The sequence below is a fragment of the Strongylocentrotus purpuratus genome, unplaced genomic scaffold, assembly GCF_000002235.5.
Source record: "Strongylocentrotus purpuratus isolate Spur 01 unplaced genomic scaffold, Spur_5.0 spur5_scaffold_8, whole genome shotgun sequence".
Classification (NCBI taxonomy): Eukaryota; Metazoa; Echinodermata; class Echinoidea; order Camarodonta; family Strongylocentrotidae; genus Strongylocentrotus; species Strongylocentrotus purpuratus.
In genome coordinates this window covers 23188900-23260988 of record NW_022145614.1, presented here as the reverse complement: position 1 = coordinate 23260988, position 72089 = coordinate 23188900, and the positions used below count along the sequence as shown (strand labels likewise).

General features: G+C 36.8%; 2 protein-coding genes and 1 pseudogene across 7 annotated transcripts; 2 read left to right on the top strand and 1 right to left on the bottom strand.

Moving 5' to 3' along the window:
• The first annotated feature begins 32498 nt into the window (after positions 1-32498).
• Positions 32499-43298, top strand: LOC115920174 (cyclic nucleotide-binding domain-containing protein 1-like). The gene is made up of 13 exons (XM_030975224.1): positions 32499-32678; positions 34447-34525; positions 34745-34902; positions 35776-35962; positions 36995-37143; positions 37784-37926; positions 38766-38827; positions 39456-39534; positions 40588-40720; positions 40920-41029; positions 41416-41566; positions 42408-42475; positions 42955-43298. Exons 1-13 carry the CDS (start codon positions 32606-32608, stop codon positions 43081-43083), a joined length of 1521 nt encoding a protein of 506 aa, XP_030831084.1. The 5' UTR covers positions 32499-32605; the 3' UTR covers positions 43084-43298.
• Positions 43299-43531: 233 nt separating this feature from the next.
• Positions 43532-59813, bottom strand: LOC115920176 (HAUS augmin-like complex subunit 4). 6 transcript variants are annotated; one of them, XM_030975228.1, is made up of 9 exons: positions 59681-59813; positions 56347-56483; positions 54848-54979; positions 53341-53487; positions 52405-52513; positions 49537-49673; positions 48580-48710; positions 45087-45155; positions 43532-44506 (listed from the first exon to the last, which is right to left on the bottom strand). In XM_030975228.1, the coding sequence occupies exons 1-9, from the start codon at positions 59709-59711 to the stop codon at positions 44302-44304; spliced, it is 1098 nt and encodes a 365-aa protein (XP_030831088.1). In that variant the 5' UTR covers positions 59712-59813; the 3' UTR covers positions 43532-44301. The 6 variants fall into 6 exon arrangements, with proteins under 6 accessions (XP_030831088.1, XP_030831089.1, XP_030831090.1 ...); XM_030975229.1 differs by lacking the exon at positions 59681-59813 and adding an exon at positions 59591-59666; XM_030975230.1 differs by lacking the exon at positions 59681-59813 and adding an exon at positions 59411-59564.
• Positions 59814-59864: 51 nt separating this feature from the next.
• LOC115920175 lies at positions 59865-69427 on the top strand (annotated as a pseudogene).
• The last annotated feature ends 2662 nt before the right edge of the window (positions 69428-72089 follow it).

The following is a 72089-nucleotide window of genomic DNA, read 5'->3' as shown; positions in this document are numbered from 1 at the left end:
CCCCCCCCCCTTCTCCTTGATTGGCAGGTTCCAGTATATGAAAGGATGCTGAGTTGAGTGTATAATGATGAGAAGCTCATGCAAACCTGTGTAGATGACTCCTCTTCTAGCCCTTTTCTATGCAGCATCATTATATTCATATTACAGGTTGAAGTATGCAGAAATGCTTAAAGTTGAATGTGAACTTGTGAGATCATCGGGCTCCCTCACTCTCTCAATAATTATAGTGAAGTACAAGTTCTAGTACATGTTCATGTGGACAAGACTGCTCAGATGACTATGTAATAATGAGAAAATCATAATACAAACACAGAGCGAAATCACTCACACACATATAAAATCCCCTCGTCTCCCCCACTTGCCTCTGCCAATTTACCCCCACCCCCACTTGCCTCTGCCAACACCCCCCCCCCCCCCAGTTGTTCTGTAGTACAGGTTCAAGTATAGATGAATGCTCAGTTGAGTGTGAATTGAAGAGAAGCTCATGCGAATACAGTGTGAAATCAGGCAAGACAGGCCTGCAAACACATACAGCCCACAGATATCTCAGGCTTCTCAGTGTATGGAGGCTTGTTTTGATGGATCTATTCTCACTTACTCCAGATCAAACTTGTTAAAATCCTATAGTAGCTGAAATTACCTTAAAAATTGGTTTGAATTAATCAAGATGTGTATGTTCATGTACATTTAGGCCAATGTGAGCAAAGAAATACACTGTACATGTAAACTTGAGCTGAGACAAAGTCAGCTCTAGAGAGCTCAAGGATAGATCTGGATACCCCCCCCCTCCCCCCTTCCCCCCCCCCCCCCCCCCGAAATAAAGAAGAAAAAACTTCCCGAAAGAAAGAGAATTATTCTAAAGATAAAGTAGTTTTCTTTTTCAAATGTTAGTCAAATTCACTTAAAAGTACAATTTGCAGAAACTGTGAACAAACCTTGGGATTAATCCCGATCCTGATCAAATTTCTTATCTCTTGTTACAAATGCTCAGCTTAGAGAAGCTCATTTCACCCTTGAAAAATAGCACCATGGACTGATCATTTGCAATTGAGAAAGAACATGCATGTATATGTAACTATGAAAAGGTTACCAGCTTAAAACATTTTCAAAACAAATTTATTTAATGCAATGAAAATCATGGCACATAGTGATTGTATTTTGATAAGGTGTGAAGCTGTCTCCATGTTTGTAGCATGGGCTTAGATCTTCATCTCCATGCCAAAGAGCAAAGAGAGGCCTGCTTAGGGTCGTACTGAGACAAAATGATGAATATTTTCTGAAGCTCACACACAGCAGTTGACTGCATCTGACAGTGCAATACTATTCTTGTTCAAAGGTTATGAGCCTAAATTAGTGCACCATTCCAACAAGAAAGTTAAGATAATTGTAAAAATGGGGGACTCTCTGAATTCTAGAGGGCCATTTCATCCGTTAAAGGGACTTGGTAACATTGTTCAGATGAGAGAAAATGGTGCTAAGGTAGTGACTTCAATGCTAAATGCACAATTAAAGATATTCTGAAAGTTTGAATGAAAACGGACCATTATTAATGATGATAATTGGGAAAAACTGATCTGATTGATTCCTTAATTCTCCCAACTATATTATTAAACTTTAATTACAATTTAGGTTAATGTAAATCGTCACAAAGCAATGAATTGGCTCTTTATACCCTTCTAGACATTTAAGTGTTGAAATTTTTTTAAAGCCTGTGTTGTGTCTTACTTTCAAGAAAAAACGGTTGGGGAAAATTAAAAAATGGTTGGGAGAATTTACAGTTAATCACCGTTAGAGGTTGTTGCACAGTGACGCCTTCAAAGAAAACTATACATATCTTTGTGGTTTGAGAATTGTCTCAGGATTCATGCCTGTTAGAGGGTAAGTACAGTAGAAGGAACATAATAAGTAACATTTCATACCAAAATCACATTTTTTTCATTAACCTTCAACAATGTTACTGAGTCACTTTAAGAGCAAGAAGGGCATTAATAACTATCCTTCAACTAAACAGTTGAGACCCTTGTCTACTCGGTTAACCAACTTGTCTCCTGAAACTTCCATTGCCAGGCCTTGCCCAAACATTGTCTGAGGCTTGTCTGAGGTAGTATGTATCACCTCTTAATAAATATTTCACCTATTTCACCAATTTCTTGAGAGCCAGAAAAACATTAGCTCCTACAGTATGTTGTTACACTGACTTACAATGTAACACCCTTCTAGTTCTCACATGACGTAGACGTCAAGAGAAATGCAAAAGTACTGAGCAGGGAATAATTTATTCAACTACAACATTGGTCATATACTGTACGTGTATACAAACTGTAGGTCTATAACTTTAAGAAGACTAGATTTATATTTTAAAAAACATCTCTTTTCTCACAATTTACAGCCAGCTTTTGGGGGTACATTTATATTTGCAAATTCGTTTTGATTGTGACAATACGAATATAAAACATTGAGATTTCAATTTTCAAGTACACATGTAGCTTAATGAATGTAGACACATTAAACTCGGAGGTTCAAAGTGTAGATTCACTTTCACGTCATCTACACGTAAATGTACTGTGTCCAATTAGTACCAATCCGTGGTAGCCTCAAAGAGAAAATCAATCTGATTAATAAAAGCACCAAGGTCAATGAAGGTTTCATCATCGAATCCTGATAAAAGAAACTTGACATGGCTTCACATCATGTAGCCATGCAAGGTAAAAAATAACTCGCTTTTTTTTCCCCCCTTTGCAGTAGCCTTACAACCGGCCTCCCTATGTTGATGCACATAATGTACATGTACATGTTGCCTTGAATATCTGATTATCTGGTGATTTCCTTGTGGAGAAAACCAGCAAACATGTCTGGCATGAGAAATGATGGCATGGGGCAATGTATGGATACGTTTCTGTCCTTGCTCTTAGGCTAAAAAGTGATTTAATTGGTGTCTCACTGCTAGATTCTTCTAAAAGCTTTAGTCAGCTTTTCTATGAAAGGATGGATCATGCGATAAATAATTTCAAATGAAGCTAAGGAATAAGATAGACAAATGATTGACAAATAATGTCCTCATTTTGTTAATACTAAATATTTGTTGATTGTTATCATGCAAGGCTGCTTCTGTTTTCTTTACAAGTCTAAAAACCATGGGGTCACTGTACAAAGATTTCTATAAACGACACTGGTATTACATTTATAAAAGAGGACAAGGAGTGCTAATATCATTTGAAGATTTGGCATCCTGCATTTCATTCTTTGATGTTATTGTAGGGCTGCCTCTCCCTTTTCTATTTTTTCTTTTAAAAAAAAGAAGAAATTCTTGCTATCTATTTAATTTACTGGAGTAACATTTATAAGTAAAGAGAAGAATAAATGGTATCCTATAAACATTATATTCCTTTCATGGAAGGCATGAAAATCCTTATAAATAGTACAGTCATTAGACCAACATTTGTCAAACTACAAAAAAAGAAACACTGCAACAAAAGAAGGAAGACGGGTCCTTTGAAGATTCCGCATCCTACATTTTGTCTTTTGGATGCTATTTGAAGATAATGAGAATGCAGGACAGTCCTACATGTATGTTACATTGTTCATAACAAGGAGATCTAGCGACCTATTTAACTGACCAATATGCTATTCTTAGATTTAGTGAAACCTGTACACCACATCAGGCCCTGATGGCTGCTACATCAATTGCCTACATGTAACTTCCAGGCCCAAGTTTTCATTACACTTGTCTCAATAAAAGTATGATTAAAATAGTCTGAGGTATTTAGAGTGACAGAGTATGGCGTTAGATCCAATCTCAACGCCTACACTTGTGCATTATGCATGCAATAGTGAGTGAGAAGGTATTTAGTTTCCAAGATCCAGACATGGGGAAACTTATTTGTATGAAAGATCAAGAATTAAACAAAAAATCATTGAGCCTGGAGCCAAGGCTACAAATGAAATCAATGTCGATACCTGACACATTTCAGGGAGCTTATAGAGTGCACTCTAGGAAAACATTTGAAGAGTGACCACTGACCGTCCTAGTTTCATCGGAGCCTATCAGTTTCATTCCCGAAGTCTTTTTATTCAAGGGTGATTTGGTTAGGGTGCAAGGTATGCACAAGCAATCTCAAAGTGTACACCACAGTGGAACACATTGATGGATGACAGGTAGAAGGTCTTTAATTCATATCCTTGCCACACAGTTAATGCCCTTCTGGCTTTAAGGAGATACTATTGAAGGGAAAAGGGGAATTGGACAAATTTGAAGAAGGAGAGAAATCTAAGTATACTCAATAAAACAATTCCACTCCTAATTTCTAAGTTGTCAATCAATAAAAATCTATTCATAAAACAGAGCAATAATGAAAAGAGCCCAATATCAGGGTGAAGTGCTCTCTCACAGTAAAGAGGTTTTGCACATCAAATTTTCCTTTTCTTGATTTTTAGGGAAATTTACGAGTTAGAGAACTGAAATGTCAATAAAATTGGTTTTGAAGCTATAGTTCTACAGGTGCCACTTTGGAAAGTATCAATAAATATCACAAGACCCCCCCCCCCCCCAACAAAAAATAGAAGAAAAAGAAGACAAAATGGTGGAAAGTGATTTCAACTACATGTCAGTGTTGCAATAATGTAGTTTCCCAGTTGAGCAATAGCATTATACAGTAATGTAAAATGTAAAATAGCTACATGTTTACGTACTGTCTAGAACCATCATAAGATATCTACTACTGATGTGAAAGTAGCCACACTCAGTGGAGATCATAGACTTGTACAATATACATGTGTAACACTCAGTGGAGATCATAGACTTGTACAATATACACGTGTAACACTCAGTGGAGATCATAGACTTGTACAATATACACGTGTAACACTCAGTGGAGATCATAGACTTGTACAATATACACGTGTAACACTCAGTGGAGATCATAGACTTGTACAATATACATGTGTAACACTCAGTGGAGATCATAGACTTGTACAATATACACGTGTAACACTCAGTGGAGATCATAGACTTGTACAATATACACGTGTAACACTCAGTGGAGATCATAGACTTGTACAATATACACGTGTAACACTCAGTGGAGATCATAGACTTGTACAATATACACGTGTAACACTCAGTGGAGATCATAGACTTGTACAATATACATGTGTAACACTCAGTGGAGATCATAGACTTGTACAATATACATGTGTAACACTCAGTGGAGATCATAGACTTGTACAATATACACGTGTAACACTCAGTGGAGATCATAGACTTGTACAATATACATGTGTAACACTCAGTGGAGATCATAGACTTGTACAATATACATGTGTATACACTGCAATAAATTTGGGGAAAAAAACAAGTGCAAGAGAGAGAGAGAGAGAGATGGAGTAAGAAAGGGAAGGGACTGGAAAGATTAACAAAAAGATAGCATCTTTGCTATTGTCTTCTAAAACCATTTTCTCCCTTATAATTCTCCTAAGATCTCTTCCATTCCTCTCTCTCTCTCTCTTTTCATTTCTCCTTTCATCTTTCTATCCATTTCTTTCTTCAATCAATCTAACTATGTATATCAATTCCTGTCTTTCTCTCCTCTGATTCTTTTCTCTATCACTCCCTCCCTCTCAATTACACACTACTGCGTGCAAAACAGGGGAAAGAATCTGTTTCTCTTGAGTGCCCAAAACAGTACATCACATAACCAGAGAGTAATATGAATTGAATGGTGTGGTAAGGCAAGGTGATGAAACATTGCTACATGACACCTTTCGAATACCACGTTCGGTTACGAGTATCATTAAGCAAGCAGGACTTATCTGTCACATTTGATAACATTGTAATGACTTGGGACAGAACCTCATATATACTATAGCCTCTAACAGTAATGCATGATATCATATCATCTATGAAAAACTTGACCTGATATCACTACTCAACTATACTAATAAAAAGAAACAATGGTAAATTAAAATTAACAATCTGACCATAATTAAGCCTGCTGTGGGGTTTCCTATTTAATTCTGTCTTCTCAATTCTCATATTTGTTTCACTGGCATGTATTTTTAAGTTTTATTTCATTATGCCCTTCCCTATACTCTTTTGTCTCATACTTCTATTCATTATTTCTAAAATTCTCTATATCTTCTGACCCTTCAACACCACATACGGTACTCTTTTTTCTCTATACTATTTTCTGTTTTTTCTTCCTGTATTTTTTTATTCATTCAATTCTCTTCTATCCCTGATCCTCTCATTCTTTTTATCTCTCGCTCCTTGACCCTCTTTCTCTCCATCCTCAATCTAGTTTATGTAAATTTCTCTTTATCTCCCTCCCCCCCCCCCCCCTCCTCTCTCTCTCTCTCAAAAAAAAAAAAAAAATCATCTTATCTTTCTCCTTGTATTATCATTTCTCTTTACCTAACACATAGAGTGATTACAGTAGCAGCTGGCATCAACACAAGTTGTGACACACCCACAGAGTCTAGAAACACGATGCTCAACCGAGGCATTACGGTGAAGAATAACAAATGGCAGGCTCATCAAAGTCTCATAACATGTCATGATGGGAAAAGTGAGTGGCGTACAGTAGTTACAAAAGGGGGGGGGGGGGCAATAAAAGGTAACACCACCCTCAGTGGGTATGAACATACACAGAGAAAAAGAGAGATAAGGGGAGGGCTAAAGGGTACATGAAAAGAAGACACCAAATCCCTCATCCACCCCCTTACTAATAGTCTTGATGATTTGCATTTCATCCGGGCTGGTGCCCCCCCCCCCCCAGCACCCCTATGATGTTAGTGCATCCTCAATCTCAATATCTCAATAATATCTTTTGACATCTAATGAGGGCAAATATGATGGGAGAGTCGTAGGGGGTATACATGTACATGTAGAGTCTCCTTCTTACATCTACATGTATTTCTTTTTTCCTATCTTCCTCTCTTTTCTCATCTCATCTTCAATCAATTATTCAGACTCAATATTTCTGAGAAACTAGCATCAAGATGCAGACCTTCGACCCGGCACATACAGTACATACATGTACACATACACATGTAAGTCTAAGGCAATAAACATCTCCACTAACATGTAGTCTATTTACTTGATCCAGAAAATGTCACAGACAGGATAAATGAAATCCCGTAATGCTACCGTTGTGCAGAAATGAGGAGCAGAATACACATGGTATTCAAGTATTGAGATGAATGTTGAACATCATATCATCAGCCCCAGACAGCCAGCATTGGCAGCCAGTGATATCTAAATATAAAAACATCAACTTGAATATTCATAGTTATACAGTATATACATGTACAGTATGTACTTGTGAATACTGGTTCAGGTCACTTCACATTGCCTCCATCCTTGTTGGTTGAGAATCATCTCATTTCACTATACCAACACACATGTACATGAAAACCATGGAATCAAATTTGATAACTAAGTATTCTTTACAATATAAATTTACCCTTAAAGGCACGCTGTCATACTTGTAGCTACTTGCTCCCTCTATATAGAAAACTTCCCCAATCGGTGCCTGTTGGTTCCCCATGATCCTCTTTTTCTTATGTTAAATGAGAGCTGAGTTAATGAGATAGCCACCTGTCACAGTGACCTCGCTGGCTCGCTGTGTGGTCTAATCCCTTCTGACTGAAGTAGTAAAGCCTCCCTTTAAATAAGCACAGGAACAGCAGTGGAAAAATATGGCATTTTAGCTCTGGAAAGTTCCAAAACAAGCTACACTGTATTGTATTGGCCCATGCCCTACAGTCAAAATTAATAGCCTAAGGCCTACCTGCATATGAAATCCCTGCAAGGATGTCTTGCTTTTACAATAAACAAAAAATTAGGTTAAAACAAAATTAATATTTTTAATCTGGAAAAACATTTCTTACTTTGCATGAATGTGCCTTGATTTACACACCCGAAAGCAAAGGTCTTATTTCCTTTGCCTCATTTCTCCTAATAACGCAGACCCTTGCTTGCTAAAGGCTCATGTGTCGAAACCAATCACATTCTCAAGACATTGGGAGGAACAAAGGGCACAATAAAACCCATTATGAAAGGTTGCTTATCATATTACGCTCTCGGAGCAATCATGCCTCTTGGAATGAGAACCGATGCAACGATGTTTTCTCCATGGCTGGATGCCAATTACAGACAACTTGCCGGCTATCTATATCTCTCGTTATCAATCATAAACAGATCTAGACTTGACAAAATATTTTGAAGAACAGTCCTTGCTTCTTGCTGTGCATGACATTTATCATGAAAATAAATATAAAAAAATACACATCCACCTACGCTTTTATGAAATTTTCGGGTTGAAACTTTCCATGAAGATGCGTCTCAAATACACGTACCTAATGAAGATGTGCCCCTCTTAGGAGACATGTACCGTATTAGCCGGCCGCAGTATTTTCGGAAGAGAAAATATCAAAAAGACTGGGTGCAGCCTATGCGCAACAACAGTCAAAATCGGGTCACCTCAATTCTACGTTCAAAACAGCAAGTATGCGTACCATATGGGACTACTATGACTATACCAGTTAATGTACAATGGTACAGGACATTTCTAGAACAACTCCAAACATCTCACCGACAATTTGTGTTGCATTGTTGACATAAAGTTTTCTCAATCTCGTGAAGAAACTTCATACATGTAACTTATTTTTTAAACAAAAACTACCGGTAGAACTACATGTAGATCAAAGTTTGTGCCATTTGCATGATTCACAACGCTAAAGTAGGGACCACAACAAAGCTACCGTGCAAGGCGACTGCGCTTTCTTCTGCAGGCAGTCTATTTTCTTTGTATCCATTTCAGGCAATTTCGCATTGCATTGTGGTAGGTAGGGGTATATATCGGATACCAAAACTGCCTGCGATACAGTACTAGCATTTTTTTTCCCTTTTTTTGTTGTTGTTGTTGTTGTTGTTGTCTATGAAATGTCAAAATTGGGGTTGCGGCCTTTGCGGCTCTGCAGCCTTTAACGCTGGCAAATACGATACATGTATACCCTTCTGGCTCACAGCTCAGGATTATGCCTGTGGGACTTTGAGGCGAATTCTCATCAACATCTTAGCTACTAGTGCGCAACCAAAACCCCTTCTTAATTTCCTCTTAATAACTAATTAGAAACTTAGTTCCATTTGTCTTCCCATATCATCCATTATACACTAGCTTTTATTATATACTGCATCAAAAATGTATTGGTTTTTGATTGGTTTTTGATTGGTTTTGAGCTCGTCACGTGATCAGAAATATTTCAATTATTTTAAGGTTGCTCTGAAAAAGTACTATTTGGGAGTTGACCTATTTTTTTGTTGATTTTTTTTCTTCAAATCTTTATTTAATGATTTGTTTTTTTCATTTTTGATCCTTTTTTAATAAAAATTGTAACTTTTAAAATAATTTAATAAAAAAAATTAACAAAAATAATAAAAAATGATGCAGGATATTATACAAAGGAACCATGCCTTCTTTTCGAGGTACTGGTTAAACTATGGGCCTCAGTGACTCCAATAGTACCATTTGCTTCGGGGCTGTGCAATAGTAATTGGAGTTACCTCTTGCGCATAGTTTTAACCAGAAAAATAATAATAATAAATTACATTTATAAAGCGCTTAATACTATGTTTCTAAGCGCTAAAGAACCAGAACCTCTCAAGACAGTGTATATTTATATACCAGACCAATTAATGGAAGGGGTCAAAACACATGAAAAGTTCATAGGACAGGTCAGTGAAAACAGTTGTTTGATATTGATGCAAAGCTGATTAGGGAACATAGACAGGATATTTCATCTTTCTCCCCCCCCCCCCCCCCAAAAAAGAGAAGATTTAGAGACTTTCTGCAATATCCTTCATTCACTATTAACCAGTTGACTAATTCAGGAGCCACATGATTGATGTAGGCAATGACAAGTACATGTAAAGCTGATGATGGAACAGATACAAAACATTTTGTGAGGGTAGCCCAAAATTGTTCACATTTACTTGCATTTGTATAGACCAGTTCTGGTCATGCGATTGCATTGTGAAAGAAATGTTGTGGAATCGATCAGAAAAGGTTGATCATCTAGCATATACATGTAAGTATTGGTATGTACTGCAAGGTTTTGGAATCATCAAAATGATAAGAAATTTGGCACAGTCTTGGTAAAGTTACAAGCACTGTACACAGAAAGATGTATATGGGACTACGCGATATCTATCCAGGCCGGATCGATATGAAAATTTACCAAATATATCAATTAGTAGGAGGTTTCCAGGCAAAATTTGTATCATCATGTATTAGTCAAAACATAATCTTTCATATGATTGGTAATAAGAGCTTCCATTTCATTTTTTGAGAGGGGGGCATTTTAAGTTATTTTCTCAGAATATAATTTAGTAGTACCAATGTTTTTTACATTTTCAATTAAACTTTAAGAAATTTTACAAGAAGTTATATGGTGGGCTAAAAAATACTTGTGCTAAATCTCCCAAGGGTTACTAGGAGACTTAGCCCACATTCAAGAGTTCAAACAGGAGTAATTGCATGAATAATCCCTAGAGCAATAATTTGCCCACACAGTGTTTGATCTATAGGTCACCACATTTAACATTCATGAACTCACTTTCCTTAAATTCTGAACAGCAGAAATGTTAATCTTACAACCAATTTGTCAAATTGTCAATTTGGGAGAAAAAGGTAAAATCGGATAACAAATGTACCAAAATGAGCTTCATTATGACTGCATGTTTTAGAAGTGAATATAATTGTCTAATTTGATAAAAGTGACAATACACAACCTACATGTATGAACCACCTTTATTATTACATATTACATGTATGTGAGTGTATACGTAAATTTGAATTCTAAACAATTTTTTCTTTTTATATAATTCAGCAATAATGGTCATAAACTGACTGACTTGCCTGAATTAGACAACAACAACAACAACAACAGTTATGACAGTTCTCCATCTGAAGGGACACAGATGGATGTGAAATGAAGTGAAACCAAACCATCACTATGCATGCAGGCAGGAGAAGATGGATGGTCTGATCAGGGATGGTCTCATAAACACCTTATGCCTACCATGCTTTGTTCTCTATAGCATGCAAGTATGATGTAGATCATCTAAAGGGTCTCTTGTAAAATGGACAGTAATATGTTTAGTGCTAGTGTTTGGTGTAAGCCTACATGTTGCAATGGAAGATCTGTATTTTGTTGGGGAGCATTGGTGATCACCTGATATCAATGGGCCGTTAATCATCTCTACAGACAAGTGTGAACGGGCTCTGGATAATGGATGATTGATTATTTACACAGATGGAAACAAGCTAAGAAACTTGTAACAGGCATTCATTTTTACATATTTTATTTATGTTTGGTTATACTATCTTTGTTATTTGTTTTTAGAATTCACAATCATTTAATGTTGGTGTGGCCGAACAACAAGCAGCTACTACAAAAGTAGAAGTAGATATTGTGTACTTCATGATTTTCATTGTCCAAAAAGAAACAAAACATAAATCTTAGAGGAAAAAAAAAGTAAAAAGAAAAACTTGAGTTCCACTTTTGAGGTACAATCCCCTCTTGCAAGGGCAAAGGGATAAGCCCCCCCCCCCCCCCCACCTCAGATCTGCAGCAAAATCTGGAGGCAACTTCTAAACTAAACATGTACAATTTAGTGACACAGTTTGAATTGAAGGACTTGACATTGTTGAAAGTCATATTTATCAAACTAATAGTAATACTAAACGTAATTATCATACACAAGTGTATCATTTTGTTCTACATGTATGTAAAATTGTAAATCTATTTCTGCATTAAGAATGCTTTTAATGAACTACCCATCCCCAAACACCACAAATACATGAACCCACCTGATGTACACTAATGATATACATTTAAATTATCCATTTATACCTTGTAAAAAGGTAATTGAAAGCAATTTTGTGGCCATGAGTTCACATTTTATTATGTTCCAATGGTTATTCCATTATCACAAAGAACATAATCCCATTAAATTTCCAAAGTCAAACCAATTATGAATTGTAGTATTTGTAAAAGTGCATTTACCCCATCATACATGTAGGACATGTCTGTATTAAAAGTGAAGTCCATACTGATAAGAAGTTGTAATTTGCAAAAGTACATGTATGTTTACATGGATAGTTGTGGGTCCTGAAAACCAGTCAGCAAAATCCAAGAACATTGACATAACATCATTTCCATCCCTCTCTCACTTGTCTATAATGTCATGCCTAATTGAATTCTGTTTTCTCTACCCATCTGCCTCTCAACATATCGCGTAGCAGACTAACCAACATGAATACAACATGGAGACCCGTTTATCTTATTACACTGCGATGAGAGATCTAGGGGAACATTGGATTGGAATGAAACCATCAACACTTGGTAGAGAGAAGAGGGAATTCAAGTGAGAGAGAGAGAGAGAGAGAGAGAGAGAGAGAGAGAGAGAGAGAGAGAGAGAGAGTGAGAGAGAGAGAGAGAGAGAGAGAGAGAGAGAGAGAGAGAGAGAAAGGATGAAAAGAAGAAGCTTCTACATTTCAGTTCATTAAAAGATAACAACCCTTGAATACTCTGTACCATTTTTTTGCATGATGCAAGTTACTCACAATTTTCTTAACATGAAAACAAAAATTGTTGAACTATTTTTCTGCTTTGGTCAATCATTGGAACAAACTGTGGAATGTCAAAGGTGACTTTTGTCACATATTTAATGAATATACATGTGATGGTAATCTAGGATTTAAATCCAAAGGAGACTGATTATTAAATATATATTATTCAAATGTTTCAAGCAAAATAATGATCATATAATCAGTAATATAAAAAGAAGATTTAACCTTCTTTAAGATATCTTGATCATTTAAAACAGAGGAAGAATACCTGCACATACATATTTGGTTGCATGGGCAGCAAAAGGATGTTACAACCTGTACTACACCAAAGCCTATACACAAGTTACACACTAAACAACCTTTTTGGTTCTCAGATGACGATTCAAGAAGAAAGGGTTCAGGTAAGAGGTCAAATTTGCCAATTTGCAGTACCACCTCCTACTGATTTCAACAGAGAGAATGTCACTTCCAATAACAGAACCATATCCAATGAAGCCCATTTATACCAGTCATGCTGGTGTGCTCTTTCAGTTTTGGACTTCCAAAATCCAAACAGGAATATATATATATTAACAAAATATGGGGCTTATTGTCTCAATAGTCTACAATCCAAAGGATTGAATAAGTCTCCCAGTATTCCCAGGTACCCTTAATACACCAGGGTTAAGAGAGACAAATGTAGGTAAAACACCTTACTCAAGGATGTATGTAAGCACCAAACAAGGATCAAACCTAGGATTTCTCATGAGAGTCAAGACAATTAACCTACATGTATATGATATAGAAATGTACCACAGCTCTTAAAATGTTTGTGCCCAGTACATTATTTAGCCATCACTATACACAAAAGCTGTCTTGAAGAAAGCAATCAATATTTGGTCAATTTCATAACCACATAGCCCAGACTCCTCTTGCTCCTCTTCTATTCTTATTCTGGACCCTAGCTGTGCATCAGTGATTTCACAGCAGGCAGAATTATTACAATGCAGTCAAGCGAGTACGAAGGCTTGTTTGTCCATCAAAGACAAATTCAATCTGTTAAGAATGGCAAGATGTTTTTTTTTAAAGCAGCAAGGACATCAGTTTTAGGCATAAAAGGAGACAAAAATAATATTCCAATGAACAGAGAAAGAGTAAACAAACTTTCCAAAAATTATCAACTCTGTCTACAGAGTCCAGACAGTATGCTTCATAAAGCAGGTGTAAATATTTCCCCTCTAATGTACATACAGTGTAAGCAAACAAAAAAGAATGAGTGAAAACTTGTTCCTGATATATTTTCCTGTTATTTATTAGAATAATGTTCATTAAAGGGCACCAAACCTTTCATCAAAATCATGTTAAAAAATAAGAAAGTCATGGAATTTAAAAGTTTTGCATAATTTCATGAAACAGTGGTATGTATTGCATACAAATGTAGGCTGTATGCAATTTTATAATGGGTTGATGACGTGACGTCATCCCCTCTCTTCTCTCCTATTTGTTTTGTACATAAATGTAATAATATCTTATTTCTGCTCTGGGAATGTAAAACATGGCTTGAATCATTATGGAATAATGTGCAAAATCACAATTTACTGTAACTTGATGTAATATTTACCAGGGGGGGGGGTACTCCCATATTAGGACATACATGAAAGGGGGTGTGCAGCTCTTATTGGGATCACTTTTTCACAAAAAGTTCCTAAACATGGGTCTCACTTTTGACAAAAATACCATTAAAATGAGTCTGTTTTTTAACAATTTCCAAAATGTTCACACTAAAAATGTGAACAATTTGTCTTTTTTCAAGAAAAATAACCCCAAATGACCCCTAATAATGGGTAGGGGTTTTGAGGCTTGAGTGGCACACCCCCGTCCAAACCAAATCTGAGTACAGTGCCCCCCCCCCCCCCCCCCCCGCCCAGAATATTTAAAGGGGAAAATATACAGGTGTGTCAACAACAAACAATGAAAAATGAAATTTCATAAACAAAATACAATGTAAGAACTATGAAACTATAAAGGTAAAGACCAGTATTAGAAATGCCCCAATTTCAACAAATGAAATGGAAACTCTTATTACCAATCATGTGAAAATTAGATACTCTTGAAAACAAATGTACATACTGTAATGTAGATGTATACATCATGTACAATAGGCTTATTCAGTGAGCTCATGCACAAACAATATACCAGTAGCACATCCTTTCATAGAATTTCACAATGTAGGCCTACTGTACAAACAATGATCCCAAATTGATCAATTGACCACAATTATCACGCTCATTGTGATACAACAAACAAAATGAGGGGGTGGGGGCACTCCTGGCACTGGGGAATGCCCCCCCCCCCAAAAAAAACAACAAACAAACAAACAAACAAACAAACAAAAAAACAAAAAACAAAACAAAAACAAACAAAAATTAAACAAAATAAAGAGAAAAAAGAAGAAGTGGTACAGGAACAAGAAAAAAAAGATGCTAACGGCTCCCTCTCACCCCTCTAACTCTTCACCTAATAATTCACAGTAAGACTTCCCCCCCCCCCTCCCCCCACCCCCATGATGTCAGAGCCCCTTCAATGTTCTAATACTGGGGTTAGTTACACTATTTTAGACAATGCCGCTTTAAAAACAATACTTGAAACATCAATTCAATTTCAAGTCATTTACAGATCTGTATTTGAAATTCAAAAGAAAACAGTTAATGCCTAGACCTAATCAATAAAACCACAATCCATCAGCCTCGCTTCGCTTCGGGACATGCACACTGACGACTGAGACTGTACCGATTGTCTGATCTTGTTCACTTATTTATTTAAGAAAATAATCCTATTAAAGACCGCCAATAAAATATTATAATTAACATTCAGCACTCATTCCTCTGGGAGGAGAAATTTAGTATAGGTCTAGTCTAGATCTATCTATAATTTATCATTACCTTTTTATCCACAGTGCCAGCGAACTTGAATACCGTCTGTATATCCGCCCCGCCGCCTGCAGCTCCGGCGGCACTGGCGCTCCCTTTTCCGCTGCCATCCCCAGAAGTACGGGCCTTTTTACACGGAAATATGAGAGCTTCGCTAGGATCACTGGATCGCTTTCGTCTGACTCTCAAGACAGTCGCCATATTTCAGTGTCTTCTAAGATTCCTTTCTTTCGAAATATCGTCGAAATATCGTCGTATGAACTTTGGAAATCAGGGTGGATCTGCAACGTTATTACTTTGTTGACTGTATCCTTTACATGCACGTGCATGAACTGTATAGTAGCACACGCGTATCGTATACGTACCGTCGTACGCGCGCGATGCTCGCGACGATCGCGCTCATAAGATCTATCTCTATTATAGCTCTATGAGCCGCTCTATGATCGCTATACTCTCTGTTGACATGATGTATGGGGAGCGAAGCGAGGAGAGCTAGAGTCATTAGACACAAAAAACATTTTGAAGGCACAGTACATGATGATTTATTTGAATTTTTATTGCAACTCATTATGAATCATGAAATTCTTGACAATCAAAATGGATCAAGGCTGTAAAAAATATGAAACCATTCAATTCAAAATCATGGAACTAAAACCAATGTTAACACAGGATATAGGTTCACTTTCTAGGATTAAATGTAGCAAGTATAAGCAATTTCGCACTTTATTATACATCACATCACAAGGTAAAAAGATCAAGGTAAATACATTTGGGTATGCTTACTTTAATTGGGATATGAATGTGATGGAAGTGCATGTAATCTAGGCATATATAAAATAGGAGGGGCAGCAATATTGACACTCCATCCCCTCCTTTCTGCCAAAACTAATTTTGTTAAAGTCATTAACATCAGAAAGTGTTAACATCTTGAACCGAACAAGTTAATGTCAGTGAAGCACAGTGGTCTTGTGGATAAGACATCTCTTTACAATGCGGAAGTACTCGGTTCAATTCCCGGCTATGCCTTTCTACCTCGTTTTTTTTTTAATCATTTTTTTCTTTCTATTGATGTGTCCTTCTCTTTTTTTGTTTAAGGGCCACCCCCTCCTCCTCAACAAAGGAGTACAAGTAGTTTATCAGCAATATCTTTTAAAGTCAATAACATCAGAAAGTGTTAACATCTTGAACCGAACAAGTTATATCAGTGAAGCAAAGTGGACTTGTGGATAAGACATCTCTTCACAATGCAGATGTACTCGGTTCGATTCCCGGCTACGCCTCTCTACCTCGCGTTTTTTTTTCATCTCTTTTTTTTTGTTTAGGGGACACCCCCTCCTACTCAACAAAGGAGTACAAGTTGTTTGTCAGCATATTTTTTAAAGTCATTAACATCAGAAAGTGTTAACATCTTGAACCGAACAAGTTAATAACAGTAGAGCACAGTAGTCATGTGGATGAGATATCGCTTCACAATACAGATGTACTCGGTTCGATTCCCTGCTATGCCTTTCTACCTCGTGTTTTGTAATCATTATTTTCTTCATATTGATTTGTCCTTCTCTTTTTTTGTTTTTTTGTTGAGGGGACACCCCCTCTTCCTCAACAAAGGAGTAAAATTAGTTTATCAGCATATTTTATTTTTAAAGTCATTACCATCAGAAAGTGTTAACATCTTGAACCGAACAAGTTAATAACAGTGAAGCACAGTGGTCATGTGGATAAGAATTTACGCTTCACAATGCAGATGTACTCGGTTCGATTCCCGGCTATGCCTTTCTACCTCGTATTTTTATAAACATTTTTTTCTTCATATTGATTTGTCCATCTCTTTTTTTTGTTTAGGGGCCACCCGATCCTCCTCAACAAAGGAGTACAAGTAGTTTATCAGCATATTTTTTAAGTCATTACCATCAGAAAGTGTTAACATCTTGAACCGAACAAGTTAATAACCGTGAAGCACAGTAGTCTTGTGGATAAGACATCGCTTCACAATGCAGATGTACTCGGTTCGATTCCCGGCTTTTCCTTTCTACCACGTATTTTTATAAACATTTTTTTCTTCATATTGATTTGTCCATCTCTTTTTTTTTTGTTTAGGGGCCACCCGCTCCTCCTCAACAAAGGAGTACAAGTAGTTTATCAGCATATTTTTTAAGTCATTACCATCAGAAAGTGTTAACATCTTGAACCGAACAAGTTATTATCAGTGAAGCACAGTGGACTTGTGGATAAGACATCTCTTCACAATGCAGATGTACTCGGTTCGATTCTCGGCTACGCCTTTCTACCTCGCGTTTTTTTTTTTCTTCATCTTTTTTGTTTGTTTAAGGGACACCCCCTCCTACTCAAAGAAAGAAAGAAATAATAATTTTACCAAGACATTAAAAGAAAGAGATGCGATGAAATTGGCAACAATAGTCAAATTTGACTAATAGCCATTATAATACCAAACGAACAACAACAACAACAACAACAAAGGAGTACAAGTTGTTTGTCAGCATATTTTTTAAAGTCATTAACATCAGAAAGTGTTAACATCTTGAACCAAACAAGTTAATATCAGTGAAGCACAGTGGTCATGTGGATAAGACATCTCTTCACAATGCAGATGTACTCGGTTCGATTCCCATCCAAGCTACTCATCAAATTGCATTATTTCGTGTGAAAAATTGCAAAAGCTCCCTACCCTGTCCGACTAAAATTATAGTTTTGTTTTCTGTTTATTTAATACAGAGCCTGTATTAAGCGAGTCCCCCCCCCCCCCCCCGCCACCATGGCTACGCTAATCACATGTCCTTACTCTTTATCGACTAAATGAAATTAAAGTGTGTTCCCCTCTTTAAAAAAAAATAAAGACCCCCCCCCCCCCCTTTCCCGGGCTCCGTATGATGGCGATATAAAAATAAAAATGAATCATCATTGAACTCCACTGTTATGTTTTCAAAAGAGGTGGCGCTAGACTACTTTACATCATGTAAGCACAATCTAATCATGAAAGACTGAAAAGTCATTTAATAAGTAACATAATTATGGCAATTTTAAATGCGCGCAATCGTATAGCGAGCAAGCTTTGGGAAATTAAAGACAAAATTGATCTTAGTCGTTTTGAATTTGGGGCACATGAAATGGAGGAAGGAAAAGGTGGCACTTATCAAAAGGGAAAGTAACACCTATTAGACAAGAAAAGAAGCACGTGTCAAAATTTTTAAAAGGGCAATTATTAGAGGTGAAAATGGGAACTTTTCGAACCTGAAAAGGGGCACTCATCAGAGATGAAAAATGAGAATTTTTCGAAGGTAAAGGGGCATCTATCAGATTTTGATAAGGGCATTTAGTAGAGGATAACTGGGGCATTTGTGAAAGGGGGAAGGGCTCTTAGTAAAAAGGAAAGGGGTACTTATCAGAGGTGAAAAGGAGAATTTATGAGATGGGGAAAAGGCTCTTAAATTTGTTTTAAAGGGAGCAAATATCAGAAGGAACAGGGCATTTATTAGAAAAGAAAATGTGACACGTGTCAAAATAAAAAGAGCACTTATCAGAGGGGCTAGGGGCACTTGAAAGGAAAAGGGGCACTTGTCAAAGTAATACGGGCTCCTATCAGATCGGAATAGGGGAAATTATCAGAAGTGAAATGGGGCACTTGCCAGAGATGAAAAGGGGCACCTATCAGAATTCAATAGGGGCATTCATCAGAGGTGAACAGGGGCATTTAACACAAGGAAGAGGGACACTTATCATAGAATGAAATAGGGGGTAGGCCTACGTGTCAAACATAAGCGGTGCACTTATTAGGATTAGGAGCGGAAGGGGCATCTCTTATAAATGAAAAGGGCCCTTGTCAAACACCTCTCAGATTTCAATGGGGACAATTATCAGAGGTACAGGGGGCACTTATCACAAGTTGTAAGGGGCACTTTATAAGTATGTAGAATGGGTGCCTATTAGAACGAAAAAGTGGCACTTATCTGACGTAAAAGGGGAAACTTTTCCTTCAGACAGTCGCTTAACCGTATAAGGTAACACTTAATTTTTTAGGTTTGGAAGGATGATTTTGTTTTTCTGATCATTTCTGATGATTGTGTTGTTTTTATTAAGTTTGATTTTCAAGTAATTTCCTACATGAGATTCACTCGATCATACCCCTCTCTGCTCTGCTTGATATTTAAGCTCAACTCTCTTGTTTATATGTATGCAACTTATGCATGCACGACTTCGACTTTTCGTGGTATTACTACCGAGCTTCGGACTTATTGCAGGAAGAAACACAAGAAGAGAAAAAGTAGAAAAAAATTATTAAAACAGGAAGAAAAGAGGAAGTAGAAGAAGAAGATAGGTCCCCCTTTATCCTGTTCTATGGGTATTCTCTTGTTTTAAAATTTGACCAAAATTTGAACAATGCTTACTTTCAACACCCACACCAAATTGTAAATGTTACACAACGTCTTGGAAACTTGAAGGGAATGTATTACTCGTTCTAATGATACCAAACTGTAATAATTGTCATGCATGCAAATTGAGGAAGTTGATTAGGACAGTCTGCAGAAATTGTTGGAAGAGAGAGGAGTGAAAGAACTGGGAGTGGTACTAATACAGAAGGCTAGGAGCCGAGGGTTGTGGAACAGCATGATCGCCAAAGTCAAACGATATGGCACTTAGAGAGGGAGAGAGAGAGAGAGAGAGAGAGAGAGAGAGAGCATGCAAATTATTGAAAAATAAAAGTGAATTTATTTTGAAATTTCTGCTCCTCATTTGTTTACTGCTAATGTTATAAAAGTTAGAAGAGATCCTGCACAAAATCTATGGTAGCATATAAAATAATCATTGTCAGATATTAATTAAGAATGCTTGATTCACGCTCTAAACATTGACACGAGTTAGAAATACACACACCCATACCATAGGCGCCGAAAGTGGGGGGGGGGGGGGGGCAAAACGCCCCCTTAAAAAAAGCAGTAAAGGAGTAAAGATGGTTTTTATTTTTTAACCAAAAAGAACATAAATATAATAAAACCTGAATTGAATCACATAAAAATTATATTCCATTCAAAGAAAAGAAGAGTGAACAGGAATTAAATTTCCTATACATTCCGCATGCCCCTATATTTACCAATGACGGTTTTTATAATAGCGATACGCGCATATCGTGGAAATCTTGTGAGGATGGGGAAGCGTGTGTTTTTTTTTATTATAGGGGTGAGAAGACGTGAGCCCCCGACCACTGGCGTTCTGATGGGGGGGGGGGGGGTTCTAATTCGCTACCAGTGATTTACAAATATTGCTGAAATGACATGATTTTCCGGTATTTTTTCTCCATTTTTTTTATAAATCGTACCTTTTTATGCGTTTGTTGGAAATTGTCAAATTCCCAAATTTACAGTCAGGCGACAAAATATGCTTATTTAGAAGCCTTCATGTCAGGGCCTCCCCTCACTTTTTTGAAAAAGTATATTAAAGAGAAAAAGAAAGAAAGAGAGAGAGAAAAAAAATGAGTGACCTGCCAATGTCACAAATGAGGTATCAAAATATGCTCATCTGGCCGTAATTAAATACCTAAAACCCATGAGCTGTGGGGGGGGGGGGGGGCTCTGCCCCCTGGACCACACCAAGGGCCCTAAGGTGGGCCCCTGGATGCTTATCTGACCGTATTTAAATGCCTTAAACCCATGAGCTCCCGGGGGCTTTGCCCCCTGGACCCAACCAAGGGCCCTAAGGCGGGCCCCTGGATGCTCATCTTACTGTAATTAAGTACCTAAAACCCATGAGCTTCCGGGGGCTCTGCCCCCTGGACCCCACCAAGGGCCCTAAGGCGGGCCCCTGGATGCTTACCTGACTGAAATTAGGTACCTAAAATAAAACCCTAACTTTCCGGGGGCTCGATCAGCCCCTGGACCTTACGCCAATTGACGCTCGCTACGCTACGTCATTGTTAATACTCCACTTTGAAAAACGTTCCGTGGGGTCTGCATGTAACATTTTAGAGTGGTGGTGATACAGATTTGTCTTCCTCCCCCCCCCCCCCCCCCCCAACAACAAAAAAAGTTTTGGCTCATTACGCCACTGTCCCTGGAAGGTGAGTCCCCCAATCCCAAACTGCTTCCGGCGCGCCTGCACACACACTGCTTATCACATTATAGTAAGTACGATAAGCTTCGGCACATGATAACTTAAAGTGAGAGAACTTTGCAGCTCAGAAAATAAATGTGCGTATTTATGCTTTCAAGTAATTGTTCGTTATACCGAAACATCAAATAAAAACTTGATAATTAATTTGCTAATTAAATACATGCGGATATCCTTATTCCTACCCTACGAGTTCAAACTGTCCAAGTTCAATTTCTATTTGGGACGAGTTACTATTCTTGAACATTACACAAGATGACTTTGTTTTCTGTCACTAAATGGATAGATTAGGCAAAATAAAATGTGGGGGTGAGATTAATGTATAGATTTATTCTAGAGCCTTGTGATAGCCTCTAGCCCTTTACAGGTACAATTAATTTCAAGTGGTTGTAATCTTAGAATAGTTTCTTTGTTTGGAACGTAGTTCTTGAAAAATCGATTCAATGGGATTTTAATCGCTGTTAAACTGTGGTGATTTTAAATAGTCCACGCAACAGCAGGAGGGGGGGGGGGGGGGGGGGGGGGTTTGAGCACTAATTTTTTTCCCTCGAAAATTTAAAAAATCGCACCCCCTTGACCAGCACCAGGGGAGGGGGCCCGTCTCCAATTAAAGGTAACATTAATATGTTTTTACCTGTTTTTTCCCAGGGGTGGGGCCCCCCGGGCCGCCCCCGCCCCCTGGATCCGCCAGTGCTTTACGAGACCGTCAGCCCGTAGACCGAAATTGTCGGTCTTGTGTGCCTTCTATAATGTCTCTTTTCACAGGGTTTACTAATATAGACCGATATCCCACAATACCAACAGCCCACGAGACGATTTCTTAGGCCTCTGGCCACTTCTATTTAATTCTTTATTTTGTCATAATTTTGTCATGATTGATTGATTGATTGATTTTTATTCGACAAGCTTCCAACATACAACAATATACAATAATAACAGATCAGAAATAAGTCAGCTTGAACAGGATAACCCACGAAAGCTCGAGAGCTTATTTCCAGTGGGGTCCCTTACAGACATGTATAAAATTAATAAGTTAAAATAGTAATATTTACAGACAGATAAGAAAATTAAAAGAACTACTTATTAAAGATAATAATAATAATAACAACATTAAACTGATGATAGAAATGATATTCAGTACAAGAAGAAAAAGAAGAAGGAGAAGAAGAAAAAGAGGAGAAGGGAGAAGAGGAAAATAAAATTGAATTTGTAGAATTTCTATAACGTACGAAAACATAAGTATATACAACATGAAAAAGTATGAACCGACAGAAGAATAAAAATATCAATCATATAACATGTCATTCACTTCTCTTCTTCGACTGTCAAGTATTAGGTATTCCTTTAATTTCCTCTTAAAATGATCATAGTTTCCTATTTCTTTTACACCATTGGGAAGGGAATTCCAATTTTTTATGGTATTGTAATAAAACGAATTTCCAATAGTACCTACTCTTTCTGGTAAGTTAAAGTTGAATCGGCTATTTCTTGTATTATAATCATGTACGTCAGTAACAAGATCGAATTTGGATCGAATATAATGATTCGACCTAGTATGATATATTTTATGCACGTGATGCAATACGAGTTGTTTTGATCTTTGGTCGACTTCACGAAAACCAGCTTTAGAAAGTTCGCTGTAGCCAACATGAGTTCTTGGACCAGAACAGTTGATAAATCTCACCATTTTGTTCTGTATAATCTTCAACTTCTTTTGATCTGACTTGTTTATGTTACTATACCATGCAGGGTTAGCATAGTCAAATAAACATTGAAAAAGAGCAAAACAGAGTGTACGTCTTGCTTTTAAATCCATACAACTTTGATATCTGTACAAAAATTTCAGACGAGAATTTGCTTTTTTTACAACTGATTCTACTAAAGATGAAAATGAAATTGCGCTAGCCAACTCAATGCCTAAATACTTCACAGACTCTTTTCTCTTGATTGCTTGATTATTGCGTGTCACTTTGAATTCAAATGACTTTTTAGAACTACTTTTAGAACAAAATAAAATGCTTTCTGTTTTTCCCAAAGTGTAAAGCAAGCTTATTATCAGTCATCCAATCGACACACGTAGACAGCTGTTCACTGAGCTTTTCCTCAATATATTTAGGATCAGGATTTGAATAGAGTAGTACGCTGTCATCTGCGTACAATAATAATTTGAAGTCTTTTATACAAGTACACATATCATTTATATAACTTGAAAATAGAATTGGGCCTAAAATGCTTCCCTGAGGAACACCGCATGTTATAGGCATTAGTTTGGAACGAATATCATGAATGGCCACTACTTGGTGTCGATTAGATAAGTAGGATCTGAACCAATCTAAACTTGCCTTATCAAAACCCATTAGTTGTAACTTCTTCAATAAGACGCAATGATTAACTGTATCAAAAGCTTTTTGCAGATCAAGGAGCACCATACCAACAAAGCGCCCTTGGGAAGTTTCTCTCCTCAAATAATCAGTCAAATGAATTAGACATGTTTAAGTCGAATAATCATGTCGAAAACCAGATTGAAATTCATAAGTTATATCATTTTCTTTGAAGTATCTTTCAATTTGAACACAGACCGATTTTTCTAGAATCTTTGATGCTACGCTTAAAATACTAATAGGTCTATAGTTGCTAACATCAGTTTTATCTTTCTTTTTATAAAGTGGAGTCACTTTTGCTATTTTCATATCTTCTGGAAAAGTACTCGTCAATATAGATATAACTTAAAGGCTTAAATAAAACCTTCGCACCATCTTTTAGAAAATTAGCTGGAATCAAGTCTAACCCAGTACTTTTTTCATGGGTATAGTTGGTTTCGTGGGCTATCGGGATTGTGGGATGTGGGACATTTTGGAACTTTGCTGTATTTTTTGTTTGTAAATTCTTTGTTTTGTCAGTCTCGTGGACAGTTGCCCACCTCTCTCTCTCTCTCTCTCTCTCTCTCCCTCTCTCTCTAGCTCTCTCCCTCTATTCCCTACTCACTCTCTTATCTCTCCCTCTCTCTATCTCTTTATCTTTACTCCCTTCCTTTCCTTTCTCTTCCTCAATTTTAGCATAACATTGTTTAGCACACTTCATAATGATATATTAGCTCAAATGCGAACACACCCATACCAATACTTGTTTCAATCACTCTGTTTTGTCTTATAATTCTAACTCATATTTTTCATCTATATATAGATTCACATTATCAGTAGATGATATTTTAACTACAAATGTATCAAACAAACTCGGTAAACTGATAATAATGAAACAGCAGACAGATTTGCGGGATATATTTCTTGGTTTATTTTTTATAAAAAAGTCCAAAACGTTTAAACAAATAAAAGTCAAATAGTTGATCTAAAAAATTAATCCAAAAGTACTAGACCAAGCTGAATAATCATTCCAAAGCTATAAGTTCAAAACAGTCAGTCCAAAACAATCATATTCCAAAAGGAATAGTCCAAAACAGTTATTCCGAAACAGTAATTCAGTTCAACGCAGATATGAAGTGAGATGGAGATGAAGAATGAGAGATGACATTCCATATGCACCATTTTAAACTAGAAAGAAAACAAAGAGGGGGGGGGGGAATCTACAATGTATAAGATTAGTATGCATATTTTGATGCCCACTTTTCTTCAAAATTAATATTCAAATTATTGCAATGATATTCATGATTTAGATTATACAAAATGGTAACTTTTTCAAATATCGTACTATTGTCATAATAACGATAAAGATTTGTATGCGTCCCCATGTTCATTGCAAAACGTTGCACTATAGTAGTCATATCAATCGTCAAAAATATGTAGTACCCCTCTTTTTTCCTCAATATATAACATTGCACTGATATTTATAATGATTAAGACACATTACTTTGTTCAATCTTCTTCATTTTCTTTTTCTTCTTCTTCTTCTTCTTCTTCTTCTTCTTCATCATCATCTTCTTCTTCTTCTTCTTCTTCTTCTTCTTCTTCTTCTTCTTTTTCTTCTTCTTCTTCTTCTTCTTCTTCTACTTTTTCTTTTTTTATTCTTCTTCTTCTTCAAGTTTTGATGTCGATTTCGATCCTATATGGATAAGACAATCAAAAATATTGAAAAGAGACTTATGCCTGTATAAAGAAACACATCCTTTATTCAGTGCGTGGTGGAACTGAAAATATGTTGTTATAACAAACCTTCTTCGCAGAGGAAGATGATGACGAATCATCGTCCTTCTTACGCTTCCTCGAGTTCGAGGTAGAAGATGGAACGAGAGGGACATTGGTGGAAAGAGCAGGCCTGCCCTCAACAACGTCCTCATGTTGAGAAAACTCATCGTCCATACGCTTCCTCGAACTCGAGGTGGAAGATGGAACGAGAGAGACGTTGTTGGAGGGAGCAGGCCTGCACTCAACGACGTCCTTGTGTTGGGGAAACTCAAAGAGAGGTTCTTCTTTGAGTTTCACTTCCAATCCAAGGACATCGTTGAGTGGAAGTCGACATCGACAATGCGATAGACTAACCGACGGTGTCGACGGTGTCGACCCGACTTGAGTTGATGCAGCTCTTCAACCGCGATTTGGTTGAGGAGCTTCGACAACGGGATGATGAGCTGACGTTTGCCATGATGGTACTCAAAGTAGCCGTAGAAGTGAAGAGAGTGTCTATCCGTCCGATGACGATAGCGACGAGGGATGTAGATGTAAACCTTTTCGCGGTTTGGAAGTCTCCGCTTCTCGACAAACTCGAGATTGGACATCTCGTCTTTCACGCTCTTAGCGAGGAGAAGAAGATGACCCTGAAGCTCGACGTCTCTTAGATGACCCTGGTGAATCATACGTTAAAAAAAAGCAGGGAAAGATGAAAAGAATGAAATAGATTAAAATCTGCATGAGTTTGATTAAAATAATAATAAAAATAGTAATAAAAGCAAGTTAGAAGAGAGATAAAGTGAAAAGTGATAGTGGTGGTTATTTTACTTGACAGCTAAAAAAAGCAATAAATGCTTGTTAGTAAGCAACAAGAAGACCGACGGCTTAAGGGTCCTCTCCGAGGGACCTGGTAATGAGGATTAATGCCTTACCAAAGGGCACTATAGCGCATCGACTTGGTTTCGAACCCGGGTCACCGGATAACGACACTAATGCTCTACCGACTGAGCTATATCGCGCCTCGAAAAAACGATGGTGTTCGTCATGCAAAATAAAAGACTGAAATTAAATTGAATTTCAAAAGAAGGAAACATGAGCAAAAGAGAGGGAAAGAAGGAAAATAAGAAGAAATAAAAGAAGGAGAATTATAGTAACATAAAGAGAAAAAAAAAGGATTATAAGAGTGAACGAAATGAAGCAAAATATGAAAAGAGAGAGAGAGAAAAGGGAAAGTTAGAGAAACTTGAGAAGTATAAACGAAAAATATAAAAGGAAAGGAGAGAATAAGAATAATGAGAACAGAAAAGGAAGAGAAGTTAAATGAAATTAAAAAACATATCAATTCCTTCGCGCTCCTTTTGGGAGATCAACCGACCCGCGCGCATTTTATATTACATGACATATTGTAAAATTCTCGACATCTTTTTACACTTTTCTTTACCATTAAAAGTCGAAATTGAGTATAATATCCTCTATCGAGATATGAGAAGAAGGAAACATTTCCTTTACATTCCATGTAAAACCATGCCCTTACTTGAAAAAAAAACCTCCGTCATTTTGACGTTAAACTTTACAATCCATTTAATTTTTTTTACTTTCTCATACATAATGTCCATTGATCGGTCGCACTGTGCTCGATTGCCTTTCAATATACCAATCTTCAACTTTGCAGCAACGCGTTTTGCGTCAAATGTGTAAATCCTCAATCCCAGACAATGACATATGATACGTAAGCTTTTCATACATATAAAGCTAATTTTGATTGGTTCATTTTTAGCCCCGTCAATTTTCATGTCAAATCATGCTTCATGTCCCATTTTAGAAGCCCGACCCAGGGTTTTGTGCCAGCTAGCCGTGTATGGTGTTAATTAATGGGTCAAAATAGGCCTTATGTGCTTACAGTTTCCACAGGACAACAGAACTGATATTTGATACCTAAATATTCATATTATGATCGTAAAATGATGAAAATAAAATTACACAAAACAATAACTGGGTGAACAGATAAAATTAACGAAGTTAACCCATCCTCTCTAAATATTCTTATCTCACTCATTAGCACCCCTCTCTTCAACTATAATGCTCAAACAAATTATTTATCAAGTAAATGCTTTATGCGTCAGCATCCGAAGTTATTCATTCGTTTGTGATTATGCAATGCAATTGGAGAGGGAGGGGGAAAATAAACGGTGAAAAAATAACAAAATCAGCCCATGGAAGGAAACTATAGTCTAGAATAATATCCTAGTCACTATAGTGAATAGGATGAAAAAGTTAAAGTAAAAGTTAAAGTTAAAGTTAAAGGAAGAACTTGAAATCGAAAAAAAAAAGACTGTACTATTAAAAGAAGATACAAAATGAAAATCAAGAAACAAATAAGAGAAAATAAGAAGAACGAATCTAAAATAGGAGGAACATAAGTAAAGTGGAAAGAAAGAGAAGGAGAACAAGGAGAACTCTATTTTGTCCATATTTTATTTCGCTTCATTTAAACTTAAATTGGGGAACAGTTACAAGAACTTGACTAAGGCCCAATTATTAAAACAGCTATATCGTAATTGTGTCTGAAAAAACAAAAAACAAAACATTTTATCACTTATGTTAGACTGCGTTTCAGAAAACCCAACTTTGTTTACTCTGAAAAATGTTTGAATATAAGAAAAGATGATCTATAGATGAAAATGGGTTATTCGCTTATCTGCCGATACTAAAAGTCAGACTCGCATAACGAATTTCTTTTCTGAAGTCAAGTAAAAGTAGTAACAAAAATCATTTTTTGAGAAACAAATGACTCGGGGTTTGTCGGATAAATAACGGCATTGCCCGACATGTATCGCTTGATACACGTTAACTTTGTGTCTATAATATACGGTCATAATGTTACTGGTCATACTCATACCGTAGTTCGAGGACTCATAACGTTGGTAATTCTCAAATTCTCAATCTGGCAACGGATCTAAGGCCTTAAATTGCTTAGATGTTGACAATAACGAGAAATGAGACGCACAATCGACCAAAATTCGGCAAAAATTGGCTGAAAAGGCAGAGAAAAGTATAGTGAATAAACACTACGAGAACAATATAGATATCATTGTGAGGAATGTAAACAAAAATTGCTAGGATATTCAACATAATTATTATATTATACGCGCATTTAATGCGCTTATTTTTCACATTGCGCATGCGCTCGAATCTATGACGAAACAATACTAGTTCACGTGATGATCTCTTGTTACTATGCTTATTTTATGTCAGAGACATGTACAAAGGGAGGGGGAGGGAGGGGAGGTGCCAGATTACCTCAGAAAGCTAACATATGGATTAATTAATCCATTAATTACAATGAGCACTAAATTATTTTGGGGGCCCTCGAAAATTAGAAAAATCGCACCCCCCCTCCCCCCGTGAGCGCCAGGGGAGGTGGCCCATCTACAGAAAAAGGTCAAATTAACGTGTTTTTAAACGTTTTTTCCCTCAGGGGAGGGGACCCGGGTCCGTCACTGGCCCTTCAACCATGAGGAGGACGACGATATCGTCAAAGGCCAGAGTGGAGACAGAGCAGACAGTCGTCACCATGCATAGTATGACGACGATCTTAGAAACCAGCTAGAATCAACCTGGGTCAGTCGAATCTCTCGACGAACACGACAAGGAATGCGACAACAACAACGAAGAAAGAAAGCGTATGTATCCTACACATAGGAGCACATTTTTTTTTTGTCCCGAAAATTAAAAAAATTGACCGATCGATATTTTGTTCAGTTAGGGGGGAGGGGTAGGGTCACCTGTTTTGGGTCACTCATTAGCACAATTTAAAAAAAAGAAGAAAAAAAGAAGAAAAAAGTGGGGTTCCTCCAAAACACACAAAAAAAAAAAAAAAAAAATTTGAAGGGGGAGGGTCGACCCCCACCCCCATCCCCCTGCGTACGCGCCTGTATTCTTATACAACAAGTTGAGAAAGGAGGTCTCAAAATGGTTAATGCCAAATCCGTAATCTTGCCACAACATTTAAACTTAGATTTTTTTTAGAATGAAGAGTGGAAGCAGTTAAGCTTGGTTTAGTATTTTTAACTATTCTGCAATCGTCACACGGAATTGTGTTAAATGTAAACAAAAGGAATGGTTGAAATGCAAGAATACCGAGGGTAAAATTTGATGTTTATTAATTAAAAAATGCACATAAGATTTTTGATAGAGCGGTCAGGAAAGCTAAAAGAGCTAACCAGTTTAAAACTAATAAATACTCTTGATGCCATGGTAAATAAAGATTGTTCATTATGGAAAGAGATTGGTCGAATAGGGTCAGATAATAATAATAATAATAATAATTGGATTTATATAGCGCCTTTTCCAAAGGTTACAAGGCGCTGCTCTCCTAGACTTTCGACAATTTAAGAGGAGTTGTACAGGTAATTTTTCAGATGTTTTTTGAAGAAAAAAACTAGTGAAGTATACTGTTTCTTAAGAAAGAGGGGAGTTTGTTCCAGAGACGTGGGGCTCAGTAAGGACTGAAAGGATTTGAAACCAGTCTGTTTACGGGATTTGGGAATGACAAAGGTAGGAGCTGATGAAGACCTATAAGGGAATAGGATGTTCTCTGTTGCTGAAAGACTGAGGAAATGTATACAGGAAGGGTGGTCGACATAGATTTGAAAGTTTGAACAAGATGAGAAAAGAAGTACCAGAATATACCAATGGTATAATTAATTAATGACGATCATGGAGAAAAAAAGTGAAGACTATGATAATGCTATAAGTAAATGGGAAATTTTCATTCTCTGTTTAAAGATAATGGCAGTGGTTTCGATGATGGGTTCTTATCACTATTAACCATAGAGATATATACTACTAACATAACACACAGATGAAAAGCTTAAAATGTACTTTTCAAGAATCTCATATTAGAGGAAATGATTTAAACCTTCCCATTGAATTAAGTGAGGTGACTGCAACCGTATAAAATGAAACAAAGCTGCCTGGAATAGATGGTATCGTTTCGGAGTTGGTAAAAAATACAATGCTTCAATACAGTTCCTTCATGCCCTCCTTTCTTTTTGTATACGTGGTATTTCTCCCTATACAGCTTGGCAAAAAGGCATAATCCATGAATGAACCTGAACCATTAAGCTACAGAGTTATAACTATGATATCGGTCAATATGTACAGATCAATGAAGGCTCGAACTTCACGATTCCTTAATTCCTTTGTCCCGCTTTCCATTCGTAAATACAATGAACAACTCCAGTCAAATTAAATAAGCCTGTGCCACTTCGCTATTCATCAATTGCATTGTACCCTTTCCTTTTTAACCAAAATGTACCAGTATCACGAGCAAATAAATAAATAATACCTATATGATATCATATGTTATTTCATGTTTTAGTTATATACCGTTTAATTAATATACCGTTTAATTTATGAAGAAAAATATAACCGTGACAAATAATGATACGTGTTATAAATACTGTTGATAATGATGATAATAATAATAATAATAATAATAATAATAATAATAATAATAATAGTAACAATAATAATAACGAAAGATAATAACAATACTTTTTCCGAATCCTACGCAATCGTACATTTTCAATAGTGTTGTGAATCGATTTATTAATTTATCCTATTTTCTTATATTGTTCCACTATGTAAAAACGATATACATGTATATCCGTGTTATATCATTGTACATTTGTTACTGTGTATTACCTATTTGTGTATATTATTTTCTATTGGATATTGTTCATGTGCTTTATGTAATGCCAACAACTGAATTTCCAAATGGACCAATAAATTTATCTGGATCTGAATCTGAATGTAAGATTTTTTGGTGATATCATAAAAGAAAACGAACTAATTTCCTTGAAAAAGAATGTATTATTAAGTAATAACAGAATGGATTCCGTAAGAAAATAGGTTGCCTCGACCATCTGTAGGCTACAGTCTTATACATATTTTACCTTTAGCTAATCTTACAGATGATTTTTTTTTAAATATGTCATCAGCATGTAAATTATGGAAAATTCAATCTTTGACGAAATAAACTTATAACCTATCATAATTTTAAACAATCTATGAGCACCTCAAAATAGACCAAACAGACGTGCTTTGGCTTTGTTTAGATGCGGTCGTGCCCAAAATGTTCCATATGAAGAAAAATACTGTGTTCTTTGTAATTCTAGTAACATGCAGACGTAAGAAAAAGTTCCTCCTTTCTGACTGGGGCTACCCCACACCGCTGTATAGCCCCCCATCCGCCCCCGCCCCTCCCATAAAAAAGTTATGAATTTTGAAAATCAATAACTTTCATATTTCTTCTCCGATTTTTCTCAATCCAATCCAAAAAGATATTTGATATAGTGCCTTTTCCTTGCAGTTACAAAGCGCTGCACACACGCTCCACAATGTTTGGGCCACTTAAAAACAGAAGTTAGACCCCGGAGTTTGACACTTAATTCTCCGAGATAGGACAAGTATAAAGTAGGCTGGTAATAAAGAAATTTCAGAATAGATGTCTTCTAATTTTTTCTCCTTGTATTAAGACAATTTATTATCAAGGTGGACTTCCCCTTTAATCACATAGATTGCCTTAATGCTTGAACTCGCTTTATAATAGTGGTTGATTTTATTTGCCATTTATATTTAGTTTTTGTTTAAATAATATTTTTGATCGGTCGGCCCTCAACGTTTGTTTTGTGTATTCATTAAGCAATTAGGCGTTGCTATGAACGCTTCACGGCTAGTTTTACACTGAGTGAAAATATAACCGAAGTAAATTGCGAGTTGTTTTCATTATTTAAACATTACAATTAGTGCAAAATACATGGCTCTCGTACCAAAAGGGAAAGGTGATGCGGACTGGAGTAAGAGAGATAGACAGAAAACCCGTCATAATGGTACGTCTAATCTACGTTTCTTGTCTTTACATTATTGTTCAGTCCCATGTGCTTATTTACTTGTGTGCTGTGACGCGTATATATTTTGGGCGCTAATTCAGAATCATATGCATACTTTGACCCGTAACTCCGGCGTGGAAATATCCTTCTAAAACATACCCCAAATGAAGTAAATATCTCAAAAAAAGATAAGAAAATTGACACGAAACAGGTAAAAAAACATAGACTAACAACTTTTAAATCATGACCATTTTGGTCTAGATCTAGACCTACTAGTCCTAGACTCTAGATCTAGACCTAGAATATAGATCTAAGATTCTTCTAGGTCTTGATCTAGATCTAAGTTAGAATCTAGAGTAAGACCGCCAAACTTCGGACGTTGCCAAGCTAGCTTCGGACAAAAATTACTTTAACGGCTCGAACGCAAAATATGAGCCTAGGTCTAGCTCAGGCGGGTAACTTGCATGCATTACTAATACTAGATTCTAGACTATGGCAGGTTGCCGTCTGCAAAACTCACAAAAAACATCGAATTCAGAGACAGATTTCAGGTTACCTAGATTTTTACAGTCCCTTAATAGGGGAGTTAAGGTGTAGAGCCTCCAATATATCGATTACAAACAAATCCTTGGCATATTTCAGGTGGTTTCTGCCAAAATTATGGGAGCTTATGAGATACTTTTTCACTCTATCGCGAAAATTTTCTAATGGCGGCCGTTACCACGGACCTAGGGGTACTATACAGGTTCCCCTACCGGAAGATGGCGCTCTTCCAAGCTTTGGACATGCAACATTGAGTGTCATTTATGTGACTACGAAAAATAGCGCTTTCGTAAGATTTTAGCACCAAAATATTGTGCAAGTGTTGTGAAAACACCTTTCTGAATTCTGATAGTTCTACCTAAAATAAATCTACCTAAAACGAGAAAATAATACTTTTTTCATGAAATCAACGCAGTCAAACTTACCCCCGTCGTACGATTTTTGATCCGGTTTCCAAACCTCTGATGAATCCGCGCTATACGTGCGCTATACGTGCGCTACACATTAACGTCCGAAGTTTGGCATGAAAAAACGTTCGGCGGGTAAGTAAATAATTCTAGTATTCCATTTCCTTTACTAATTTTTTTTTCATGACATACATACACAGTATTTGCACAATAATAGTATATTTGATCTTTCAATAATTAAAAAAAGAATTTAATGTTTTCCCCCGTTTTGTCTTAAGTGTCCGAAGTTTGGCGGTCTTACTCTATATAGATCTAGGTCTAGACCACTCCAGCAAAGCATGGAGAGTCAATGCTAATGCGTATTGACATTTTGACAGTTTGGTCTAGACTAGGTCATTGAACAATTGCTGAAGATTTAGGCCTACCGCCTAGGCTAGGTCTAGATCTAGACTAGGCCCCTAGTTGATTTTTGATATGTTGTTGTATGGCCGGTATCTCCATGCCAGAGTTACGGGTCAAAGTATGGATATGATTCTGAATTAGCGCCATATTTTGCATTCTATCTGTCTAGATCTATAGCCATCTAATCTAGGACTTTCCGACAAGCTCTATGTATCATAAGGTCTTGTCGTTTTATGACTTGTTTAGTTGCAGAGCACATGCCAAAAAGAAACCGCTTCACAGAAGTGGCCAACGTTCACTCAAAATCTGCATTTACAAATACTGACACGTTTTTATTTCAATAAAATACAATAAAAATGTCAAACTTTATCTTATCCTTTCCTTTTTTTCTTCTTCATTTTTTCTTTTTTAAATAGTTCCTGATGAGAAAGAACATTCTGCTATCAACTATGATAAACTCAAGTGGTTGTGTGAACTTGATGGCCTTCATTCAAGGTAAATAATTATTTTCTAATCACTTTTGCTCAATGTATGAAGTATTAATTAGTTGTTCCTTGATTTTCTTTTCAGTACCTGAGGGCAGCTGGACCAAAGCCTTGGCTATACACTGTGTAGTTACCTTTTTGCATCCCCTGGGATATGTGCAATATAATAGGTGGAACGTTCTATGTTTTACAATCTACTCTTTTGTATTCTGTACGATATTCCATACAGCATTGAAGGGGAACCCAGCTCAGACGAAGCACACAAACTCTTTATGGAGAACTACAAAAGCATATTTGTGAATGGCAAGCCCCAACCTGGAATGCTACCGGTACTCGGGAAGGATATATCAGGGTCTAAAAGCCTTGGAGCTACAAACAATTCAACAGGTATGTTATACAAAAAAAAAATTAAACAATTCAAAGGAGCGGTGACCAACTTAGTTCTAAGAAGCTTTAAGAGAGCTCTGATATAAAAATGATGACGAAAAATGGGAGATGTTAGGGTATGAGGATTTTGGCAGATGGCACTGTAATGCCATGATCTGGCAGTCATTTCAGAACTTTACACTTGCTAATTAAGTTCCTTGGAAATAATTGATGAAGCATCAAAATATCTGGCACCTGTGTTTTGGTACAACAATCATACAAGTAAAACAATATGAGCCTAGATGATCAGATTTTCTTTTTGCAACCAAAACTATATATGAACCCTTTGCTTTTTACGTGTAAACCAATGGCAACTTTTGACAAGAGTATTCAACCGTTCAAATTGCGTATTGAGTCAAACATGTAGCAGCATTTCATGTAACTATTGCTTGCATAAATTAGACAGTGTATATGTAAAGAAGTTGAAGGCTAATTACACAATCAAGATTTAGCATCAATAAAAGTATGTGTATTATGATATCAATGAAGATAATGATTTTGTTCATGTAGCTGTACCTTATTGATTGCTGATTTTGTGTCAAATAAATTGATTATAATAATAATCTGTATAGTGCCATAAGTGTTAGAACCTGGTAGATACCAGCTATATAAATGGACATATTATCAAAGGTGTTGTAGTTCAGTGGTTTAAACACTTGAATGGGTCTGGTAGGAAATAATTCTTGAAATGCTGTGAGCATCTTCCAGTAACCTAGCTAGAGACGTGGTATATTGAGTTCCTTGAGCACCTTGTGTTGTGAAGATGAGCGCTAAAAAAAAGAAAAAAAAAAGAAGGATATATTATTGTATTTTGTTGCTGTCCTTGTTCCATAGAGAATCCAACAGTCACAAAGAGCAAGAAGAAGAATGCGAAGGAGGAGACGCAGGAGCTGCATGATGATCATATCAGCCATGACATCAAGGAGCACATGGCCAAGCTCCACAAGGAGCGCAAGATCCTCGATCCTGTTATCATCCAGAGAAACCGAATCAAGGATCTCAGAACTATTCTCAAGAAAATGTGAGTTTCTGGCAATGATTCTTGGGCCACTTTCTCAAATCAGTCACATCTCTCACTTTGTGGACATATCTTATTGAAATGTGGGTTATAAGTTTTAAAACCTATCTGCACTAGTTTGGACAGGACGGATTAAATCGCGGCCCCCCCCCCCACCGATCCGGGGTCAGAATGACCGCATGCGTGTTAACAAAATGTCCGGTAAAGGGGTACTTTTCACGCACCAAAGTCCGGCTCGTAGTACACAAAATTGACTTTACACACCGAACTTAGGGGGTGTTTTCAAAAGGAAGAAACACGCATATGCATACCCTAAATAACACTGAGTGGGGGGGGGGGGGGCGGGGATTAGATCTCCCTGAGTGGTCACTGGCAGGGGATAGCTATCTCATCAAACAGCTCTCAATTAACATAAGAAAAAGGGGACCATTGGGGATTGTTGGCTATATAGAGGGCGCAAGTATAGCTACAAGTAGTGCAGTCCCACTTTAAAGAGAACTTTAAGTTTTGGTAAAAGTGAAAAAAAAATTGTATAAAAACTATGTCATCTGATTGATTACTATATGGGAAATATATCATAGTAGCAGCATCACATGAAAATGATTGCTCATGAAATGCCCTTACATAAACTTATTGACAAGAAATGGTTCATAGATAGTAACGTACGAGCCACATTTTGCCACATGTGTAAATATATCGACATTATGTGATTTTCTGCAAGATCGAGTCATTTGTGCAGATTCCAATCCTCACAATACACATTGTACTACTTTAAAAGGATCTAAACTAAATGAACATACATGTATATACACCTTCAACAAGATTTAAATCTACTCATATCTCCTCATATGAGTCAAAACAACAATGATAAGCACAAGTTTAAAGATAAAAAACATGAACAAAAAAAAACACAAAACATTATATACTTCATCACGCCAGAATGTGGGATCAACAGGAGAGTGCTTTAGATTATTACTTTTTCATTGTTTTTGTTTTTTAATCTATACTTGTGATATTGATCAATCATGATAATAGGCCCTACGAACGCAAGGCAGATGAAAACGACCTGGTCTACTCACACCTGAAAGCCTTCACTGACCTGTCCAAGCAACTGACCAACAAGGAGCTGAAAGAGCTTAGTACCCTGGTGACATTGGACGTCTGGAGGGACGAAGGATATACAGGTCAGACATTCATTCTTATAGTGTTTCATCTCTCATTCCCATAAACTTAACACAGAGACCATCTACAATGTAGATCCCATATTTTTTTTTATTTTTTTTTTATTATTGACCCTGTCCCAGTGCAGTGGGCGGCAAGTTCTGCTCGAGAGGTTTATCACTGAACAATGTAGTAAGACTAAAAAGGTTGTGACTTTCTTCCAGAAACAGAGTCATGCAGTTACCCTTGTTGTAAAGTTAAATCCTGTGAAATATATTTCATACCCAATTTCACTATGGAAAAAGCATTAGAAGTCAAAATTGAAAGCTTAAAAGTTAATTTATGACAATTTTTTAATGATATCCTTAGAATTGTTAGAACATGCATATAACAGTCAGTAATTGTAAATAGGAAGTATATTTGTTGTTGTATCAGAAGGTCTGGTTCTGGAAGAGATCCTTTTTGTGCGATATATTTCATTTTTTGTTTTCCTTACAGTCTCCCGACTCCTAACAATAAAACGATGCAATAATGCCAATCCCTTGTTGTATCGTTTGTATAGGCCTATGTGCTAGGAAAAAGGAAAAAGATTATTCATGTAGTTAAGAAATGCAAGCAGTCATATCATCAATATCACTTTGTTTATTTATTATTGTTTTACAGTATTTGCGAATAGTGGATTCTTTACTGTATTGAAGGGGAGTGTTATACCTCAGAGTAGACCCTGGATTCAATACAGAGGTGCAGCTGGGAAAGTACCTTTGCTTGTAACAGAGTCATCACATAGTGAGGACAGGTTCCCTGAAGTAAGTATTATAGTATGCCCACCCCCCTTTCTCTCTCTCACTCACTATTACCCTTTTCTAACTGCACTGATTTTCATCGGATCACATCCGATGAAACAGCCAGTTAGAAAGCAACAGAGGAGAAAAAGGCGATTAAATAGCCGATGAAAAGAAGAGAAATAGGCGATTAAATTCTCCTGCTCAAGAGCAGGAGAAATTCTCATTCTATCGGTGTGACACCGATGAAACGGCCAGTTAGAAAGCGTTCAGGAGAAAAAGGCGATTAAAATGGTCAAAGGTCGCAGTATACTCGCGCTTTATCGTAACCAGCTGTGTTTGTTGACTTATGGTTGAACATGCTGCATGCTAGCTAGATGGATCGCGGGCTTAATAATTACGCAATAATTCTTCACTTCCGGCAAGGGCTCGCCACAGGGGGTGAATTTCACCGGCAGTTAAAAAGCGACAGGGGGAAAACTGCGGTTTCACCTTTGTTTACATAAGGAAAATTCAATTGGTATTTTCATCGGTGTGACTCCGATAGAAGCCAGTTAGAAAGCAGTATATGTCTCTCTCTTTCCCTCCCCCTACTCTCTGTCCATCATGCTCCCAATCCCTCTTTATTTTTTCATTTCATTAATATATTTTTGATGTTTTTGGGGGGTAGTTTCTTAAATGTATGATAATAGAGAAGAAAACTGCTCAAAATCAAATAAAAAGCATCTTCCTTTCACACAGTTTGTGTACTTATAATATATGTATTTCCTTTTCATTCATTTAATTTTTCTGCTCTATATTTTCTAATTTTCTAATATTCTCATTATTCTAATAATGTCATTATTTGTATCATTCCAAATTAGCTAAAGGTGGGTGATTGCTTTGGAACATTAGAGAAGGTGGAAGGCCCAGAAGCAAATAGCAAGTGAGTACCCAGCAGAATATCCATTAGCTATTTGATTTTGAACTTGATTTATTGAAGTCTATATTATTAAGAAAAAAAAGGTTAAAACTACAACACATTTCTTTCTTAAAACGTTTTTCAACTAAAGTGAGAGATTAAAGGTTGTTAGCCGACACAAGACAGAGTTAATTGATCCTGGGAAAATTGTTATCAAAACCAATGATCAGGAGAAGAAAAAAATCTGAATTCATTTAGAATGAGCAATATCATTTTTGAGAAAGAGCAATAGAGATGGCCATGATGCTAATGCTTACAAATAGTATTGTGAATTTGTTTGGTAAATATCACACGATATATCATCTTTTTGTGCTTCAAAAGTGTCTAGAAAATAATTACCACAGGTTTAGCCCTGGTATTTTTTTTTATCAGGACACGGTGCATTGGGAAGGAACAATTCCTACCAGGTGTACACTGTATACCCACATATATCCGTACCTGTGTCAAATGTGAAATGAAAGCAGTGACCTTCGCATCCCATTTGAGTGTTTTAACTAGTCAACTACGACATGTCTACAGTATTAGATTGATGAATCCTATTTGCTATATAGAAAATGTACTAAAATTTTGCTATATATTGTGTTTTAAACAGGCTGCTGACTGTTTCAATCAACTCTGTACCGACAGAGTTCCTGAAGATATCTAGCAATGACTTCAAACGCATCACTGAGGTATGCAAAAAATGACATTGATATTCCATCATATGCCTGATAATTCATATCTCTCTATGTACTTATGTAATGCCTTATGGTAAGTCAATCGCATATATCAAGTCATTCTCTGGGAATTGGGTTTAACTTCTTTCATGCCATATCAAAGCATCTAATTCTGCCAAAGATTGTAAACTGTCATAGCTGATGTGTAGACAAAGAAAACCTTGTTGTATTTTATTCTGATTTATGAAGGAGACAAGTGTGTAAAGGTACATGTAGGTGGATGCCATGGGTTTTTGCCCTCATGTTTAAAAACAAGTCCAGCTACCATATTGTTCCTTGATATATATCTTGATGTCTGTACAAGCACTTGTCAAACCAGAAACTTTCATGTCCATGAAATGTTCATGTATTTCACAAGTTTTTCACAAGGCTCAGTTTTGCAAGTTTCATATGCCACAAAATTACTGAGTATCACAGCTGACACGACACAAAATGTTTGTAATTTGTGAAGATTCTTACAGTGAAAATAGTTTTCCTTTACAGTTTTTGAAAGTTTATGTTCTTAGAGTATGTCTGATGTTAGACCCTCACTCTGCGTAAGATAGAGCAAGGGTCATGTTCCTCCATTGTACATCTCAAACATATTACAGTCAAAGCTGTCTGTTAAGCCACCTTTCTAAACAGGTTCTAAAACACACGTTTCTTTCTCAAGGTAGACAAAGTACATGGCCATTATAGACTTGTGGCCTTTGTAGAGAGGTGGCCACAAAGACAATTTCAACTGTACACACCAAAATTGGTTTTTCTTACATTGAAATACTTTTTATCATAGGATTGTTCAAGTTTTTATGACGGTGTGTTTTAAATATGGTCTTAAAATTAAGAATTAAGAATTAAAAAAATTAATCCACCATGCAAAGACACCAACACAATAAACATGATTCATTACTTTGTATTACATGCATGTTATATCTATTAAAATAATGTGGTACAATGTAGAATATTTATGGGAGTCTAGCAGAATATTTTACTTGCTCTATCATGATGTTTTCATATTTTCTTTCTTAGCAAATACAATCACAAGAGAACACAGAGAAGATAAATCTGATCAATTCCTGCAAGGCATATCTGATGTGGCCAAGACAGTCATTACTCAAGCTAGCTGAACTCTTGGAATGGACAACCTTTCAAGAAAATACTGGTTAGATCATTGTTCATATGTTGCCGTTATCATCCTTGTTCACATGTATCGGTAAACTGATGGGGCAATAAGCGCAGTGTGCTTGCCATATCTCTAATACACAGATAAGTGAATTTTGTTGCTCTTGGCTATTTATTAAAAAAAAAAATTTGAGACTATTTCTAAACATAATCTTTGTTACCTTTCATTTGGTTTGTAGTTCTGGTGAGTGAAGGTTTCTTGTGTCCTTTCATCGGCTTTGTCAAGTCTGGGGAATGCCATGTCCTGAGGCAAGTGGAGGTCAAGGAAGTTCTACCAAATGGGAAAGAGGTAAATCAATCTTTTTTTTCTTCATTCCTCCTTTTTTTTCTTTTGATGCTTTAAAACCTGAATAATACTAAAGATAGGGGAAAAAAATATAAGTGTTAGGGTTACTATGGCAAAAGAGTTTGTTAGGTTAGGTGTAATGTTTAGCCCAAAATTGAAATTTAGAATTCAGTTAGATTAGGATATCTATTCATTGCAGACAAGTTGTTGCTAGATGATGATTTTAGTTAAATGAGCTTCATTATTTACACATCTTATGATTTTTTTCTTCTTCAAGTTTTGCATGCATTGGCAACCCTATTTTGATTCCCCCAGTAAGATTATATGCTCTAGCTCTTCGTGTGAATGGATCTGTTTTCTTTCTTTCTTTATCTAATGTGGGGATGCAGGAGAGACGACACAAGCAGGTTGTGATGGGTCAGCTGTTACATTCAGAGTCCTTTGGTGAGATTAGTGTTCTGAGAGAAGAACTAAGCAATTCCTCCATTGTAACATCCACCAGCGTGGAGTTAGGTGTCATCTCGGTGGAGAGGATAAACGGTAAGAAGAACAAATGTATATCAGGATCATTTGAAGTCTATGCACAGCTCAGTCGAAAAGCAAAGTAAAGTTACAGCCAAATTCGCAATGATATTGTACGTCTTACTGTTCATCTTGTGGATTTTATACAATTTCTGACAAATCCACTGTCCTGTAAAGGGCATGACAAGACTTACAAAAATATCAAGTAAAAGGTAACTTTAAGTCATGATCAGGTAACTTTAAGTCATGATCAGGTATCTAAATTAATTTTCCTACCTTTTGCCAGTAACTTCAAATATCAAGGAGCATGAAATGCTGAAGATTGTATCACAGAAATCTGTTAAAAGTTTGTTCAAGCTGACTAATACTGGACATGAGCTTTACGCTTTCTAGAAGCTTGGTCGATTAAAACAAATTTCCATAAAAATACTTTTTGTAAATATTAAAAAAAACATCTATTAATTATTTCAAATCTCTTTATAATACAGCCATGGTAATATTATATAAAAAAAATAAGAAGCATGAAAGTTAATTCAGTTTTAAATAATTTGGTAGTCATTTCATATGGGTGAATGTAACTTTGCTATTTATATCATGTTAACATTCTAATCAGGGATGCCAGTTTTCAGGCCCTGGAGTGTTATTTTCAGACCATAGTTTAGGCTTTTTTGTGTACAAAATAGCTCATTCTAGGTGATTTTCAGGCCCTCTGATCAATTCTAACTGGCATCCCTGTCTAATGCATACATGTTTTTTGTTTTATAGAAATTTAAAGAAATCATGCATTTCAATATTACTGTAACACATTCTCAATAACTGTAAAAATGATAAACTCCTGTATTTTTTTTTTCTTTGGCAGAATTGGACGAGACCACTAGATCACTTCTTCTTCAGTCTAATGAGACACTCTATGAATCCCTATCAGAGGTAAATTTGATCAATTTCAAGGTCTGATTAATTGTATGAGACAAAGTTTTAGAGTGAATTGTGCCGATGTGTTGTCCTGTGCAGTGCCACCCATTTTGATGTATACGTATATCGTCTTCTAGACCTATGAATATATCTAACATTCAGTATTTCTGAGGCAGAAAGTATCTAAATATAATTTAGATAAATTGTCATCATTATGGAATGCTGGAAAAAAGAGGAAATTTGTTATTGAAAATAAGTTTATGAAACAGGGCCCTGATCATCAAGTTTCTTGGTATGACAAGTCATTAATGTTAAATACCAACATCCATATAAAAATAAAGACCAGAATTGGATCAAGAAGACACAGTAGTCAAAATGCGGAAGGATAACTCTTTTGACCCAGCACAAGTTCTACCATTTCACTACATTTAGGTAATCAAACCCTTTTGCAAGCACCCTTTAAATTTTTATTTCTCATTCTTTTTTTTTTAAAGACTGAAATCCACAGCGAATACATAGACCAGGAACAGAAGCGAGAATGGAACCAGTTCAAACACAATGTCCTTGTGGATGTCATCAATGCCAGGGGTATTAGACCAGGCTATGGAAAGTGGGCTAAATGAGGACCAGACTATCTCTTGCTGGTAACAACTCCATGCTATAAGAGGAACAGAGAAAAGAACAACTTTCTCAAGGACTGTGGAACAAATCTTTTATCTGCAATTCTGGAATTTTGTGACCATTTTGATATGAAAAAGAATTTGTTGCGTCATAGACCTTTATCGGATGAGATAAAAAAGGGGAACAGAACAAATTGTATATGGTTTTTTCGTTTTTTTTTAAAATTGGTCATAATGTAGAATGTGACTATCAAGATGACATGACCGATATTTGAGCAGTTCCACTTCCGGTTGTGGAATGGGATATTGTGTTAATATCTCTAATATCGCTAATATTTCTCTTGCAATATCTAATATCCATTCATACGTATGTGTTGATGAACATAACAAACAGCGCACATTTTCAACGGAACACAGCTTGAGATATCTGGGCACTGTCACAAAGAGCATATTTTCAACTTTTTCAAAGTCAATTTATTTCACACTAAATACAGTTTCTTCCATTAAGTATGTACACCTACATTATTTTATGTATTTCAATCGAACATATTTCATTGGTAGTGAATATAGACATCAACAGATTATAAGGAAACATAGGAACAAAATAAATGTCAGCAGAATATAAAAGTGAAGAGTGCAACAATTATTTTGTTACGATCGCCTGTCTGATTATCAAGATATTTATGATTAGAAATCAAAATTTCATTTTTCGTTTTCCTATTGGGGAAAATGAGTATGGTAAAACTGGTCACTCCATGATCAATATTATACCACATCACATTGTACTTCGACGTTCGAACAAATTCTGCTGAGCTCAAATTGTACATTTCTGATCATTCGCAATAAGATTTTGTATATACATGTATATACAGTGTACATTTAAATTATGAATCTTTGTATGTAACAAAATATATTATGTACATTTTATTTACTATGTGAATAATGGTAAAATATGAAAAATATATTTCCCGAAGGCTGGATAAACAAAATTCATGAGTCATTCTTTTTTTAATGAAAATCTTTGTCAGAATACTTCGTCTTAGTCTTTTGAAGTCATTAATATAATCGCTTATACTGCAGTCATAAATTAATGGAGACCCAGATGACTATTCTGAAGACCTAAATGAAGACTACCTATGAAGTTAGGTTTAACTGAAGTTCTGTTCTGAAAGGCTGATATAAGTTGCACCTATTAAAGTTTATACTACAGCAAAGTTGGTATTATCTGTGTCCTAGCTCCTCCTCTGGTAAAGCCTGCTTTAGCTCTCGAAGAGCCCATTTCTTGTTATCAATGGCAGCCGTTAACTCCTGGTACTCCCTCACTATCTCCTCAAAGTCTGAACCGATGGCTTTGTAGTTCTTCAGAGCTTGGTCGTGCCGCATCAGGTCTTTCTCACGCTCCTGTACAGCGCCCTCTAGCTGTTGCCTATACAATAGAACCAGATGGGTGTTTGTGTTAATGTACCACGGCACATCTAAGCTATCTTGTCCCAAATGTTGCCACCCACATGTAAGGTTAATTTCTGGTTACTGTATCAAACTGATAGCCCTGGGCTAACAGAGCTTGGGTAAGACAAAATATCAAGTCAAATCATATTTTATGTCAATTCATGTTCAAAATTCATTACTATTCAATAATACTTTCTCACATACATGTACTTGCCCTCTTTATACTCTAGAAGAACTTGCACTCTTAAGAACCCAATAGTGTTTGTTATACAACATACATGATACACCTCCCTAAAGGCACTATGTCGTAATCGTAATCCAGTGAAACCCGTACATAGAGACCCATCCAAGGAGAGAAAATAGTTAGACAGACTGCTCAAGCCAAACATTATAGGAACAAAAATGTTGTCTTGACAGGGAGGTGGCCTTCATGTACAGGCTTCAATAAGACAGACTGCTCAAGCACAACATAACAGGAACAAACAAAAATGTGGTCTTTATAGCTTATAGATTTCACTGTAAACAATATATAACAGGAGATAAACCAATTGTGTTACCTTGCTGTTTTCATTGCTTGAAGAACTTCAGGTGTGTACGTGCTGCAAAGAAGCTTGGCTTCAAAGACTCTGAAAAGGAAAACAAATAAGGAAGAAAAAGAATCTTCAAAATAATGCTATTTTTCATCCAACTAAACAAAAATATTATCCTCGTTTTAATTATTTTTTTACAAAAGGATTACTGTTATACTAGCAGGACCCGCGGAAATCCGCGGGATTCTAGAGGGGTGGGCGGGGGGGGGGGGGGGGGGGGGGGGGGGGGGGGGGGGGGGGGGGGGGGGGGGGGGGGGGGGGGGGGGGGGGGGGGGTTTGAGATATATAGAGACTGTCTTAATTAAAACCACCAAGAACTTTATTTGCCATTCAGGCCATTAAAAAAATATACATGTTTAGCGTCCCCGCCCGCTTCCTTTTTGGGGGCCGCCTCCTATTTTTTTTTTTTTTTTTTTGAAAGAAAAAAAAACAGCGTCCCCGTCTGCTTCCTTTTTGGGGGGCCGCCTTCTATTTTTTTTTTTTTTTTTTTTTTTTTTTGTTGAAAGAAAAATAAATTGAAAGGGAAAATGTACGGAGCGGCCATTTTGAAAGAAAAAAAAAAAAAAAGGGCCTCCTCCTTCCCATTTTTCGAAAAAACAGGACGCTAAAAATGTTTTTTTTAAAATTTGGCTTTATATAAAAATTAAAAAAACGATCCAACTGTACCGGTAATTATTCTTTAAGCCACTGGAACTGCGTAGAGTTCCGTAGTGTGGCGTACCGACTACGCAGAAATTAGGCTGCGTATTAATGGGAAAATAGTCCCTGCGTAGGTTATGCGTAGGCTGGCGTACAGGTTTGCTTATGGTTGCTTACTGTGTGGAAAGCTTTTACTGCTTTGTCGATCTGGCGTAGGGTAGCGTACTGTTGCGTAGGCATGTAGCGTAGTGTTGCGTAAAAAGGCTGCTTTCTGCGTCAAGTTTCTACGCCGAAAGTACGCGAAAAAAATTAAACGTGTTGAATTGTTTTCTTTCATCTTGCGTACCCCTTTTCGTTCCTCAGCATATAGTAACGTAGGCCAGCGTAGTTTGTACGCAACACTACGCAACTCTACGTATTGACCCCACGCCAATTAGTGACCCGCAAGTGTCACAAATAAAGTATTAAAAATATGCTCATCTGACCCTTATTAAAACACCTAAACCCCCGAGCTTTCGGGGGTTTATCCAATCCAATCCAATCCAAAAGATATTTGATATAGCGCCTTTTCCTTGCAGTTACAAATTGCGCTGCACACATGCTCGACAATGTTTGGGCCACTTAAAAACAAAAGTTAGACACTTCTTAGAGATCAGCAAAGTATATGTAGGCTGGTAATAAAGTAATGGTTATGGACCCTTGAAACCCGTGGACCCCACGCCTATATTATATATATACACTCAACTCGCTGCGATCTGATCTCTCCCCCCCCCCCCCCCCAACTTTGAAGAACGTAACCCCCGAGCTTTTGGGGGTTTATGGGGTTTATGGCCCCTTGAAACCCGCCTATATTATATATACACTCAACTCAGGACCCGCGGAAATCCGAGGGATTCTAGAGGGGGACGCAGGCAAAAAATTAAGTTTTTCATTTTGGGGGCTCCATTTCAATTTTTGGGAAATTTCGGGGACTACTTTTTCAACTTTCGGGGGCTCTTTTTTCTGGGGCTACTTTTTATTAATTCATAAAAGGATAGGCCTACACTTTGTTGAGATTTGTTTAGTAGGCTAAGGACAGGTTTCAGGCTTCCTATACTTCATAATTGCCTATTTAAAAAAAAAACATTTTTCTGGTTCAATAACTAAGTTTTCATGCATTGATTTGATACTGTAACATAATAGACCCTAGATTGTGATTATTTCTGACCATGAATTTCGATAATCATTTTTCAAAGTAAAATTTTCACAAGAAAAATCAGACAGTCGTTTAAAAACGTAGACATTAGTAATACTTTTACTAATTCCAAGATCAGGTTTTGTAAATCTATTCACGAAACTATATGAAATCGCAGCAATAATGATGCAAACCAACAGATAACAATTTCAAAGTGTCAAATCTCTTCGACTCGAGCTCAGCTCAGCCGAACTCACACATACACACACAGCGTAACTCCAGGAAGCTCGAACACCGGCGCCGCAGGCCTCGGATGCCTGCGGTGCGCGGAGCCGGTGTTGGAGCTTCCTGGAGTTAACTGCAGCTCACACACACTGCACAGCAGCACTGCACTGTGTGTTGACGGAAGGCAGCTTGGGACTGAATTGTCAGTCCAATGGTTTTCTTGTGAAAACTTTCCTTTATAAAATGATAATCAAAATTTAGTAGCATGATATGGCCGTAATAATCACAAAATAAGCTTTGATTTCATACCTCCATTCATGAAAACTATATAAAAATCGCGGCAATAATGATGGAAATAGGTCCCTAAGTTTGGACGTGGACGGGAAGCTTCGTGTGTATCTCTGTGGCTTGTGCAGCTACTATACAAAGGATATCCTATAGAAAGATGCTTTACTCGGGTAAGCCCGACCCTGTGCGCCGTGCATTTAATACGCAACTTAATGTGAGTGGATGGTCATCGGTCGTGTGTCTACGGATGTAATGTTGAATATCCATGAGGTATCTCTGTCGTCACGCATATCCTGCATTATGCATATCGCGTCTGTTTTCGCCCTGGACGTCGACACGGAGGAGAAACTCGGGCGGAGTATAGCCAATTCCACAGAGTAGACTCTCCCGCGGACGATGGCACCGGGCACGGGTACCCCGAGGGGAGGGTTCAGGAGGAGATAGCCGCACCAACTTCGGTCGGCGATCTCATAAAAAAACAATAGAATACAAAGGCTCGCCGAGACGTCGCGCCCCCCGCGGAGCCTTAGCGTATTACTTATATAGAAATCTGATTTTTGGACATATATAAATGTTGATGATACAATGGACAACACAAATTGTCATGTACACTGCAATTCATTTTGACCCTTTGAGCAACAAAAGGAAGAGAATTCTCCATATATAACAGGTACACATTAAAATTACACTGCCAGTGGGAGATTCCCCATATCATTAATGATCTTAACTTTTCAAAATCTGTAAATTACATAATTTCTTCATCAAATTTTATTTCAAAATTTGAACTACCGGTAAAATAAGTGCTTTGAGCATGTTTATGTAAAGGCACTATATAAATATCAATATGTATGTATGTATGTATGTACGTTCCTCTGATTTTTTTCTTCTGCTTTTTACCAAAGTTAGCTTTATAAGGGCTTGTTCACACATACGCATGAAACCAGTTTTAGTGAATGTCAAATGGGGATGAAAACCAAGCAGCTATGGCACCAAAGGATCAATGCAAACTCATGTATATGTGTGTTACATAAGTTGAGTTCATTAGGCTTTACATCACCGTGGTAAAAAGATCATATGTGAACAAGCCTTCAAGAGGGTCAATGCTCCTTTTTGTAATCCCTTTTCTATCCTGACCTGATTTTGAGGCTCATGGCATGACAACGTGCATCGAGCCAATCTGTGGTGATGCTGTCGCTATCAGCTTGCAGACGTAGCCTATGATTGGTGATCAGTTTCTCTAAGGTATGTAGGGCTTCTCTCAAGATCTGCAAAGATATAATCATATTCCAGTCTCCTTTAATAATGAAAATTACAATAAGCTTTTGTATAGCACATATCATATATGTAGCAAAGTCTCTTTGACCTTCCAAAGAGCTGAATTATTATCCTGGCTTTGGCCTAGCTGCCCTAATTAAGGTGCTGGAGCATTCAAGGAATGACTTCCTACTTGTACCCATTTACCTCATCACTGTGGTAAATGTAGAAATGTAGACTAAGATCTGGCATTATTGGACAAAATATAATTGAATTGAATGACTATACTGTGGTTAGATTCCCTTTACATTGTGACTAACGGTAGGGAGACTTCCTGACTAGACCACAATACCTTTATTTATCTGGGTACAACTGTTTCTATGATCTTTTAAAAGTGTACTGGAAGTTAATATTATGGCTATTAGAACCAACTGCCATTATCTATGCTGTTGCAATTCAAGGAATTATTTCTATGACTGGTGATAAGTTCCTCCAAGCTGTGCAGTCATGTATGGGTCATATCACATAGTCTTTTTAAGCTCCTAAAGAGCACTTGAAGTTGTTACAATTGCTACACTATCTCCCTAAGGCAGCCATTATCAGTGAACAGTACAGAATCAGGAGTGAGAGTTAAACAAAAAAAAGTTTTAAGTGAGAATTAAAAAAATAAAATAATAATAATCATGTTTTAGAAATTATTCAAGACATCATTTCTATTTTGTCTGAGAGGTATAGGACAATGAGTTGGCTTCCCCAAGAAGGCTGTTGTTGCATTGTAAATACATATTTCTTACCACCATCTTGGGGCAGCCAAGAAATTTAAGAAAAATGCCTTACCTGATTGTACTGCCAGAACTGTTTGTTCCTCAGGAGTTTGGCCAATTTGAGCTGTTTCTTCTCTTCCTCCAGCTTCATCTTCTCACTGCGCAAGACGTCAGGGAGCTGGGTCGCTTTAGCAAAGGTCAACTCATCACCTGGATGAAACATGGTGAAGAGAAAGAGGGAGTAAGACAACTTAGGATGAATTGAGAGAGAAGGAAAGGAGTATGACTTTAAAAAAAGAAGAAGAGATTTACAAAAGACAACTAACTTAGGATGAAAGGAGTCGGAGAAGGCCGCATTGTGTTTCGTCCACCAGTGACCATTGTGTTTGGAAAGAAGTCTTTAGTGGTTGCAAACTTAATTGGTCAAAATGGGATTAACAGTTGAAAAAATTATTTATGACAAGAAAGTCTCACATGTAAACATTTACATATAGCCTAAAATGACATCTGATCTTGGCAGGTGACCCCTGACAGCATCATAGAGTGGAGGCCCCCCAATGAATCTGTTAGGCCTAATTGGTGGAGAAAATAATGTACCCAATACACAGTCTCTTGCAGACACTCTTGGTCTTAGAGGAAAACATGCATTGACATTCAAATCACGCTATTCATTCATTATAAATGTCCCCTGAAAAGGATTACTTTTCATATGCCCTATTTGAAATATGACCAAAACTAGCTGTAAAGTTTGGACCAAACAAACATGCCTGTAGTCCCATATATATATCTGTGGTGCAGTGCACGTGACTTACAGCAAGGCCGAGTCAATAAGCCAGTTCGTAAATAGCTTTGGAATGCATGACCCCAAATATCCACAGATCTTTTACACGATGGATACGCAGAGCTGCCAACCTTGTGCGACCAAAAAAAGGAGTCATGATGGCAAAAAAAAAAAAAAGAATTTCAAGCAAAAAAAAGGAATTCATAAAAAACGAAACTTACAACCACATGCGACACACTTCCAATGCAGAAATGTTCATTCATCATGCTGTTTTTTGCCATACAAGCAGGTAATTTTTTTGGTGGTATTTCGGTATTATCAGCATTTCATTTTTTTTGAGAATATTTTTCTCTTCAAGTATGTTTTAAAATTAGTTTTCTATTGAATTTGTGATCAAATCACCATTTGAGGGCCGTTGTTTGACGTGCGGTATGTAAAAAAAATAATTAAAAAAAAAATTATTAAAAACGTATTTTATGAAAAAAACAAAAACGTAATGCCGTATTTGGAGGAAAAAACGGAATAATTCCGGACGATAAAAACGGAATGGTTGGCAGCTCTGGATACGCCGTACTTGTGCATTTTAGAATAATCACTGCCGAAGTTATGGAGGTGCTTCATGGATACCTTTCGATTGCCTCTTGAGAAGAACACTTCCACATGTGTATCAGATAAATGTACCATTGGTGCATAAATGAATACTAATTACATAACTTTCATGAGCACCATACCAGTACTCATCTCGATGGGTTTTACAATTTGGGAACAAATTACCTCTATCTGCATATGCGCAGATAGTATCTATGAATTTGATGATTCAACAATGCAACCTCATAATATTACGAAACAATTCTTATATACAGTGCGTCCCAGAAAAACGAAACCGAGAATTATTGATGTTTTATCATAACTTAATCACAATTATAATTAACAAATGACACATATTTGGAAAACTTAGATCCTCCTCTTTCATTTGATGCAACTCATATGATTCATATCTTATGCATGAGTGATTAAAAGCAATTTGAAGAGGGAAAACCAAAAAGTCATTTGGCGGGCGGTATCTGAATTAGCTGTAGTCAAACGTTTAACCGTCCGGTATCCGACCGCCCATGGCGGATTCCGTTTTCAATTGGACGGTTTCGTTTCCCGTTTTTTTTTTTTTTTTTTTTTTTTTTTTTATAATTTTTTTTTTTTTTTTATAATTTTTTTTTTTTTTTTATAATTTTTTTTTTTTTTTTTAAAGTTTCGATTTATGCCCCTCCACCTGGCACTATGCCTGGCAATGTCTCCCAGCTCAGTAATCGATGTGATGACTTACCACTTGGAAACTAGAACAACACTCCAATTTGTCTGTCATCTTGGTTTGAAAGTAATCTTTGTTATAGATCTCAATATATATTCATCCAAGTTTAACACATGGTGTACCACAAGGTTTTATCCTAGGTCCTCTGTTTTTAATTTACTTTAATGATCTTACACATTATTCTAAAACGACATTGTTACTATTATTTGTGACTAGTTCACAAGCACAAATCGGCGCCTTCAGTTAAATTACCTTCCAGCTTTTTCACACGGACAAAAAAAAAAAAAAAAAAAAAAAAAAAAAAAAAAAAAGATTTTTTTTTTTTAATTTTTTTTTTTAAAATAAATCGTTTAACCGAAAACCGTCCGGTTTTGACAGGCGGGTTAAACGGAATTGGAGATATCCGTGATGTTACAGCACTATCTGATTCTGAATTTCAAGGAGAAAACAAACTCAGTTGATCAAATTATGGAAATGCAAGCCTTACTTTAAACAAACAGAACTTTGCTATTCCTGGCTCATTTTTCCTGATTGAGGTGTCATTTGAAAGGGCAGAAATTTAACTTTCTAGAAATGTGATTTTCTTTTTAAAATTCAGATACCGCCCACCAAATGACTTTTTGGTTTCCTCTCTTCAAATTGCTTTTAATCACTCATGCGTAAGATATGAATCATATGAGTTGCATCAAATGAAAGAGGAGGATCTAAGCTTTCCAAATATGTGTCATTTGTTAACTATAATTGTGATTAAGTTATGATAAAACATCAATAATTCTCGGTTTCGTTTTTTCTGGGACGCACTGTATAACATAATCAACCTTTCCCAATCGCAAGCAGAACTGATAAAGCTTTACCTGTAGTTGAACTGGAGTCTGTTTCATGGAATGATTGAAGCTCTTCACACTGCTTTCTGAGTCTCTCTTCTATGAGGGGAATTAACTGGGGCTGTATCATAGACACCATCTTCAATCAACGAAAAAAAAAAAAAAAATTATATCAATCCATAAATAATACACAATTATATGAGAAATGAAATGTTTTCCTTTGTAGCCTGACATTACCTATGAAGAAATGGATCAATTATATTCATTACATATGACATAGAACAGCCCCCCATCCCCCCCCCCCCAAAAAAAAGAAAAAAGTATTGCTGATATGAAATATTTTGACTTTAATTCATACTGTTTATCTCTATTGCTGAATAAAATAACATTTCTTTAAAGATTAAAATGCAAGATCGACCCTTAAAATGTAAAGCCAACACTGGGTTTATTGCTCAGTCTTAATATGTTATCCATATATATTTTTAGGAGGGTCCTATTAAGGGAGAAGTCACTTTGGAAAAAACAGAAATTAATGATATTTTTGTACAAAACAAAAGGGAGAGTTATCTGTGACTATGGTACAATCCACTGACCAAATTTCTAGTTTGAGATTTGCATAAACTGAGTATTCTCACTTATTAAAAACTTTCATAAATTTCTTATTATCGGTCCAATTTATTCCAAACTTATGCCATTCTGTTTCTTATTTTTGTTAACTTTCATACAAATAAACTTATCACAAGGGTTTGATAACTCAGGATAGGATATTTTATATGACAACGTGAAGAGTGCTCTGATTGGCTAATATTTTTCTGCAGAGTCTGGCGAACTTTGAGGTCAACAGTCGTTCTAGTTTGCTTGTAAACAGGGCAAACCACACAATGTGGACAATTGACGTGAATGAGTTTCTGTAGAAACAGACTGCTATCATTCCGAATATACAATACAGTTAGCACTGAGATGTACCTTTTTCTGGTGATTTCCTGCGAGTAGTTTATCTTTCTCTAAGCCTAGCAGGGTAGCTTTGTCACCATGCTCCTCGCTATCATTCCTCTCTGATAGATAGTCACATGCTTCAGCTGTAGCCACACACTGCTGCAGGGCTTCATAGAACTGTCCAGTAACAACAAAGATATAATTAATCAACATGACAATACTTTGTTCTTGTGTTGCGCATATCTCCCTTTCTGACAAAAAAAGTCTCTTGGGGTTCAGAACTGAAAATGCTGCATACATACCTTGTTGAAATTTGGAAAATGGGGGGGGGGGGGGGGGGGGGTCCAGACTGATACTGCAAATACACCGTAATAATCATTCAAAATGTTGGCACATTTAAAACATTGCGTTTTTAATGCTTTTACAAACACGGTTTTAAATCGCTTGTCTGTTTTTTCACACACTAAACATGATTTAAAGATACTATGTCCCTTTTGCAGCGAATATATCAAATTCTGTAGAACTTTGCAAGAATTTTATGTCATGTATGTCTTATCTGTGAAATTTAAACATTAGCAGTGTCCCAGTATTCAAATTATGCAAGGAAACCGTTTACCTTCTAGACTTCACTGTCAGACTTTTCTTCTTTGGTAATAACATATGGTACATAAAATGAGCTGTCACAAGTACATGGGCATTTGTCTACATGAATTACCCACTACTTCAATGGTCAAAATAAAACTGATTGAATCTTTGTGCAGCACAAAACGTACGACCATTCAGTAAAAGGGTTTGCAAATCAGACTATTGCAATCGCTCAAGTTGATTTGACAACTAATGGTCATTATTTTCCCATTAAAAGCTATTTCAAGCCCTTTCGCTGTGAGGGAAGTTCTAAATTAGTATTGTCTTTCAAATGTACTGGGTAGTTGGAATTTAACCTTTCATTTTTTTGGCCTGCAAATTGGACATCATAGTACCTTTAATACACCCCACAGACATGTGCGTTTAATATAGGTTTTACATCTTTTTTGTGATAAGTTTTCAACAATAATAACATGAATTTACCAATCAATTCACACATGTACCGGTACTTGGTTATCTTGGATAATTAGCTGCTACCTTTATACACAGATAGACTGGGTGAATTCTTATAAAAGGTGGACCAGCAAAGATTGGTCTAGGGTGAATACTCCATTTTCATCTAATTGGATGAAGCCCAAAGACCAAACAATTAAGTCATTTGACAATGTAAGTAACAAAATATAAATCAACTAAATTTGTCACAGCTGCAGCAGTGACTACTCACCATAAGCATAGCTCAACACTTAGCTGTCTTGAAAGGGGGTCCACACTTTTTACAGTTTGCATAAGTTTGTAAGTCTTTTTTTTTTTGGGGGGGGGGGGGGGAGGGGGGAAGGTCCAAATGTTGATTTTTGGCCCCCATGTGCCCCTGGCACTTTTTAGTGTTGAGCCCAGCCATAGGCGTACATTATGGCCCTATGAGTGGGAATTGATCTTATTAATTGATTCCTACCTGTGCAGTCTTGGAGTCGGGAGCCACTTCATGAGAAGCTATGTTGTGTTCCGTGAGAAGCTGATGCACCTCATGATGCAAGATGTGTTTCTCTAGGTAACCCATCCTTGCTCCTTCCATCTTCTCCTTGGCCTTTACAAGGAAAGAAAACTCAATTAATAACTCCGCCTTTGTCCTTTGTATACATGTAATTGTCGATACCCTCCCAAACAAATGATAACAAAGTACAAACTGAATTGTGGTTTATGGATGATTATAGACTATGGTACATAGCAGGGCTCCACACCAACTGTTTTGAAAGGGGTCCAGTCTGAACTGCATGCATGAGCCCTATGTAAAAAGTTCAGCACCTTGTTAGTGTCAAGCCCCAATTCCGCGAAATCAGCTGGAGCACACTCTTGGGTCTTCAGGGCTAAATTGCTTCATGCATTCTTTCTGCTGAGAAGAAAATAAATCTCTGCAAAGTTTGTTCACCGATATTAACAATTTCAGTATCAAAGACCACTAGACTCAACCAAAAGCTGATCATACATCCAACAGTTTTGGATAGACATAATCATGTGCGTCTTACTGCAATTTGAAAACAGGTTCTGTATTCAATGTTAAAGCTAAAGACCAGTTATAGTCATGCAATCGCATAGTAAAAGAAATGTTGTGAAATCGATCAGAAAAGGTTGATCATCTAGCATAGATGTACTGCAAGGTTCTGGAATCATCAAAATTATAAGAAATTTTGCCAAGTCTTCATAAAGTTAGAAGCACTGTACACAGAAAGATGTATATGGGACTACACACATGTGCGCGACACGTGCATTTGTATCTCTCAACAGTATATAGATATACTAATTTACCAAATATATCAATTAGTAGGCGGTTTCCCGTCAAAATTTTTATCGTCATGTAATATTCAAAACATATTCTTTCACATGATTGGTAATAAGAGCTTCCATTTCATTTTTTGAAATTGGGGCATTTCCAATACTAGTCTTTACCTTTAAACCTATATACATAAAACATGAAAGTGTTTCTATAAAGATGAACAATAAGAAAGGAATTCAGGACACATTGATAGTACTGTAAATGTAAAGGCTCATTGAGATATGTAGTGGTAAAATGCATCCTCTTAAAAAAAATGAGTAAGTGAATAAGCAACTGCGTGCAACAAAGGTGCTTTGGGTATTTACTGAATAATGTGAAGCATTCTGTGCTTAGGCTATTAAAAAAACAAGGTGTCATATCTGAATGAGGCTTGAGGATGACCATTAGTCCTTTGACTCCACTATGAAAATAACGGACAAAGAAAGCGGACAAAATATACAGTTCCTCAGGTAGACAAAGGAACATCCCTTCACTGCTATTATGTAAAAAGGTGAATATGCATGTGACACCTGTTCTACACATTTTTACATAATAGCAGTGAAGGGATGTTCCGTTGTCTACATGAGGAACTGTATATTTTGTCCGCTTTCTTTGTCAGTCATGTTCATAGTGCTCCTTACCAGTTTGTGAGCTTCTTCCATGTGCTTAGATGTGCCATCTTCTGTCAGATGTTGGGAGAGTGCTTTGAGAAGGTTCACACATCCTGGATTCTGTGCAGCATCACTCTCTGACATGTGAACTGGTAGGTTCATGTTCACTGCAAAGAGAAAAGAATGACAGTGGAGGTTTCTTATTAAATTGCATCATGTCTAAATTTACACTTTGATAAAATGCAGACTAAAAAAATTACCAGAAAAAAAAACTCCAGATGTATTGAAGGGCAGAGTAAAGATGTTTGCACATGACACAAAGGTGTACACTCGCATCAGAGAACAGAAAGATAGTGAAGTTCTTCAGGAAGACTTGGATAATCTGAGCAAATGGTCTGAAAGATGGCAACTGAGATTCAACGTAGACATGTGTGGTATAATGCATTATGGTAAACAGGTAGTAAAGATGACATACAACATGGAAGGAGGAGGTATAAGAAAAGACCTTGAAGTTCGTGAAGATGAGAAGGACCTTGGTGTAACTTTTGATCCATCCTTAAAATTCAGTAAACATGTGAGTGTAACAGCTAACAAGGCCAACAGGATCGTTGGAATTATCAAAAGAACATTTGACCATAAAGATGAAGAGATCTTCAAGCCACTATACAAGACATCGGTGCATCCCCATCTAGAGTACGTCAACTGTGTGTGGAGCCCATTACTAGAAAGGGATAGAACAACAATTGAAAAAGTCCAGAGGCGTGCCACAAAGATGATTCCAGCACTGAAAGACTTACCATATGAAACCCGTCTTCAACGGCTCAACCTACCTACCCTCTCGTACAGACGCCTCCGTGGTGACATGATTCAAGTCTACAAGATCATGCATGGCCTCAACGATATCAAGATAAACAATCTGTTTACAATGAAGGAGCTGGAAACCAATCTACGAGGCCACAACACGAGGATCCCCAAGGAGCGTGCACATCTCAACATCCACAAGTATAGCTTCACACACCGTGTAGTCAACACCTGGAACAAACTACCGATGTCAGCAGTGAATGCACCAACCATAAACAGATTCAAATCAGAGGTGGATGCCTATCTTTCAACACAGCTCGACAAGTTTAGTTATAGGCCCAGCAGGTGATAATCCTGTTGAGTCTTCCCACAGATCCAACAATGGACCTATTGTATCAAAGAACAAACTCTTTGCAGTGGTGTACAAATAAACTATGGGAGGGCATTACAAGACATTGTCTTACTAGGGAGCCCGAAAAAGACAGGTGAATGAATACAGGTGAATACTCAATACCCACACATAACTGTCCTGGCTGTTTATTAACAACTGCTTTATTGATTTTCAACATTTCAAACACCAGGGGCGGATCCAGCCGGCTGCAGGAGAGGGGGCAAAATTCGTGAGAAAATATTTAGCTGCAAAACAGCTCAGACAATCAATAGATGAATGAAGTAAACCGATGGCGAAGGTAGTCCAAAATTTCTGGGAAGAACACAGAAACACCGTTGCCACCAGTGTCTAATTATTAGGGACTTTTAGATTTGCGTTGACTGATACGTGTGACGCCCATTCAAGGCAGTGCATTAAAAGGACGTCGATCGTAGCAATCCACGTTGTCGTTGTGCAATCTAAAAGTCCCTAGTATAGGCTGCTATGCAGCATCATACTGATTATTCTTAAGCAAACTATATTGAAATGAAAGACATCATAAACCAATAGCAAAATAGGATTTGATAGTAAGACTGAATTTTCATAAGGAAAAGGAGAAGAGAACCAATGATAAGTAAGAAGTGGAAATACCTGAAGCATTGACACAAGATTCATGAATAAAGAATGAGAATTAGAGAACAAAGGAACATAGTCTACCACCCGTTTGAAGACTTGGTATGTGGAGGAGATGAATGGAGGAAGTGAATATGTAAATGATGTGACATGATACGTATAGAGAGAGAAGAGACTAGAGAATAAAAGTATATGGGATTAACAGGATGAGTCTAATTTTAACTCTTACACAAATACACCTGCCGTCTCAGCAAGTATACAGCGCTAGAGGTCAGTCAATACGCATTAGCATTAACCTCTAGCGCTGTATATTAAACTAACTGTTCTGTTCTATAGACACAGTATTGATTCTCAACATTTCAAACACCACTGAAACTGTAGTTTGTACAAAATTCAACTAAATCTAGATCTAGATGGGCAAGAAATATTGCCGCCATTATATGACCACGAAAGATACAACAACCCCCTACCTGTTGTAAATATTGTTGTAAATACCATGCAAGATAAGATAAGATAAAAGATACAACAATTTTCAGAATACTAATTACCTCGTCATATTATCTCTTGTGCGCATATGCAAATGAGGATTAAATAGACCTAAGCGCCATTTTACTTGTAATGAGCACAATACACCAGTTTACGGTTAGGGGCGCCATTTTAATTGGCGAGTAAGGAAAGCCAATGACGCAGAGGTCATGTATTTATGCGTAAATTAAGATTGCGCCCATGCAAATTATGACATCACTGCCTGCGCGCTGCGTTGTGCGCGCATATCATCATTTGCATGGGCGCAATCTTAATTCACGCATAAATACCACTGACCTCAGGTCATTGGCTTTGTTTCAAAGTCAATTAAAATGGCGCCCATGTCTGCGAAAGTGCACTGATGTAACCGTAAACTGGTGTATTACAAGCACACCAAAGTTTGAACAAAGGCGCGACCAAACAGATGAGAGAAAAGATACAACAAAAGTTACAATGTTCAGAATAGATCTACCAACTTTAATCTTAATCTTCAAAGATACAACAATATTAGAGATAACACAGGGTTCAGGATATCGCCCCATGTCATTAGACAATTACGACTAGACTACTCTCTAGACAGGCCATTAGCCTAATAAAATCAAAAAGGAAAAAAAACAAATTATAAACTTATTAGACTCTAGATCTAAGACTTAACCAGATCCAGACTCATGCATTAATTGATTCTATTAGTATTAGAGTCTACACAGTTGCTTGTAAATGTAAGCTACGTGTAGATCTAACTGTTAGATTGGATTATAAATTTACCAGCTAAATGAGTTAGACCTTGTAATTTGTTGAGTCTGAGAAACTGTCAAGTTGAAAAATCTTGAGTCTGCAACTCTGCATAGATCTAGACCCCTCAGGCGCAGGCCTAAGATAAAACAAAACTTAAAACTGCACACGCGGGACTTAAACTAGAATCTAGACCTAGATCTAGTCACTGACTATTTCGGCAAGGCAACCCTCCGTCCATCACGCAAAAATAAACCAAGACGAGACTAATGTGGTGGAAGGAGTTCGTAGAAAACCTTTTACCTTTTATGACAGTATTGTTATGCAAATCCATGCTGCACCCTTTAAGATCAAACTTCAAAGTTTCTTGAACTTTTTTCTTCTTCCTTCTTATTTATGTTTTCGCGCGAAGTGTGACGTCATGATGAGGAAGCCAGTGCACAGTGCACGTACGTGCAATGCATCCATCCAGTGACCGAATCTCTTATTGGTCGCTAACTACAAAAGATCGAGAATCACAAGCACCCTGAGAATATGGCAGCCCTCTTCAGTCTCAAATGTGGAACTAGGAGACTGTTCAATATTTGTAATACGTGTACAACAAGGTAAATATACCAAGATTTATGAAGGCATAGTCTATAATGGCCAATTATGTCACGAGATACAGTGTCCTGAAAGAGAGAATGAAACAATTTAGCAATAACATGAGATCGAGACTCCCGATCGCGACTTTGCGTTGATCAGCGTTATCAATATCAGGGAATTGTGTTCGCCAGGCTTTCCCGGGGGTGGCAACCTAGTGGAGCCTGGAGGGCAGAGGGTAGTGAGATATACATATCATTACAGCTCTTTACTCAGAGCTGCCCATTTACTAATACCTGTATTACTGTAATAATTTATTTCATATTCTGGGAAGTGATTAAGTGTAGATATGATTCCATAGCAAAATTGGGGGTATGGATTATGGCTAAACTGTAAACATTGTAGGAATCATTGTTGGTTAGGCCTAACTTGTTAGACAGCTATGTCACTAAACTATGTGAAGAAGACCTAAATTTGTTTGAATGGGATACCTGCCCATGCAGGGTACCTGGGAGCAGCACGCGTACCCCTAAATTACCATACTGTTCCAATAAATCTCATATTCCTGGTGCAAAGGGGATGGGAGCTAGGTCCCTTATATAGGCTCCTAATTTCATAGGCTCAAGTGAGTGTAAGGTCCATGGACCATGGACCTCTTGTTGAATGAGCTCTTGTTGAATGACAAGATCGTAAACTAGTTCTTCTTCTTTTTTGGTTAATTATTTCTTTTTCTTCTCAGATTACATGCACCAGTTTAAAGAGGCAAATCCAGAACACTGCATGTATGATGTCTTTCTCTGATGCTGAATTCACTGCAGCTAAGGATAGACTCAACTCTTTGAAAGAAGATCCAGGTAATGAGGTCAAGCTTCAGATATACGCTCTCTTTAAACAGGTGATTATAAATTCATACTGACTTTGTTCTATAGACCCTACACTTCTTAGATTATTCTATACTCTACATAACTTTGTATTGTATGTGTATACCTGTATAGTTTAACAAGTTTAACAAGTTTTTAGTTGAGAACCAGGTTATTGTACACTGAAGTAGTATGAGTAACTAAGAAAGAGGAATTTGAAATGCGTGTGCGCATTGTAGGATGTAACTTTGGGAAAATGGTAGAAAGTGTTAAAAATCTTAAAAACACATTAAAAAAATGCAATTTTTATACAAATAAGTTACCAGTATTGCTTCTATTAATTGTTAAGTGTTTGAGCAATATGTAATGTAAATACATGCTTGAACAATTTTGATGACAAAGGGAAACATTTGCCTTTTAGGTACATTTACATGTATGTGTAGCATATATGTATTCAACCATACATGTACACATGTACATGTTCATCATGTCTATGAGAAAGTTACAGTGGAAGTATCAATGAATATTGCATATGTGATCCTACTCAACAAATTACAAAACCTGCAATGCTATCGCATATCAGATGGCAAAACAAATAATCATATGTATAAAAACTCATGTATCACAGTTTTGGGCTACTGGGCTGTTCCAGAAAATAGATTCTCTATATGCCCAATTTGTCCTGATGCACCGTTGATACACCGGCGCCGGTTTGTAACGCTAACTTCGTTTCCAACTGTAACCCTGAACCAGTACGCTATGTGTAATTGCTACAGTGTAGTGCCACCTCGTGGCGTCTGCTTGGTTGTGGGTTTGTGGTTTGTTGTTTAGCACTTTGGTACTGATCATGTCTGAATAGGAAATTTTAGATTTGCATGACGAGAACGTGGACTGCTACATGTGACATCCTTTTAATGCAATGTGATGTCCTTTTAAGGCACTGGCAGTGCCCGGCAGTGACTTAAAAGGACATCACATTGCCTTTAATATAAAAAGGATGTCACATGTAGCAGTCCACGTTCTCGTCATGCAAATCTAAAAGTCCCTAATAAAGAGCTGAGGTCAACTCAGACTGACGACTGGTCTCATTAATTGCTCTGGAGTCTGGACCCATCACTTTACTAACCCTTTCCCAGTACAACCCAAGCTCTATCCCTAACCATACATCGATCAAAGAATAAAACCATGAGCAAATGTGCTCAGATCACCATTGAATAGACCTACAATGTATGCACATATATTTGTACATTTTCAGGCAACTGCTGGCACGTGCAACACCCCCAAACCAGGAGCATTTGATTTTGTTGGCAAGGCTAAGTGGTCTTCTTGGAATTCTCTAGGCAATATGTCACAGGTAAATATGCTAAAACATCAAAGGAATGATTCAGATTAACAGTATCAGTGATTTTCTATTTTTTAAGAGTTACAGTATGAAGCTTCTCAATGTAAAGCTGAAACATTTGTGACATAAAACTTTTTTATAGATATTTTTCTGAATTGCAAAAATATAGTGTTATGTTGATTGTGAGTGTGTTTTTTGATGCCATGAAACTTTTGCAAATCTAAACCACTCATTAAATTTTTAGGATAATGTCACAAACCACAAGATGTTGAGGAATTTTGTATTCTAAACCATGAAAATATGTTATTTTGTCACTGAACTGAAAATAGATATAATACTTTCTTTCTCTTTGTCAGGACCAAGCAAAAGAAAAATATGTCGGCATTGTCGATGATCTGGTTGCACAAGAAGGTGGTGAAGCAGAGACGGCCTCAACAACCCAAGGATCTCTGTCCTTCACTGGGCTAAAGTACACTGTGGATAATGGGGTAGCAACCATCACTCTAAATAGGCCCAACAAGAAGAATGCTGTAACTACAGAGGTGAGGGTCTTATCGCCACCACTACCTCAAAAAAATACAAGAAAAAAAGATGAAGGAACATGAAAACGTTCATGCTAATTAAGGACAGTGCTTTGATATATCTTGTTTTTGGAGTTTATCTACTGAAATCAAATGTTATCCAAAAGGCTGACATGTTTTTGTCTCTAATGTAATTACTTTCAGAAAGTTTATAAGTAGCCAAGTATTGTTTTCATATTTTTTTAACAATATGGTATTATATCATTATTCATAATGTCTTTTAGAGTTCTAAATTTTAATAAGTTTCAAGATCTCTGATCATGATAGATTTCAATGTAAAAGGTCTTGAGAAGAGCGTAGAAAACAGAACTTCATGTTGGAGGAGTCAGAGCTATTGTTGTATTTTGTTATTTTTCATATATTTCTTCATCTTCTTCCTTCCCATTGTCATTAAGTTATTTTTTTCTTTCCCCAAGATGTATTCTGATTGGACAGCTGCTCTGAAAATGGCAGGGGAGGATGACCGTGTGGTCCTGGCAGTAATCACAGGTTCGTAATAGATTATCATTCATTATAAACATTTATGTAGCGGTGTTGTAGGCGAGAGGTTCAATCACTTAGCTGGAAAAGCAAAGGCCATGGGTTCGAGCCCTAGCATGGCACTTATGTCCTTGGGCAAGGCAATTTATCTACATTGATCCTCTCCACCGAGGTGTTGATTTGGTATCCGGCAGGATGCAAACGTCAATGTGGTTGGATTAGCATATGCGTGCCCCTAAAAGAGGACTAGCTGGAATGCTCCCCAGGGTATGGAAAATGTGCACTACAATGTGCAGAATAGTAAGCAAATCCATTAACGGGTGATAATAATACTGTAAGTGTTTGGTCAGTTAATGGTAAGGCACTTTATAAGAAACTGTTTTTATTTTAAATTAGTATTATTAAACAAATGTTTTGGTTAGTCTCATTCTCTGCGCACAAGATGCCCTGACAACAATGCAATATTTAATTGTTTTAGCACCTATACAGTGTACATTTCATTGAAAAAAAGTACACCCAACTTTGGTTCACCTGTAGCTCGTTAAGGAAGTGTTATTACCTCCATGACCTTTAAATTCAATTCATGCTTAAGAATAAAAAAGTTTATTGTGTCCGGTGGAACCATAGTTGTAGCTTTTGTAACCATGGATGATGAAGCAACATTTTTTTAAAAAGATTTATTTCTAGTTATTTGTATCAATAGAATGAAAGGCATAGTGTATTTTGTCAAAACAAAGAACATTGATTCTACATTGATGTACATAATGTGCTTCGTTTCAATGCCTTAATTTGCACTGTTTTGTTTTCCTATGTACTGTTTATTTGTTATTCCTTTGGCTCTATCTATTTCACCACTGTGGACATAATATATTTGTTTCCCAATATTGAGATGTTTTATTTTCATTCAGCATTCCTTAGAAAATTATGAAAACAAATATACAAAATGACATGTCAAAACAGAATATATTTCCTTGACAACAATTTAAAAAAATAATTTGTTGTCTGTGTATTTCAGTTATTTTATTGATAATGATTCTGCTCTCAATTTCCCAACTGCTGTGAAGTAATAATTGTAATGCTTGTGTTTCATACATGTAGGTGCTGGTGATTATTACTGTAGTGGGAATGACCTCAACAATTTCATGAAAATAGACCCTAGTGTTTTACATGAAGAATCTGTAAAAGGTAGCGACCTGCTAGAGTAAGTGAAAACTTGTTAATGATTTTGAGGTCACAGATTTTAGCTCCTTGCTATGAGTGTATTTGTTAAATTGCTGTGTACCTGTTACCTCTTTCCATAATTTTTTCCTCAATTATGTATATAAATTTGTTATCACAAAAGTTCTAAATATATAAATGATGGAAAGCCTTGGATTTTATCATAAATAAAAGAACTTGTCTTTGTAAAAAGTTTTTGAAATACATGTAAGAAAATTATGCATTTATCTCAACAACTTGTCCCAGAGATGAGTTCATGCTGTATGATTTCATGATTTCTTTTCAGATGTAGGTAGATATCACACCAATCATTTGAATTATTGCATCTCACTTAACTCACATACATGTACATTGAATGTCCAAAAATTTAAGATTTTTTTTTTAGGAGATTGCCAAGAAAACTAGTTTATTCAACATAAGAATAAACAGAGGAACAAGCATACATGTATGTGCATCAAACAGAACCATGCCCAGGCCATGCAGTTCTTGATTACATGCAGCAGACAACATAAAAAGATGTACTATAATGATAATAATGATAAATTAGTTGCAAACTTGCAATTTATATAGTGCCTTTTCCACTAGGTTAGTCAGTGTTAGAGTTAAAATATATACAAGTTAGCAAGCAGTGACAGTGTGAGTTCAATGATTTCAGGTATGTCTTTAAACTCTTTGGCTATAACAATGAATATTCAATGACTAATAGATATATCTTTCCTTTTTTTGAATGCTTAATCCTTGCAGGATATTTGTGAATGGCTTTATAGATTTCCCCAAGCCTTTGATTTGTGCTGTGAATGGCCCAGCGGTCGGTATCTCAGTAACCACACTAGGCCTTATGGATGTCATCTATGCCTCAGATAAAGTGAGTCCCATTTCATATCATTTAAAACAAAAGTCGTAACAGATAATCTAATTTTGATTGAGTCCAGCAAAATTATCACCATGGTCATGTACATGCATATATCAAAGAATCTGACACAAAATTTGTAATGGTGGGTAATATTAAGCAAACTCAGCAGGGGCAGAATGGGACCATATAACAGCAGGGGACTTTTAGTGCAACTGGCCCACCACTGCGCATCAAACTCCCGCCCCCCCCCCCCCAGATCACAAATAACAGGCCCTCTCAAGCTAAAATATGTAGTTTCCCTTGGAATCCAGCCATCTCAATCCTCATGGCCATTCCAACCCTGCTGTTAGGATGATATCCACTGCACAGGCAGTGTCTATCTTCAATATTGGCGCATGTCCCTATTGATGTTTTTAAGGGCTATATAACATAGAAAGTGCTTAGAAAAATGGTCATAAGTGCTTTATAAATGTTGCATATTAATATCGTTATACGCTGTTTTTCCTCCAAAGATTTTGCTGAATTCTTTCTTTTTTATGTTAATGTATGCTGGCTTAAAGGCCAAGGCCACTCAAAAAAACAAATTTTCTTTCAATAGAAGCAGAATTTTTTTTGAAAAAGTATGAAAATCTATGGAGCAATGGAAATCACTACATAATTTGCTAATTTTGTTATTATTTTGTGACGTCATTGCCTCACTGTTTATTACTTGCTTTACATATTTTTATCCATTAATTTCCCTTGTTCTCCCCCAAAGCTTAATTTCACCATGCCTTTGCACAGATTATATGATTTGTATCATATTGCATTAAAAAAGTTTTATGAACTTGTAGAAATTTATACTATTTTCTGAATATTTTTTATTTATAATTATTGATTCTTATATAAATAGTTTATTAAAGTTCACATTTTTCATGATTAACTGAAAAAAAATAACTCTATATTAGTGCATCCACACAAAAACATATTACTATCAATATAACTTGGATGCTGGTGTGAGGAAATAAGATTCTTGGGGGACGGGGTGAATGGGAAATGTATATTATCAATATAAAGAAAACAACTAGTGGATAGTGAGGCAATAATGACGTCACAGACTCATGAGTGAGTTGCCAATTTGTCTAGTGATTTTCAAAAATGTTCATGTCATTAAAGATTCATAACTATTTTATTAGTTATCTGATTTTGCTCAAACTTGTTGGTTTGTCCGATTTTCTGCTTTTATTTTAAGTACCGGTAAGTTATTTTTGGAGTGGACTTGGCCTTTAAATTCATAAAACGATGTAAAATTCACAATTCATTTATTTGTTTGTTCTTTTTTCTTTTTTTGCAATTCGATTCCATTTTCTATGTCTCCAACAGGCAACCTTCCACACACCTTTTGCGGCACTTGGTCAGAGCCCGGAGGGCTGTTCTTCATACACATTCCCCAAAATAATGGGAACAGCTCAGGTGAGGTTCTTAAAATGATATGGAGGTTCACCTTTGTACATAGCAGGTTGTCATGATGATTTTAATCTAAGCTTTCACCAAAGTGTACATCATTGGTACAAAGGTACCTTTTTGAGCATGTGATGAAAGCACCCGTTTTATTTGACTTAGTTGGGCTGCATTTCCATAATTTGCATTCATGTGAAACCTGTATATAAAGACCACTCATGGGTGATGAGAAGCAGGTTACTTCCTTACAGGTCTCATAAACACTGTTCAAAAGAAACAACACCACCACCCCTAACCCCCCCCCCCCCTCGCCATAAAATGCAGTCTTTTATCCTACTCTATAGACAAGTTGTTGCTAAAACTGGTTTCATTGTATGAAAAATTGCTGACATGGTAAATATATAATAATTAAGTTTTGGCATGTTTATACCGTAGCTACATGTATATCAAATTGCTCATTCATCCATGCGCTTGTACATACATACATGGTTTGTGTTTGACATGTGCTAATCATGTTTGATTAGTTAAGTCTGGGAATAAACTAACATAAGGCGATTGAGAAAGCTCACAAATACTTTTTCACCGTTATAAAAACTCAGCATTCATTTTAGTTATTACCATCCAAAGGACAGATTTTGAACTCATCTTTGTTAATCGTTAGACTAAAATGCTGATGCAACTAAACCAACATCTCCATTTTTATTGTACGTTCCTCTTACAAACAGGCTAACGAGTGCCTGCTGTTTGGTAAGAAGCTGACCGCCCAGGAGGCGTTTGACCGTGGTCTGGTAACAGAGGTCATCCCTGATGCTCAGTTCAGAGAGACAGTTGACAAGAAGGTCAAGGAATATGCTCAACTTCCAAGAAATGTGAGTTATGGTTCGCTCGCATATGAGGCGTGAAACCATGGCAGAAGTTTTTGTGTCAACGATTGGCATTTGAGGCTAGGGAAAAAAATGTGCCTGCATGCAGCAAAGATCCTATGCATACTCACCATACGTGTGTTAAGATGTTGAAATGGGAAGTATTACTCTTATTGCTCCCAAAATATCTCTGTGGTTTAGTGAATTATATGTAAATGAGCCACCAATGATCTTTCGCATTATCTTCTGATCCATATCCATAAAATACATTCATGAGCTTACAGATCAAAGTGAATGAATAACATTTCAAATATAATTAGGAATCACATGTACATGAGCAGAAAATGCAATAATTACCCCCAAAATGTGTCTATTTCTCTAGCAGTACAATGTGCCATTGATGGATAAAAACAAATTTAATTGAAAATATCCATTATGTCGACACTTCTATGTATCTTTGAAGAAAAAAAGCCTGAGGTGTTTGTCACCGTAGCACATACTGGACCACCATGTGTTCTTGTAACCAATCTTTTCAGTGGTATTACGTGTGTTCATGTTTCCTGTCCTTGCAGGCTTTGCGACTTGCCAAGAATCTAATTCGAGAGACCGAGAAAGAGCGCCTCCACAAGGTAAACCGAGCCGAATGTGATCTCCTTGTTGACAGATGGACATCAGACGAATGCACACAGGCCATAATGAACTACTTCTCAAAATCAAAGCTCTAAAGATAATGCTAATATCCCTATAATATCAATTTTCATCGTAGGAATAAGCAGTTCTCAAAGTCTTATTTAAAAGAGTAATTCAAAGGGATGACAGATTTAACACATTTCATACAGCTTTTGTATGTTTATATTTTTCTCAAATTTAGTTATAATTCTTACTGTAAGTTCTGGTCTGTGGGATATAAAAGTAAAGAGTAAAGAATATTAAGAGGAATTATCTTCGTACTGTATTAACTTTCTTAATTCTTTGTTTTTATAGTTTTTATGAGGCTATAAATCCAAAAAAAGACAACAACAACAAATGTTTTGCTTAAATATTGCCCACTACTAGTGAATTACATGTAGTGCCTATAATCATTCCATTAGACATAACAATAGCAGAGGGCATTGGAAACACTTGTTTTACAAGATTTTTTGCAAGATAGTTAATAAAAAAATCATTAAGGTGCTAGATATATGTGATCATTTTACACAAGGCACCCGATTTATTTGCAACTGATACAATCGGCCAGGTACTGTATAATCCACATTTCCTTAATAGAGAAAAATGTTCATATCATGCACAAAACCGAGCTCCAGAAAGTGACTGTTTTGGCACAAGAGCTTATTTCTAGAGAAAGTAGGAAGGAACCTGAACCCTTTTTATTTCTCTCTTACTTTTATCATTGGGAAGCAAATGTAGTTTTGCACAGAAAACACTCTCTTATACCAGCACACACCTTATTTTGTGTTGTTAACACAATTGACCAAAGGAGTGTTGATGGCAAAGGAAAAATGATAATGATATTTAGAAGGTTTGCTTAAACCAAGCAGTAATTCAGTACAAAGAAAAACTACTGGCCTGTCATTTTTGCTCGATGGTACTTGACAGCCGTAATGTTTTGATGAGTTTAGGTTTCATGTTTAGAAATGTGTTGGAGCATCATTGCCATTGCCCATACAGCTAGACGTAGGATTTCTCTTTTGAATTGGATGATTTGTTCCTCTGTATAACAGAATAGTGTTATTCAAATGAAGAAAAATTACACACTTATATTATGCAATAATGAATTGTTTATTTATATTGTTATGCTTGATAATTTGAATAAAACATATAATGCAATCTTGGTTTTTGCTACTGCTTTGTATGAATAGATACATGTGTGTATTACCAAGGATGAGTATATCAGCTTTGAAGTTGAAAGGATTAAGGTACTGACCATTGAGGTACAACTTTAAATGAGGGATAGACGGGGGAAAGCTGGAAAGAGAGGGACAGACAGACAGAAAGAGAATCAGAGAAATAGAAATAAAAGGAAAGAGGGAAAGGAAGAGAGAGAGAGAGAGAGAGACTGACATGGAGAGATACACAAGGAGATGTGCTCAGCAGTGAGATATATATAAACACACAGTAGCTACATAAAGAAGGGAAATAACAAGTACATGTATGTCATGTCGCTTGTAATATAGATTCAGAACCAAATTTTAACATATCTTTTTTTCGTTCTTTAAGAAAGAATTCGAAAAGTTTGTATACATGACTTTCTTTGAGATGCAAGTGTTACAAGCAGTTTGATACACTACCGGACCATACATAGCAAAGAATATGAAAATACAATAATCATAACCATTAAAAATTAATAATCATTAGATCATAGCAGAAATTATATGATTGGAATTGATACTCGCTTGTTACATAGGAGCAACAGTACATACTTTTATCAAAAGATGAATGAACATTGAAAGAATGTGATAAGAATATACAGTTAATGTTATTGCTGAGACATTTTTTATTTTAAATGACTTGGAAATAACATAGGCCTACTCCTAGATTTGGAAAACAAATGAAATGTTTAAAACTAAGCAAGACGTTGGCGAAAATAATACTGAAGGAATAATGAATAACCAAAGAAGAGCTTAGGAACGATCGATCCACGGGCAAATATGTTACTTCTTTCATATTTGTTTTCTTCCTCCTTCTGAATAGCAGGACCGGGTCATGTAGTAAGATATGCTTCATATATTGATCTTCGGGCCGTATCAAAATGTTCAGAAAATTAAAGAATCTCACTCCAGAAACTAGGAAGGGACAAAGCCCCCAATCTGTTTTTCCTAGTGCGTTTATTTTAGATTATTAATTGTCCTCGGTGTAACTGTTCTAGCAATTTCTTTGGTTATATCTAGAATGTTTGCACACTATTTTTTCAAATGATGATAAAATGTGTTACCAAATAATTTTTTTAAATGCATTGTTTCTCATGAAAAGAGAATATGTTATTTTGATGACCCTCTAGTAATAGAACAAATGGCTGTTCCTTTAAAAATCCCAAATCTTTATCAGTGCACATGACTCGAATCTCTCATATACATATGAACCTTAGAGATGAAAACGTAATCAGATATGATAGAATAAGTCAAGTGTGGGGCAGGCGCGGATCCAGGATTTTCTAATAGGGGGGGGGGGGGGGGGGGGGCCGGAAATTTGAAAATTGCGCAGACCGTTTTTCAACTCAACATACCAATACTGACAAGGTCATATTAGAAGCACCATACCGGTACAATTTTTGACATTTTCATCGGGGGGGGGGGGGGGGGGGGGGGGGGGAGGGCTGAAGCCTCTTACCCGAAAAGGTAATTTTCTGGTTTCACAATTCGGCTAGTGAGCGAAGCGAGCGAGCAAAAAATTTGAGGATAATATGTATTTTGTGAAAGTGTTATTTATCACCAAAATATATACGAGAAAAAGATATACAAAATTCATATTCGGGCAGCTCAAGGTTCCCCCCCCCCCCCCCCCCCCCCCCCCCCCCCGATTACGCGCGAAGCGCAGAAGCTTTGATGTTTCATGAAATTATTAGAGAAAGAAGAGGATTTTTTGTACCATTCTCGACTCTTATTCCTTGTCTGAATTCAGTTTTCCCCCTCCCGCGCGAAGCGCGAAAGCTTTGATCTTTCATAGTTTAATGAAATTATTAGAGAAAGAAGATAATTTGTTGTACCATTCTCGACTCCTAATCCTTGTCTGAATTGAGTTCCCCCCCCCCTCCCGCGCGAAAGCTTTGACCTTTCATTAATTATTAGAGAAAGAAGACGATTTGTTGTACCATTCTCGACTCTTATTCCTTGTCTGGATTCAGTTCCCCCCTCCCGCGCAAAGCTTTGACCTTTCATAGTTTAATGAAATTATTAGAGAAAGAAGATTATTCGTTGTACCATTCTCGACTCCTAATCCTTGTTTTAATTGAGTTTCCCCCCTCCCACGCAAAGCGCAGAAGCTTAACGCTTGATTAAATTATTAGAGAAAGAAGACGATTTGTTGTACCATTCTCGACTCTTATTCCTTGTCTGAATTCAGTTTTCCCCCTCCAGCGCAAAGCGCAGAAGCTTAACGCTTGATTAAATTATTAGAGAAAGAAGACGATTCGTTGTACCGTTCTCGATTCTTAATCATTGTCTGGACTCAGTTTCCCAACCCCCTCCCGCACAAAGCGCGGAAGCTTTGACGTTTCATTAAATCATTAGAGAAAGATGATGATTCGTTGTACCGTTCTCGATTCTTAATCATTTTCTGAATTCAGTTTCCCCCCTTCTGCGTTGAGCGCGGAAGCTTTGACGTTTCATTAAATTATTAGAGAAAGAAGACGATTCGTTGTCACCATTCTCGATTCTTAATCCTTATTTGAATTAATTTCCCCCTTCCGCACGAGGCGCGAAGGCTTTGACCTTTCATAGTTTAATGACATTATTAGAGAAAGAAGATAATTCGTTGTTCTATTCTCGACTCTTAAT

Bases quoted from the DNA above. Each gene is read 5' to 3' on its own strand.
- LOC115920176 (XM_030975225.1), bottom strand. From the start codon at position 57,205: ATGCATGATCTTGTAGACTTGAATCATGTCACCACGGAGGCGTCTGTA. The intron at 56,484-57,150 runs GTAGGTAGGTTG...TTCTCTTTGCAG, and splicing joins GGAGGCGTCTGTACGAGAGG to TGAACATGAACCTACCAGTT. The intron at 53,488-54,847 runs GTAGGAATCAAT...GTTACTGGACAG, and splicing joins CCGACTCCAAGACTGCACAG to TTCTATGAAGCCCTGCAGCA.
- LOC115920174 (XM_030975224.1), top strand. From the start codon at position 32,606: ATGGCTCTCGTACCAAAAGGGAAAGGTGATGCGGACTGGAGTAAGAGA. The intron at 34,526-34,744 runs GTAAATAATTAT...TATTCCATACAG, and splicing joins CTTGATGGCCTTCATTCAAG to CATTGAAGGGGAACCCAGCT. The intron at 40,721-40,919 runs GTTAGATCATTG...TTTGGTTTGTAG, and splicing joins AACCTTTCAAGAAAATACTG to TTCTGGTGAGTGAAGGTTTC.